At 32.4% G+C, this 72089-nt stretch overlaps 1 protein-coding gene across 2 annotated transcripts; it reads left to right on the forward strand.

Moving 5' to 3' along the window:
* Window positions 1–22172: 22172 nt before the first annotated feature.
* On the forward strand, window positions 22173–49406 carry Lsd-2 (Lipid storage droplet-2). 2 transcript variants are annotated; one of them, XM_075298691.1, is made up of 4 exons: window positions 22173–22665; window positions 43355–43792; window positions 47864–48030; window positions 48166–48547. In XM_075298691.1, exons 1-4 carry the CDS (start codon window positions 22494–22496, stop codon window positions 48295–48297), a joined length of 909 nt encoding a protein of 302 aa, XP_075154806.1. In that variant the 5' UTR covers window positions 22173–22493; the 3' UTR covers window positions 48298–48547. The 2 variants fall into 2 exon arrangements, with proteins under 2 accessions (XP_075154806.1, XP_075154807.1); XM_075298692.1 differs by lacking the exon at window positions 47864–48030 and having other exon boundaries at window positions 22178–22665; window positions 48166–49406.
* Window positions 49407–72089: the final 22683 nt, after the last annotated feature.

Here is a 72089-nt window from a genome sequence, read left to right on the forward strand (position 1 = left end):
AATTATAACTCGCTGTTTTCATATTTTTAATGGGTAATTTTAACTTTTTTTGTCTCAAATAGATTAAAAACAGAGTAAAAACCAGTAAGGAAAGTCTAAAGTCGGGCGGGGCCGACTATATTATACCCTGCACCACTTTGTAGATCTAAATTTTCGATACCATATCACATCCGTCAAATGTGTTGGGTGCTATATATAAAGGTTTGTCCCAAATACATACATTTAAATATCACTCGATTTGGACAGAATTTGATAGACTTCTACAAAATCTATAGACTCAAAATTTAAGTCGGCTAATGCACTAGGGTGGAACACAATGTTAGTAAAAAAACAAGTAAGGAAAGTCTAAAGTCGGGCGGGGCCAACTATATTATACCCTGCACCACTTTATAGATCTAAATTTTCGATACCAAATCACATCTGTCAAATGTGTTGGGTGCTATATATAAAGGTTTGTCCCAAATACATACATTTAAATATCACTCGATTTGGACAGAATTTGATAGACTTCTACAAAATCTATAGACTCAAAATTTAAGTCGGCTAATGCACTAGAGTGGAACACAATGTCAGTAAAAAAATATGGGAAACGTTTAAATCTGAAGCAATTTTAAGAAAATTTCGCAAAAGTTTATTTATGATTTATCGCTCGATATATATGTATTAGAAGTTTAGAAAAATTAGAGTCATTTTTACAACTTTTCGACTAAGCAGTGGCGATTTTACAAGGAAAATGTTGGTATTTTGACCATTTTTGTCGAAATCAGAAAAACATATATATGAGAGCTATATCTAAATCTGAACCGATTTCAACCTAATTTGGCACGCATAGCAACAATGCTAATTCTACTCCCTGTGCAAAATTTCAACTAAATCGTAGCAAAAAATTGGCCTCTGTGGTCATTTGAGTGTAAATCGGGCGAAAGCTATATATGGGAGCTATATCTAAATCTGAACCGATTTCCACCAAATTTGACACGCATAGCTATAATGCTAATTCTACTCCCTGTGCAAAATTTCAACTAAATCGGAGCAAAAAATTGGCCTCTGTGGTCATATGAGTGTAAATCGGGCGAAAGCTATATATGGGAGATATATCCAAATCTGAACCGATTTCAACCAAATTTGGCACGCATAGTTACAATGCTAATTCTACTCCCTGTGCAAAATTTCAACCAAATCGGAGTTAAAAATTCGCCTCTTTGGGCAAATGAGTGTAAATCGGGCGAAAGCTATATATGACAGCTATATCTAAATCTGAACCGATTTAGCTGGTATTTTGCAAGTTTTTCGAGACCCATAAAATATTCGGATGTACGGAATTTGAGGAAGATCGATTGATATACACGCCAATTATGACCAGATCGGCGAAAAATATATATGGCAGCTATATCTAAATCTGAACCGATTTTTTCCAAAATCAATAGGGATCGTCTTTGAGCCGAAACAGGACCCAATACCAAATTTTAGGACAATCGGACTAAAACTGCGGGCTGTACTTTGCACACAAAAATACATCAACAGACAGACAGACAGACAGACAGACAGACGGACAGACAGACGGACAGACAGACGGACAGACAGACAGACGGACATCGCTAAATCGACTCAGAATTTAATTCTAAGCCGATCCGTATACTAAAAGGTTGGTCTATGATTACTCCTTCTTGGCGTTACATACAAATGCACAAACTTATTATACCCTGTACCACAGTAGTGGTGAAGGGTATAAATATGGGAAACGTTTAAATCTGAAGCAATTTTAAGGAAACTTCGAAAAAGTTTATTTATGATTTATCGCTCGATATATATGTATTAGAAGTTTAGGAAAATTAGATTCATTTGTACAACTTTTCGACTAAGCAGTGGCGATTTTACAAGGAAAATGTTGGTATTTTGACCATTTTTGTCGAAATCAGAAAAACATATATATGGGAGCTATATCTAAATCTGAACCGATTTCAACCAAATTTGGCACGCATAGTTACAATGCTAATTCTACTCCCTGTGCAAAATTTCAACTAAATCGGAGTTAAAAATTGGCCTCTGTGGTCATATGAGTGTAAATCGGGCGAAAGCTTTATATGGGAGATATATCCAAATCTGAACCGATTTCAAGCAAATTTGGCACGCATAGTTACAACGCTAATTCTACTCCCTGTGCAAAATTTCAACTAAATCGGAGCAAAAAATTGGCCTCTGTGGGCAAATGAGTGTAAATCGGGCGAAAGCTATATATGGGAGCTATATCTAAATCTGAACCGATTTGGCTGATATTTTGCAAGTTTTTCGAGACTCATAAAATATTCGGATGTACGGAATTTGAGGAAGATCGGTTGATATACACGCCAATTATGACCAGATCGGTGAAAAATATATATGGCAGCTATATCTAAATCTGAACCGATTTTTTCCAAAATCAATAGGGATCGTCTTTGAGCCGAAACAGGACCCTATACCAAATTTTAGGACAATCGGACTAAAACTGCGAGCTGTACTTTGCACACAAAAATACATCAACAGACAGACAGACAGACAGACAGACAGACAGACGGACATCGCTAAATCGACTCAGAATTTAATTCTAAGCCGATCCGTATACTAAAAGGTTGGTCTATGATTACTCCTTCTTGGCGTTACATACAAATGCACAAACTTATTATACCCTGTACCACAGTAGTGGTGAAGGGTATAATTAATAAAATGGAACAAATTATTAAAATTTTGTAGATAAAAATCCTATAACCAATCCAGAAAAATTGCGATTTTTTTAAAACGTTTTTGAGGTGAAACGTTTCAGACAAACATTAGAATGCACTAAAAATCATAAAAAATTATGAAAATTATTTAGTTGGTAAGATATCACAAAATTTTATGATTCACATCCAAAACACTGAGTTCAGCTCACTCCCTAAAAAGCTATTCATATTCAGTGCAAAGTCTGTTGAAATGGTCCTATGACAAGCCCATGTTATATTCATAGCTTCTGCGTCAATTTTGCATCACTTTCGGATCCAAAGAGAAAATTTTCACTACTTTTTTGGTGACGCTTTTTTTGCTGGGTTACTACTTGCAGTATTACCTAGGATTTAAAAATAATAACTTATCTTTGCCCTTGTCCCCAAATTGAAACGATTTTGTCCCCAAAAATACCTAATTTAAATTAAATGTCCTTACAAAACATATTTTTGATACATTAAAAAAAAAAAAAAACAAGTATATACGGCCGTAAGTTCGGCCAGGCCGAATCTTATGTACCCTCCACCATGGATTGCGTAGAAACTTTTACGAAAGACTGTCATCCACAAATTTCAACTCACTCGGATGAAATTTGCTCCTCCAAGAGGCTCCAAAACCAAATCTCGGGATCGGCCCCCATATAGGCTATAAATTATTATGGACCGATATGGACCACTTTTGACATGGTTGTTAAATATCATATACTACCACCACGTACCAAATTTCAATCAGATCGGAAGAATTTTGCTTCTCCAAAAGGCACCGGAGGTCAAATCTGGTGATCGGTTTATATGGGAGCAATATATAATTATGGACTGATAGGAACCAATTCCTGCATGGTTGTTGGATACCATATACTAACATCACGTACCAAATTTCAACCGAATGGGAAGAATTTTGCTCTTCCAAGATGTTCCGGAGGTCAAATCTGGGGATCGGTTTATATGGGGCCTATATATAATTATGGACCGATATCGACCAATTTTTGCATGGGTGTTTGAGGCCATATATTAACATCACGTACCAAATTTCAACTGAATCAGATGAATTTTGGTCTTCCAAGAGGCTCCGGAGGTCAAATCTGGTGATCGGTTTATATGGGGGCTATATATAATTATGGTCATATACTAACATCATGTACCAAATTTCAGCCGGATCGGATGAAATTTGTTTCTCTTAGAGGCTCTGCAAGCCACATCGGGGGATCGGTTTATAAGGGGGCTATATATAATTATAGACCGATGTGGACCAATTTTTGCATGGTTGTTAGAGACCATATACTAACACCATGAACCAAATTTCACCCGGATCGGATGAAATGTGCTTCTCTTAGAGGCTCCGAAAGCCAAATCGGGGGATCGGTTTATATGACAACTATGCAAAAATTGGTCCACATCGGTCCATAATTATATAAAAACCACCATATAAACCGATCCCCAGATTTGACCTCTTGGAGGAGCAAATATAAAAATTTGGTACGAGGTGTAAATATATGGTAACTAACAACCATGCACAAATTGGTCCATATCGGTCCATAATTATATATAACCCCCATAGAAACCGATACCCAGATTTGGCTTGCGGAGCCTCAAAGAGAAGCAAATTTCATCCGATCCGGCTGAAATTTGGTACATGATGTTGGTATATGATCTCTAACAACCATGCAAAAATTGGCCCACATCATCCATAATTATATATAACCCCCATAGAAACCGATACCCAGATTTGGCTTGCGGAGCCTCTAAGAGAAGCAAATTTCATCCGATCCGTTTGAAATTTGGTACGTGGTGTTAGTATATGGTCTTTAACAACCAAAATGGGTCCATATCGGTCTATAGTTATATATAGCCCCCATATAAACCGAGCCCCAATCACAGAAAAATCACGATTTCCACTCGAGCCAAAAATAATCTATTAAAATTATATTGCCATAGATTATTTTGTCAAGATTGTATATTTCTATAGAAAATTTTTGTCCTTAGAAAATTTTGTCAAAATATAATTTCTATAGAAAATTTTGTCAAAAATTTCTATAGAAAATTTTGTCAACATTTCATTTCTATAGAAAATTTATGAAACATTTCATAGTTGGGAAGGAATATTTTGCAAAATCTTCCAAAACATCAAGAATTCTACCAATCTGCCAAACAGTAAAAAATCTGCCATTTTTGGTAGACTCGTTTTCATAATTGTATTTAGCCCCCATATAAAGCGACCCCCATATTTCAATTCTGGCTCTATAATTACCGCACAAAAGTTCATATCGTTTCGTAATTATTTCTTCCCTATATATACCGATCAAAAACTGAATATATACGTATTTAGTCGACATTTTTGTTGTCTACTATATATCCCACAAATTTACGGCCGTATATACTTGTTTATTTTGATGATTCTCTGTGCTTCTTTTTATACCCTGCGCCACACTGTGGAACAGGGTATTATAAGTTAGTGCATATGTTTGCAACACCCAGAAGGAGACGAGATAGACACATGGTGTCTTTGGCAAAAATGCTAAGGGTGGGCTCCTGAGTCGATATAGCCATGTCCGTCTGTCCATGAACACATTTTTGTAATCAAAGTGTAGGTCGCAGTTTTAGTCCAATCGACTTCAAATACAAGTATGTGTTTTTGGCTCAGAATAGAACCCTATTGATTTTGGAAGAAATCGGTTCAGATTTAGATATAGCTCCCATATATATTTCGCCCGATATGGACTTATATGGCCCCAGAAGTCAGAGTTTTACCCTAATTTGCTTAAAATTTTGTATAAGAAGAAAAATTAGTACTATGGTCAAGTGTGCCAAATTTTATTGAAATCGGTTCAGATTTAGATATAGCTCCCATATATATCTTTCGCTCGATATGGACTAATACTGTCCCAGAAGCCAGAGTTTTACGCCAATTTGGTTGAAATTTTGCACTAGGAGCACAATTAGTAGTGTAGTTAAATGTGCCAAATTTTATTGAAATCGGTTCAGATTTAGATATAGCTCCAATATATATCGTTCGCCCGATTTACACTCATATGACAACAGTGGCCAATCTTTTACTCCGATTTAATTGAAATTTTGCACAGGGAGTAGAATTAGCATTGCAGCTATACGTGCCAAATTTGGTTGAAATCGGTTCAGATTTAGATATAGCTCCCATATATAGCTTTCGCCCGATTTACACTCATATGACCACAGAGGCCAATTTGTTGCTCCGATTTATTTGAAATTTTGCACAGGGAGTAGAATTAGCATTACAGCTATGCGTGCCAAATTTGGTTGAAATCGGTTCAGATTTAGATATAGCTCCCATATATATGTTTTTCTGATTTCGACAAAAATGGTCAAAATACAAACATTTTCCTTGTAAAATCGCCACTGCTTGGTCGAAAAGTTATAAAAATGACTCTAATTTTCCGAATACATATATTTATATCGAGCGATAAATCATAAATAAACTTTTGCGAAGTTTCCTTACAATTGCTTCAGATTTAAATGTTTCCCATATTTTTATACCCACCACCATAGAATGGTGACGGCGGTATAATAAGTTTATCATTCCGTTTGTAACACATCGAAATATCGATTTCCGACTATATAAAGTATATATATTCTTGATCAGGGAGAAATTCTAAGACGATATAACTATGTCCGTCTGTCTGTTTGTCTGTTGTAATCACGCTACAGTCTTCAATAATTGCGCTACCGTCCTGAAATTTGGCACAGATTCGTTTTTTGGCTGCAGGCGGGTCAAGTTCGAAGATGGGCTATATCGGTCCAAGTTTTGATATAGTCCCCATATAAACCGATTTCTCGATTTGGGGTCTTGGGCTTATAGAAATCGTAGTTTTTATCCAATTTGCCTGAAATTTGAAATCTAGAGGTATTCTATGACCATAGAGAGGTGTGACAAAAATGGTGAGTATAGGTCCATGTTTTGGTATAGCCCCCATATAGACCGATCTCCTGATTTCACTTCTTGGGCCCTTAGAAACCGTAGTTTTTATTCATTTTACCTGAAATTGGAAATCTAGAGGTATTGTAAGACCACAAATACGTGTGCCAAAAATTGTGAGTATCGGTCCATATTTTGTTATAGCCCCCCATATAGACCGATCTCCCGATTTTTCTTCTTGTGCCCTTAGAAACCGCAGTTTTCATTCAATTTACCTGAAATTGGAAATCTAGAGGTATTGTAGTACCACATATACGTGTGCCAAAAATTGTGAGTAACGGTTCATGTTTTGGTATGGTCCCCATATAAAAAGACCTCCCGATTTGGGGTCTTGGGCTTATAGAAACCCTAGTTTTTATCCAATTTTTCTAAAATTAGAAATCTAGAGGTATTTTAGGACCATAAAGAGGTGTGCCGAAAATGGTGAGTATCGGTCCATATTTTGGTATAGCCCCCATATAGACAGATTTCCCGATTTTACTTCTTGGGCTTCTAGAATCCGAAATTTTTATCCTATTTGCCTGAAATTGGAAATCTAGAGGTATTTTCGGCCCATAAAGAGGTGTGCCGAAAACGGTGAATATCGGTCCATATTTTAGTATAGCCTACATAAGAACGATCTCCCGATTTAACTCCTTGGGTTTCTGGAAACCGTAGTTTTTATCTGATTTGCCTGAAATTGTAAATATTCTGTTATTTTAGGCTCACAAAAACGTGTATCGGATTGAGTTTTTATCGGTCCATTTGGTAATGCCTCCATATAGACCGACTTCACTTCTTGAGGGTGTAGAAGGCGCACTGATCATGAAAATTGCTTGAAACTCTATGTAAAATTTCCAGATTTTACTTCTACAGATTTAAGATTTCAAATCAAGACGTTATTTTATAATTTTCTTGCACACTTACAAGAGATGTTAATGATTCCTCTAAAACTCAAACAAAAATGGTTCTTATAAATCCAGAATCTGATATAGTCCTCATAGGTGAAATCCTTAAATTTATCTTCGGGAAGTGTCCTCAAGTCCTCAAGCCCTCCTGAAATTTCAAAGGAAACCCTAATATTTGGTTCATGGTGGTGGGTATTTAAGATTCGGCCTGGCCGAACTTAGTGCTGTATATACTTGTTATACCCTCAACCATATGACTGGGGGTTATATTAACTTTGTCATTCCGTTTGTAACACATCGAAATATTGCTCTAAGACCCCATAAAGTATATATATTCTGGGTCGTGGTGAAATTCTGAGTCGACCTGAGCATGTCCGTCCGTTCGTCCGTCTGTTGAAATCACGCTAACTTCCGAACGAAACAAGCTATCGACTTGAAACTTGGCACAAGTAGTTGTTATTGATGTAGGTCGGATGGTATTGCAAATGGGCCATATCGGTCCACTTTTACGTATAGCCCCCATATAAACGGACCCCCAAATTTGGCTTGCGAGGCCTCTAAGAGAAGCAAATTTCATCCGATCCGGCTGAAATTTGGTACATGGTGTAAGTATGGGGTCTCTGACAACCATGCAAAAATTGGTCCACATAGGTCCATAATTATATATAGCCCCCATATAAACCGATCCCCCGATTTGGCTTGCGAGGCCTCTAAGAGAAGCAAATTTCATCCGATCCGGCTGAAATTTGGTACATGGTGTAAGTATATGGTCTCTAACAACCATGCAAAAATTGATCCACATCCGTCCATAATTATATATAGCCCCCATATAAACCGATCCTCCGATTTGGCTTGCGAGGCCTCTAAGAGAAGCAAATTTCATCCGATCCGGCTGAAATTTGGTACATGGTATAAGTATATGGTCTCTAACAACCATGCAAAAATTGGTCCACATCCGTCCATAATTATATATAGCCCCCATATAAACCGATCCCCCGATTAGGCTTGCCGAACCTCTAAGAGAAGCACATTTCATCCGATCCGGCTGAAATTTGGTACATGGTGTCAGCATATGATCTGTAACAACCATGCAAAAATTGGTCGGAATCGGTCCATAATTATATATAGCCCCCATATGAACCGATCCCCAGGTTTGACTTCCGGAGCCCCTTGGAAGAGCAAAATTCATCCGATTCGGTTGAAATTTGGTACGTGATGTTAGTATATGATATTTAACAACCATGCAGGAATGGGTCCATATCAGTCCATAATCATATATAGCCCCCATATAAACCGATCCCGAGATTTGGTTTTGGAGCCACTTGGAGGAGCAAATTTCATCCGAGTCAGTAGAAATTTGGTACATTGTGCTAGTATATGGCCATTAACAACCATGCCTAACTAGGTCCATATCGGTGTATAGTTATATATAGGCCTCAGATAAATAGATCCCCAATCACACAAAAATTGGTCCATATCAAGTTCATAATTGTATATAGCCCACATATAAGCGACCCCTATATTTCAATTCTGGTTCTCTACGTACCGTGCAAAAGTCCATATCGATTCGTAATTATTTGTAGACTTAACTATACATAACTTTTTTGTCTAAAATATGCCACGTATGGACTAACTCACAATTTAGAAAACGATGTTAAGAAGTTTTAAGATACCACAACCCAAGTATTTCGATTGTGGATGACAGTCTTTCGTAGAAGTTTCTACGCAATCCATGGTGGAGGGTACATAAGATTCGGCCTGGCTGAACTTACGGCCATATATACTTGTTTTGTTACTAACATTGTGTTCCACCCTAGTGCATTAACCGACTTAAATTTTGAGTCTATAGATTTTGTAGAAGTCTATCAAATTCTGTTCAGATCGAGTTATATTTAAATGTATGTAGTTGGGACAAACCTTTATATATAGCCCCCAAAACATTTGACGGATGTGATATGGTATCGAAAATGTAGATCTACAAAGTGGTGCAGGGTATAATATAGTCGGCCCCGCCCTACATAAGACTTTCCTTAATTGTTTCTAAATGAAATAGATCCATATGCTCTTGAAAGTCTGTAAACAATAAAATGAGATGTTGCTGGAATCAACGAGCCGGTTAGGAATGATAGCGATCTGAAATTGGTTGCAATACACATCAGCTAACCTGTAATATGCTATTGCGAAGTGACGGGAAGTAAGCATTTGTCGAAATGTAGAGGCATCTTTCAACTCTTCATAGATTTCTTTCTTCGATTAATGCGCCTAATTCACGATGAATATTTCAAATGAGATTCATGTCGTCATTAACGTTCAATTTAATTGGACTGTCTGACTTTTGATCCATAAGAAATGATCCAACATATTATTGTAACGATTGTTACGTCTGAATAAAAAAAATATATATGAAAAAAAAAAATAGAGTAATCCTTCTTTGAGTATTCAAACATGTTATCGTTCAAGGAAAGTTTATTTCAATGGACTTATGCTTCGTAAAAGTCAATCTCAGTTGCGCTATTGTACGTGCCACTGATATCAGTCTGAGTATTGTTCCACTGAACTGAGTATATTTTCCATCAGACATAATACAAAGTCCATGGCACAATGTCGATAATGCCTTGGACATCGAAATGTCTGAAATAATTTTAATGGTGTCATCATCCATTAAAAAAAAAATATTTTTTTTCTTGTCTTACATGCTTATTATTTATTTTTATAAAAAAAACATATACGAACTTGTACTATAACAAAGTGATTAATGCAATTTTTAAAACAAATCATGAAATTCATCTTCCAATGAAATTTCTCATAACTACGGGACTACTGCAATGCGTCATTTCATCAAAATGATCTTTATGCCCTTTTTTGATATCTTGAAATAATCGTAGTTGTAGCAGCGGCGATGTATTTTCAACATCATCAAGTCATTCTTTATCTAGGCTAGCATGTCATTTGTTTTTCATAGAACTTTTGATGGACTTTGTATTCTCAATGTCAGTGTATTTATCAGCAGATATATTTTTATTTTGAAAGTGACGTCTTCTAACATACATGTCCATGTCTATACGAAAGCTTCGTAAGTTGGAAATAATTATTTAGTTTTTTTTTTTTAATTGTTGTTCTTTTCTATTTTCGGGGAAAGTGGAAATAACACCAACTAAACATTAGATGTATTGATGTAGGTCGGACGGTATAGCAAATACGCCGTATTGAACTGCTGTTAGGTATAGGCCCCATAATGAAATTTGGTACGTCATGTTAGTATATGACCTCTAAAAGTCATGAAAAAATTGGTTCATATCAGTCCATAATTATATATGGCCCTCATAAAAATCGATCCCAGATTTACCTTACGAAGCAATTCCCATCCGATCAAGTTGGCATTTGGTACATGATGTTAGTAGCGGTTGGCTGATAAGTCCCCGGTCTAACAAAGAAAAATACATTTTCTTGTCAAAATTCGTTTTTATTATTCAACATAGTTACCTTCAAGGGCGATACAACGATTATAACGACCTTCCAATTTTTTGATACCATTTGGTAGTACTCCTTCGGTTTTGCCTCAAACTAGGCCTCAGTTTCGGCGATCACCTCTTCATTGCAGCCAAATTTTTTCCCTGCGAGCATCCTTTTGAGGTCTGAGAACAAGAAAAAGTCGCTGGGGGCCAGATTTGGAGAATACGGTGGGTGGGGAAGCAATTCCAAGCCCAATTCATGAATTTTTGCCATCGTTCTCAATGACTTGTGGCACGGTGCGTTGTCTTGGTGGAACAACACTTTTTTCTTCTTCATATGGGGCCGTTTTGCCGCGATTTCGACCTTCAAACGCTCCAATAATGCCATATAATAGTCACTGTTGATGGTTTTTCAAGATAATCGATAAAAATTATTCCATGCGCATCCCAAAAAACAGAGGCCATTACTTTGCCAGCGGACTTTTGAGTCTTTCCACACGCTCACAAAAAATCGCTTCTGTAACATATACTCCCAAACATATTTTGCTTCAAGCATATATATTTTTGGGTATTGCCCAAACATTTATATGTTTGATCTCTACCAATATATAATATGTTTGAAAGCATATTGGTCTAAACAATATATGTTTGGGTAGTCTAAGTTCCAAACATTTTGTGTTTTTGCATCCAAATTCAATAATGTTGTCTTCCAAAAAACAATATGTTATTATGTGAACATATAATATGTTTGGAAGCATTTTGCACCCAAAAATATTATATGCTTAAAAAAAATTCTCCCAAACAATATTGTGCTCAAATTTTATTTATTTATTTATATATTTACAATCATAATGAATTATGAAAATAAACAGGTAATATAGGTGCTAACAACATAGGTTTTCGACCTGAATGCTCAAAATTTTGTTTCTGCACAATTGTATAGTCCCCCACATCTTTCTCACTTCCACGAGATTTTTTAGTTCTTATCACCTTTTTCTGTAATACAAACATTGTAGAAGAAATTATTCAATTGTATGATTTTTTTATTTTAATTTGACCTTTTGCCGGACGGGGATTCGAACAGCGGACCACACAGTTTGTAAGGATCAAAGAAGTAGCTGACCAAGGAAAAATAAAATGTTAATTTTGTAATAACAAGCAACAACCACCAACTTAATTCAATATCGCTCCCTGTTAAATAGCGCTCCAAGCTACTAAACACATATATGTTTATAGGCTATTTCTAAATTAATATATGTTTGCATCCAAGCATATTATATTTACAAACATTTTATGTCCCAAACATAATATGTTCTAACATATTAACATATATGTCCCAAACATGTTATGCTAGTTTATGAACATTATATGCTTGCACTCAAAAATATTGTGTTTAAAAATTTGTGTTCCAAACATATAATGTTTATAGCCAAACATATGAAAAACAGTCTTTTTCATCCGTGCACGCTTCGGAGACGGTTCACCGGTCGCTGTCCACTCAGCCGACTGTCGATTGGACTCAGGAGTGTAGTGATGGGGCCATGTTTCATCCATTGTCACATACCGACGGAATAACTCGGGTGTATTACGAGTTAACAGCTGCAAACACCACTCAGAATCATCAACACGTTGTTGTTTTTGGTCAAATGTGCTCGCGCGGCACCCATTTTGCACAGAGCTTCCGCATATCCAAATATTGATGAATGATATGACCAACACGTTCCTTTGATATCTTTAAGGCCTCTGCTATCTCGATCAACTTCATTTTACGGTCATTCAAAATCATTTTGTGGATTTTTTTTATGTTTTCGTCGGTAACCACCTCTTTCGGGCGTCCACTGCGTTCATCGTCCTCCGTGCTCATTTCACAACACTTGAATTTTGCATACCAATCAATTATTGTTGATTGTTGATGACTGGGGCAGAGTCCGGAAACTCATTATCAAGCCAAGTTTTTGCTTCCACCGTATTTTTTCCCTTCAGAAAAGAGTATTTTATTAAAACACAAAATTCCTTTTATTCCATTTTTTTCACAATAACAAAAGTTGTTTCACAAAAGACGCTCTATCTCACAAACTAATTGACTTACAGACGTTAAATTTTGAGACGAATCATTTGAAGATTGGTACTATATAAAAATAATATGCATTTAATACTAGGGACGCCATCTATGTGTCAGACCGGGGACTTATCAGCCAACTTGTTATGTGTCCTGTTTGGCCTGTTTGTTACAGCCATGCAAAAATTGGTCAATATCAGACCTTAATTATATTTAGACCCCATATAAACCGATTTCAAATTTGCCTTTCGGATACCCCTGAAAGTCCATATCTCATCCGATCCGGTTGCAAATTTTAAATTTGGTACGTGATGTTAGTATATGCCTTTTAATAACCATGCAAAAATTTGTCCAAATCGGTCCCCCATATAGAGTGAACAAAACCGGTGAACCGGTTTGTCCTCTTACACCGATTGTCAGTTTTCGTTATAATCTAATTTTCGGGGGACCAGAAGAACCGGTGTTTTCAAAAACACGGCTTTCGTTTAATTCATTTTCATTATAAAATTGCCAATTTAATGCCAAAATTAGGCAAATACTTCTGAGTATTTTAATAAATTGCAATGAAATCACTTCCAAGAAACAAATGCAACGTGCATTTGAATTAAAAAAATTGTGTCCAAAATTTAACAAATTATTGAATATTATTTTTTTTGTTTATCTTTTGTGGCAATACAATTAGATTTTCCTTTAAAAATACCGTATTGTGATGAAAGCCGGTTGAACCGGTTATGCCGGTTATTTATTTCAAAAAACACCGCCCATCGGTTTTGGAAAAAAGTCAGGTTTTTTAAAATCGAGAAAACCCAACTTTAAAAAACCCGGGTTTTTTGATCACTCTAAAGATCTTGTATACGCATTTATTCTGCCTTTTTATACACACAAAATTTTTTTCTGATTTAATCACGAAATTACTTGATCCAATTAATTTTTAAATTGAAATGTCTTCAATCTCGAAAATAATAGTATCAATCAAAATTTTAATTGGACGTAAAAAATATTTGATTAAAAAAATTTATTGAAAATTTCAATTTATCTTTAAATTGTTTCAATTTTTAATTGTCTCAATTTAAAATTTAATTTATGGTGATGACAATCATCAATTAACATTTTAATTGATTCAATCAAAAATTCAATTGATGCCGATTGGAAAACTTAATCAATTTTTAATTGATTCAATAATTTATTTAATTAAACTTTTTAATTAAAATAAATTGTTAGTTGGAGCAATTCATTGTTTAATAAAAACTGCGAAAATGTGCACTCATTTTCTCAACTAACTTTGTGACAATTAAATTTTTAATTAAAGACGTTACATATTTCAACCATCAATTTCTTAGTTGACTTTGCGTTTTTAGTTTGATTAAAAAGTTGATTGTTTTTAAGTCTTTAATTAAAAACGTTTCAATCATTTACCTAATTGACTTAATGTTTCTAGTTTGATTAAAAAGTTAATTGTATCAATTAATTTAATTAAAGTTTTCGGATTCAATAAACTTTTTAATTGGAAATATTTCGGCGATGTGTTTTTCTGTGTACCCACCCACCATAGAATGGTGAAGAGGATATAATAGGATTGCCACTCCGTTTGTAACCCATCGAAATATCGATTTCCGACTACTTAAAGTATATTCTTCTCGATCAGGGAGAAATTCTAAGACGACATAAACATTAATTTTTAATTGACTTTCAATTAAGTTTTTATTTGATACTATCATTCCTGTGATTGAAGACATTTCAATTAAAAAATTAATTCGATCAATTAATTCCGCGATTGAATCAGAAAAAAAAAATTGTGTGTAGGTGACAAACACCTGTGTTAAAATTGGTTATTATCGCTCCACGTATAGGTGAAGCCCTATATACTGATTTCCCGATATGAATTCCTGTGCTTCAAGACACCACAATGTTTATCCAATTTGCCTGAAATACGAAATCTGGACGTATTTTATATCCACAAAAACATCTGTTGAATTTGGTTTATTTCGGTTTTGAATTCTTGGACATCTAGATACGCAATTGTCCTGGAATTTTAAATATAGAGGTATGTTAGAATCACAAGAGAAATGCCAAATTTCAAATGCAAACAGTGTAGTCTTTGCAGAGTATTTCGGCAACATTGTGGCAAAACCATAAAATGTTGTACCTACAATTTGTAAATAACACACACAAAAAAATAATTCTTTCCTCCCAAACGAAATTTTAGACAAACAAATTTCGTTTCTCATTCGTTGAAAGGAAGTGTATTTGGAAGAAAAGTATATACTTTTTGTGATAAACGTTTATTCTTTTCCAGGATGTAAAAACAATTTCATAAAGACTAACTTAAATTTTTTTCTGGCTAATTGCATTTTCCCTCACATCTTTCTTCCTTCCATGAAGTTTTTTAGTTCTTAGCTCCTTTTTCTGTAATACAAACAATGTAGAAGAAATTATACGATTTTATAAATTTTAAATTTTTTTTACCTTTCGCCTGGACGGAGAATCGAACCGCGGACCATGCAATTTGTAAGCCAACACACTATCCACTGAGCTATGTAGCCGTTATTGTCATCAATATACAATTACCCATATAAGTTATATTTATATAGCATAGCTTGCGGCGCCAATGAGCCGATTAAACAAAGTTTATTTAACAGAAAAATGCATTTAGTTGGGCACCGTGGAGCAGTGGTTGCTACGCCCGACTTGCATGCCAAGGGTCGTGTGTTCGACCCCTACTTCGACCAACACAATGGACTGAATAGTCTAAGTGAGCCTGAAATTTAATCGGGCTGCCACTTTAACCTTAACCTTTTACTTCGACCAATTTTTTTTTTTTACATATATTCCAGATATGGTCGGAAGATTCCGAAAAAATGTTCAACAACTATATTAAATTTTTACTATGAACTGTAAAATGTGTCTTATTAAAGACCTAAGGTCAGAAAAGAACAGTGTTTGATATAAACGAAATGGACTGTGTTGTTGGTTCAAAAATAACTTTTTTTATTAAAAAAATAAAAATTTTGTAACTAACGAATTTTTTTGGTGATAAAAGTGTATACTTTTCGAAGCAATTCAAAAAACTCTAACAAAAGAAAAACGTTTTCGGTACACGTTTTCCAAACGTTTTTTTTTTCTTTGCGTGCACTATTTTCCCCAAACGAAATCACAATTTTTCCCATCAAACAGTCTAGTTTGTTTCTATGTTCTCTAATTTTCTACTAATACTTAATATGTATTTTTAATCGTATGAGTTTCCAAGTGAAATGATGAAATATCCCTCATAGTTATAACCTTTACCATGAGTCATTACGTATCTTTCCATGCTCAATGGACTTTGTATAGAATTCCTTTTGAATTTGGACTTTCAATTGGTAGCCTACCTTTTGATTACTAATCTTCCATATTGTGGGTCTAACAAATTCAATTAGCAATAGTTCTAATTTCATCAAATGTGCCGATAGACAAACAAACACTATAATTAGAAATCGTCTACTCTACCGGTTACCATTGCACATTCAATTGATTTCGTTCGCTTGACCTTTTAATGGGTTAGAAACATGCAAAATGTACATAATTTGTTTACCTTTGAGTAGACTTTCGACAGTCATAATCATTTAATAGACTATGGTCTGGTACAACGGGATATTTGTTGAGTGTTATTGATTGTATCCATTTTGAGAGGGGGTAAAAGAAGAATGGTGGGGAATTTTGCGTGGCGCTCTATGCATATCAACCGGTATCAAAGTCTAACATAGCTTTTCAACAAGTGAGTGTGTATATAAACAAGAGAATAATGTCTCCAATAGATAAAGAGAATTGCTTTCTCTTCTCCCCAAAGAGATCAACTCTTTGTTAGGTATATGCAACTTATCGCCATTTAACAACAAGCAATGGATACTCGTCGATTGGGGTATTGTGTGCATACGTACGTGTTTGACTCTTTGTACAATTGGAGAGTAAGTTAATAATAGGCCCCAACAATGGAATAATCAACCATAATAAAATCAAACATAGTCCAGAAGTTGAGCGTTTGTTTTATTGCAAAAACATACATACGATAATATATATGGGTATTCCTTCATTATTTTCTTCTACATTCAATCGAGGGTTTTATAAATTTAGGATTCTTCGGAATAATAATTGTAAACCCTATAACATTTGGATAAAATGAATGGAATAAAACTGCCCATGAAAAAGCATTAATTTAGTGTTCGTCTTAAAATGTTCTCTATAATTTTCTAAGTAATAAAAATTCGTTAGGCGTGCTTTATGATGTAGAACGTTTTGGATCTTTCTTACTTGCACTCACTAGATGAGGCACATATAATAAATTTGCCATTGCATTCGAAGCATTATGATATACATATATGTATGTGTGTTTGTTTACTGAAGTCACGCTACAGATGATACTGCGGTGCCAGTTTGTCTTTCGTTTTACCTGAAATAGGGTCATTTAGGAACAAGTAAGTAAAGTAGAAAGTCGGACAGGGCCGACTATATCATACCCTAAACCACCCTTACTGAATTAGTAAACATAACCATTTGTGAGGTAACATTGATATAAGTATGGGAGATAAACCGCAGTTGCATATTTAAGAAAATTAAGGGGTACATGTTTATGGGTGCTTTGTGTCAATCTGGCTATAGCTCATAGTCAGTGTTGCCAGGGAATATGTTCGGTTTACCCTACATGGACAAAAAATTTCCCTACTTTCCCATACATTCCCAAACAATTTTCCCTAGTATATTTTTCCTTAAATTTAAACAAATTTCACAAAACAAAAAATTAATATGTAACGTATATAACTTAGAATATAAATTTGTATTACCACCACGGTTGCCACAGTTGGAAAAATTCTACCCAAAATAGTATTTTTTTTTTTGTTAAATCTCTATAAAAATAAAATTTTGGAAAAAGTTTCTATAAACAAATTTTTGTGAGAAATTTTTCTATAGAAATAAAATTTTGACAATAAATTCTATAGAAATAATAATATAGGAAAAAATTCCATAGAAATAAAATTTTGAGAAAATTTTTTATATATTTCTAATTTCCTCCTCTAGAGCCACCAAAATGTAAAAATTATTACAAATTGTGTTGAGTGAAAATGTCCCTACATTGTGGCCCTACGTCCCTACAAGACGCTTAATATTAGAAAACCCCTACATATAGGGAATTTCCCCTACTTCTAGCAACACTGGCTGTAGTTGATATTGCACCTACACACAAAAAATTTTTTTCTGATTCAATCACGAAATTAGTTGATCCAATTAATTTTTAATTGAAATGTCTTCAATCACAGAAATGATAGTATCAATTAAAAAATTAATTGAAGGTCAATTAAAAAGTTAATTGATCCAATTAAAAAATTAATTGATACTATTATTTTTGTGATTGATTTTTGTTTCAATTAAAAAATTTGTTGAATCAATAAAATTTTTAATTGAATATTTTTTAAAACTCAATTAAAATTTTAATTGGAAAAATTTTCGTGAATTTTTTTGTGTGTACGGAGTTAGTATGCCACTAATATTGAGCCCATTATTAAAAAAGAGAAAATCGTTTAATTAGTGTGGGTAATAAATCCAAATTTTTAAAAATCGAGCAATATTCTTATGTAAGAGCTACAACTACGTATAAATACGATCGGCTAGTACAACAAAATTTGAAATTTGAATAACATTGGTTATAGAGTAACATTGGTATAGAGTATTATGGCTAAATTTGGGAAAATCGAGCGATGTATATATATGGAAGCTATATGCAAATCTGAACCAATTTGCATAATATTTTGCGGGTTTGATTTATACCACAAAAGGTTACTTTGTGAAAGATTTGAGTAAGATTAGTTAAGAAATGAGGCCTTTATGGTCAAACATAACATAAGGTTATTAGGGGCGAATTTTTCAAAATCGGGCGATACATATATGGGAGCTATATCTACATCTGAACCGATTTCGATGAAATTTTAACATATAGTTAGTACTATAGAGAACTAGATCTAGCCAACTTTGAGTAAGATCGGTTAATAAATAAGGGTTCTATGGCCAAATTTGGCAAAATCGGGCTATACATATATATATATATATATGGGAGCTATATCTAAATTTCGATGATTTTTTGCACATATAGTTAGTGCTACAGAAGATTACATTTAGACAAATTTGAGTAAAATCGGTTGATAAATAAGGGTTTTATGGCCAAATTTGGAAAAATCGGGCGGTACATATATATGGGAGCTATAGCTAAATCTGAACCGATTTCGATGATTTTTTGCACATATAGTTAGTGCTATAGAATATTACATTTATCCAACTTTGAGAAATATCGGTTGATAAATAAGGGTTTTATGACCTAATTTGGCAAAATCGGCCGATACATATATATGGGAGCTATATCTAAATCTGAACCGATTTCGATGAAATTTTGCAGACTTGAAGGGCGGTGAAAAATTTGGTGACGATCCGCTTGAAAAAAAGCGCAACGTGACCCCATTTGTCGAGATAGGGCGATACATTTATATGGGAGCTATATCTAAATTTCATCCGATTTCTTCCAAATTCAATAGAGTTCGTCCCTGTGCCCTGTACCAAATTTCATCAAAATCGGTTAATAATTGCGACCGGAATCCTGTGAACAACAAATACATGGACTGACGGACGGACGGCAGGACGGACACCAAGCGCTAGATCGACTCAGGAGGTGATTCTGAGTCGATCGGTATATATTTGATGGGATCTAAAATCAATATTTCTGGTAGGCACATTTTTGGCAGATCAAACTTATTATACCCTGACCACTATGTGGTTTATGGTATAAAAATGGTTTTCAGTTCATTCGAATTTTGTTTTTTTTTTTTTACTTTGCCCAAGCCGGCTAAAACCGAAAGAATAAAAATCGGTGAAAATGAACATTTAAAAATAAACTAAAATGGGGGTATATTAACTTTGTCATTCCGTTTGTAACACATCAAAATATTGCTCTAAGACTCCATAAATTATATATATATATATATATTCTGGGTCGTGGTGAAATTCTGAGTCGATCTAAGCATGTCCGTCCGGATGGTATTGTACATGGGCCATATCGGACCACTTTTATGTATAGCCCCCATATAAAGCGACGCTCAGATTTGGCTTGCGGAACCTCTTGGAGGAGCAAAGTTCATCCGATCCGATTGAAGTTTGGTACGTGATATTAGTATATGGCCTCTAACAACCATGCGAAAATTGGTCCATATCGGTCCATAATTATATATAGCCCCCATATAAACCGATCCCCAGATTTGGATTGCGTAGCCTCTAAGAGAAGCAAATTTCATCCGGTCCGGTTGAAATTTGGTACGTGGTGTTAGTATATGGTCTCTAACAACCATGCAAAAATGGGTTCACATCGGTCCATAGTTATATATAGCCCCCATATAAACCGATCCCCCGATTTGGTTTGCGGAGCCTCTAAGAGAAGCAAACTTCATCCGATCCGGCTGAAATTTGCTACATAGTGTTAGTATATGGTCTCTAACAAGCATACAAAAATTGGTCCACATCGGTCCATAATTATATATAGCCCCCATATAAACCGATCCCCAGATTTGACCTACGGAGCCTCGTGGATGAGCAAGATTCATCCTATTCGGTTGAAATTTGGTACGTGGTGTTTGGTACGTGGTGGTCTCTAACAACCATGCAGGAATTGGTCCATATCGGTCCATAATTATATATAGCCCCCATATAAACCGATCCCCAAATTTGAACTCCGGAGCCCCTTGGAAGAGCAAAATTCAACCGATTCGGTTGAAATTTGGTACGTGGTGTTAGTATACGGTCTCTAACAACCATGCAGGAATTGGTCCATATTGGTCCATAATTATATGTAGTCCCCATTTAAACCGATCCCCAGATGCGACCTCCGGAGCTCTTGGAGGAGCAAAATTCATCCGATCCGGTTGAAATTTGGTACATTGCGCTAGTACATTGCATATCGGTCTATAGTTATGTTATATATAGCCGATCCCCAAAAATAATCTACCAAAATTTTATTTCTATAGAAAATTTTTTCAAAATTTTATTACTACACAAAATTTTGTCAAGATTTTATTTCTATAGAAAATTTTGTCAAAAGTTTTATTGCTATAGAAAATATTGTCAACATTTTATTTCTGTAGAAAATTTTGTCAAAATTTTATTGCTATAGAAAGTTTTGTCAAAATTTTATTTCTATAGAAAATTTTGTCAAACTGAATTATATACGTATTTAATAGGACTTTTTTATTTTTGTTTAATATATACCCCATATGGATTAACTTACAATTGAGAAGACGGTGTTAAGAAGTTTTAGGATACCTTGTCATCGGCAAGTGTTACCGCAACCCAAGTAATTCGATTGTGGATGACAGTATTTAGCACAAGTTTCTATGCAATCCATGGTGGAGGGTATATAAGATTCGGCCTGGCCGAACTTACGGCCATATATACTTGTATAATATTGATTTTAGACCCCATAAAATATATACCGATCGACTCAGAATCACGTCCTGACTCAGAATCTCGTCCGAATAAAACGAGCTATCGGCTTGAAACTTGGCACAAGTTATTGCTATTGATGTAAGTCAGATGGTATTGCAAACGGGCTATATTGGACCTCTTTTGGGTATAACCCTCGTATAAACCGAAACTCAACCATGTATTCATTTTTTTTATAAAACTATTTTAAAATTGCAAAATGAGATATTTTATTTTTCAAAATCGAATATTTATAAAATACTATATTCCTGTAAGAAAGAAAATGTTCTAGAATACATAGGCTTAAAATCAACTTTTTGTTATAAGCAATAATTCCCAGTAATAAAAAAAAGCATGAGAAAAAATGTGCTCTTTTTCAGATTTTCCAATATCCCTTATCTACAATATACAACTAAATAAAATATTAAGAGAACTGAGCGAAATGCTCACAATCAATTTTTTTCGATTCTCCAAACTGTGGTGATAAGTGTAGAGATACGTTTTCATTGTATATGTATTTGTTTCGAAATGAGTAAAAGTTGATCGTAAGCTGTACAAAAGTACTGACACAGAGCATAAGCAACTTTAATTTTTCATATAATATACCAGGAACCAGTTCTACAGCAAATCAGACATAAAGTGCACGCGTTGAAGAGAGCATATAGTACGGAACGTTTTATATTAACGGTATTTACTTTGTTAATATTTTTTTTAACAAAACATTGAAATAATAAGCCGTGAAAAGAACCAAAGGCTAGTGAATAAAATAACAAAACTACAAATTTTTACAAATAAAATCTGTTCAAAGAATATTTTAAGTACATATAAAAAAAGTGATTTTAGTTTGAAACTAAAAATCGAGAAAAAAAAAAACAAAAGTGAATTTTCATATATTCGAATAAACTTAAAATACAAAAAATGGAAAGTGTTGAAAATAAAACAGCTACCGGAAATGGCAACTCTGCCTTGGTGGATGCCAAAGATACACAAAACCTTTTGCCCCATTTGGAGTCATTGGAACGTATTATTAAATTACCCGTAGTTGGAGCTGCGTGGGATAAATCACAAGATGTCTATGGCAAAGTCAAAGGTAAGTGCAAATTGCTTATTCGCTAATGGTCGACACTTGGAAGATGTTTTTACAAGTCATTTGTGTCATATTGAAGTTAATCGTTTTGGCTTTTAGTCTATTTAAATCTATTTCGTTGAGGAAAAGAAATTAATCTCTCTCGGTACAACATTGTAGTCCGATGTGGACTATCAACAAACTACCAATCGACCTCAATATGTACATATGAATGTATAAACTTGCATCCATCATCCATTAGTATGTATGTATGTATGTATGTACAATTTCTATATGTGTAGGCAAAGCCAACAGCAATGACGATCGGCCGATGTAAGCCGAAGTTCAATGAACTCCCTAGTTTCGTTTTTCTATTGCATATTGAGGTGGGCATAGAGAGACAAACAAACCTTGAGCGATTCCAAATGTTTGCATAAAACGGTTGTCATATACCTACATACATACATACATACATTAGCATTACAAAAATATATAAGCATTATGTAAATATGATTTATCGAAAACAATCACACTGTCGAGTTGTTATTGTTGGCGTTGGTGTTGATGTGTGCATGGCTGTGTGGGGGACTTGATGCAAATTAACTGTAATTGCCTTTGTTGTTGGTGTAGACAACGAGTGCAAGTTTTTGCTTCAATTGCAATACAATTCTTCAAAGTGGAGAATAAAATACAAATAAAAAAGAATGGATCTCCAAAGATCAAATTTTTCTTTTTTCTACATTGGCCGACAAACAGTCTAGAACAAAGAATCGTGAGGTTCAATTTGCATGACATGAATTTTGTTGGTGGCTGGAGTTGCCACACAATTGTGATTTCATGTAAGATGACTTATATGAAATATTACACCTTTGTTGTTACATTTGTAACGGTCGATGAAGTAAATATTTATTCTTAGCAGAGGCGAAGTTCAAAGTCCATAGGTGCTTTTTGCATTTATAGATTATACAGTTATAATTTATTTTAAGAAAATGAAAGCTTAAAATGGGAATCCATTGTGGCCATTGAAAAAAAAACGCATTTTTACCAATACTTAACAATAAAATAAATATGATTACTAATAAGATAAGTCATCACAAAAAATGTAAATTCATAAGATTTTTTTAGAAATTTTTCAATATTTATTCAAATATTTTATTGCAAATGCAATACAATTTATTGGCATAATTATTTTTTTTTCACTTAAAATTTCGTATTTTGTAAAGGCCTTAAATTTTTGGTAAAATTTAAAACTTTTGGCAAATTCTGACTCATCTTGTGGGAAATACGAATTTATAACCTTAACTTTATGTATCATTTGTGTATAATTTTTTTTCATTTTTTTAAGATAATTTAACTAACGTACACTGAAAAAAAAACACACACCCAAAGATTTTGTCTTTACCTTAAAAATGTTGGCATTGATTCCGAACCAAAGAAGCGGAATATACAAGTAAGGATACTTGTAAGACACAATTCTCTTTTAAATTTGGGTTTTGTGTACTTGCTTTAATTTTTCCCTTTTTCAGCTTTTGTTTCTTCATATGCTATCAAAGTCAATTAAAAACGAGTTAACGACAACTTTATTTTCCAAATTAAGACTCGACTTCCAGTAGAAATTATGTTAGGTTTCAAATAAAAAACGTCTTTAAAATAATGTGTTGTATATTTAAACGATTTTTTGCTTTGTAGTCAAGATGCAAAAAGACAACAAATTTAAAGACAATTTCATTAAATTTAAAGAATTTTTCTGAATTATTAAAGTCAAGTTGACCTTAGCCCAAAAATTTTTTCTTTCATGTTATGATACCCGTTTTTAATTGAAAGAAATAAGCATTTACTAGTCAATCTTTTAATAATTAAGAAATTTTGTTTAAAAATAGGGTAAGGTAGTAAATTAAAAAAATAATTAAATAAAAAAAATGATTTTAAAATTTTTAATCGATTTTTGATACTGACCAACTTTTATAAATTGGCTTATAAATACAACAAAACAAAAAAAATGAATTCCATAGGAAAACGTGATGTAGATCTTTTAATGCTAAGCAGGGGAAAGTCACGACATCCAAATTCGACTTTTCATTAATCGAAAAAGTGGACCTCTGGACTTTTTTAATTTTACAAAAAAAAAAAAAATAAGTAAAAAAAATCGACTTTTCCAAAATTTTAGAAAGTCAGTAGAAGGGATTGTAGCTTATACTTTGAAAAAATATAAACCAAATATGAAATTTAATGCAACTCAAATTGTAGAATGCTCAATATACATAATATTAAGGACAAATATCTTTGAAATAAATTAATCAAATTTATTTAACAAAATTTAATCTTTTTTTTTAAATAGGATTCAAATCTTTAAAATTAGCATATTTCCGTTAAATTTGTATGTAAATTTCCTTATAGTAAATAACAACATTTTTCATTAAAAAAAAATAACCTTTAAATTTACTAAGAAATTAAAACGTTGGATCCTTATAAATCTTCACAAAAAGATATCACCAATATATTTCCAATTCAAAATTTAAGTTGAAATCGTAATCAATTAAAATATGAATGGATATAATTAATTTTTTAATCAAATTATATTAAATTAGTTAAATTAAGATTTAAAATAAATAAAAAAACTTCCAATTGAAATGATTAAAGTGATTGAATCAGAATTTTTTTTCTGTGTGTGGTATATAAGTTAGTTCTTTTTGTTTTTTTTTTTTTTTAATAACACAAATTTTTTCTTTGGTTTTTTGACATTTATTTGTATTAAGGTGCCAAAACCAAATAGTGAAAGATAGCCTTTTCGATTTATACGAAAACCGAGGTTTAAGCATCGGTAAATCGGTTTTCTGTATTTCAATGAAATTTATATTTATTTTATTATACATTTCTTCCATAAGTCGAGATTTGTGTAGAGACGTACTGAAGAAGTAAACCGGCTAACTAATTATTATACATTTATACCAATTACCACCAGTGTTTTGGTTTTAACCCATTTCGGCCTAACTAAAAAACCGAAAACTGAGTTTCAACAAATTTGGATTTTCGGATAAACCAAAAACCGCCTTAAAAACAAAAAAAAACCATATGAGTATGTGAATAACATTAAACTAGAATAAAATTTGATAAATGAGATTTGTGTCCTAATTTTAAAGATCGTAGATATAAAACTAGGTAGTCCGTAACAATGCCTTTAAAAAACCCCGTTGTTTTGGCTGGGAATCACTGCCAAATCCCTTACACTCAAAAAAAGTGAACCCTCTATTTCACTAAAGCCAATTTAACTTTAGTTCATGGAATTGTTAAGTTTTTAGAAATTTACTTTACTCTAATAATTATTTGCGTACGTTAAATGAACTAAAAACGGAGAAAAATTATACACAAATGAAGATTTACTAAATTATAAATTAAATATTTTAATTTGTAAATTTTACTACAAATGCGCCCATCTTGAACTTCGTATGGCACTAAAGATATTCTTGCAATTTTGAACTCCAATTTTTTCCTTCAAACTACAAAATTTTCTTTAACAAGTGAAAGAAAATGATTATGTTTAATAAATTTTCTTGAATTTGTCGAAAAATACTTACTTATTTTTTGTGATATCGTCGTGATGTCAGCGTTTGTAATACTGTTTAGTTAAAATTTTCTAAAAATAATTCATTTTTTAAAATTAACCAAAATTTTTCTTCGTGGTGGGTTCACTGTTTTTTCAGTGTAGGGAAGGACAACATCAATGCAAATGAACTTTTTTTAATGTATTAAGGATAAGGAAATGTCAACATTTTTATACCCACCACCATAGAATGGTGACGGGGGTATAATAAGTTTGTCATTCCGTTTGTAACGCATCGAAATATCGATTTCCGACTATATAAAGTATATATATTCTTGATCAGGGAGAAATTCTAAGACGATATAACGATGTCCGTCTGTCCGTCTGTCTGTCTGTCTGTCTGTTGTAATCACGCTACAGTCTTCAATAATGAAGCAATCGTGCTGAAATTTTGCACAAGCTCGTCTTTTGTCTGCAGGCAGGTCAAGTTCGAAGATGGGCTATATCGGTCCAGGTTTTGATATAGTCCCCATATAAACCGACCTCCCGATTTGGGGTCTTGGGCTTATAGAAATCGTAGTTTTTATCCAATTTGCCTGAAATTTGAAATCTGGAGGTATTTTATGACCATAAAGAGATGTGCCAAAAATGGTGAGTATCGATCCACGTTTTGGTATAGCCCCCATATAGACCGATCTCCCGATTTTACTTCTAGGGCTTATAGAAACCGAAGTTTTTATTCAATTTACCTGAAATTTGAAATCTAGAGGTATTGTAGGACCACAAATACGTGTGCCAAAAATTGTGAGTATCGGTCCATATTTTGGTATAGCCCCCATATAGACCGATCTCCCGATTTTACTTCTTGGGCTTATAGAAAACGCAGTTTTTATTCAATTTACCTGAAATTGGAAATCTAGAGGTATTGTAGGACCACAAATACGTGTGCCAAAAATTGTGAGTATCGGTCCATATTTTGGTATAGCCCCCATATAGACCGATCTCCCGATTTTACTTCTAGGGCTAATAGAAACCGAAGTTTTTATTCAATTTACCTGAAATTTGAAATCTAGAGGTATTGTAGGACCACAAATACGTGTGACAAAAATTGTGAGTATCGGTCCATATTTTGGTATAGCCCCCATATAGACCGATCTCCCGATTTTACTTCTTGGGCTTATAGAAAACGCAGTTTTTATTCAATTTACCTGAAATTGGAAATCTAGAGGTATTGTAGGACCACAAATACGTGTGCCAAAAATTGTGAGTATCGGTCCATATTTTGGTATAGCCCCCATATAGACCGATCTCCCGATTTTACTTCTTGGGCTTATAGAAACCGCAGTTTTTATTCAATTTATCTGAAATTGGAAATCTAGAGGTATTGTAGGACCACAAATACGTGTGCCAAAAATTGTGAGTATCGGTCCATATTTTGGGATAGCCCCCATATAGACCGATCTCCCGATTTGGGGTCTTGGGCTTATAGAAACCGTATTTTTGATCCAATTTGTCTGAAATTGGAAATCTAGAGGTATTTTAGGACCATAAAGAGGTGTGCCGAAAATGGTGAGTATCGATCCATATTTTGATATAGCCCCCATATAGACCGATTTCCCAATTTTACTTCTTGGGCTTCTAGAATCCGAAGTTTTTATCCTATTTGCCTGAAATTGGAAATCTAGAGGTATTTTCGGGTCACAAAGAGGTGTGCCGAAAATGGTGGGTATCGGTCCATATTTTAGTATAGCCCCCATAAGAACGATCTCCCGATTTAACTCCTTGGGTTTCTAGAAACCGTAGTTTTTATCTGATATGCCTGAAATTGTAAATATTCTGGTATTTTAGGCTCACAAAAACGTGTATCGGATTAAGTTTTTATCGGTCCATTTGGTAATGCCTCCATATAGACCGACTTCACTTCTTGAGGGTGTAGAAGGCGCACTGATAATGAAAATTGCTTGAAACTCAATGTAAAATTTCCAGATTTTACTTCTACAGATTTAAGATTTCAAATCAAGACGTTATTTTATAATTTTCTTGCACACTTACAAGAGATGTTAATGATTCCTCTAAAACTCAAACAAAAATGGTTCTTACAAATCCAGAATCTGATATAGTCCTCATAGGTGAAATCTTTAAATTTATCTTCGGGTTGTGTCCTCAAGTCCTCAAGTCCTCAAGCCCTCCTGAAATTTCAAAGGAAACCCTAATATTTGGTTCATGGTGGTGGGTATTTAAGATTCGGCCCGGCCGAACTTACTGCTGTATATACTTGTTTTTTACAAATTTGGAGTATTTAGTCGGTTTTTAAAATTGACTAAAAAGCCTGCGGTGTAGTTTCATCTATTTCATGAGTTAGTCAAGATCAATAAAAGATCCTTCTTCACATTCCCCTTTCATAACAAAGATGATTCGTCGATCTTTTCATTAAAACTCGACAAGTCGCTTTTGGCCAACGTCACAAGATTATTCGATTATCAAAAAAAAAAAAAAAAAACAAACAAACTAACAAGAGCTGATTTTGAAGATTACAAAAAGTCATTTTCAACTTTTACACCTTGTTTTTACAAACAGACAATTAACTGATAATTCGAATTTGGACTTAAAATCGAATTTTTCAAGTTTTTGAAAGTCGACTATAGATTTTTCTACTAGTCAAATATCCCAACAAAAAAATTGGTTCCAAAAAAAGTAGTTTAAATCCCCAATCTGTGATCCGGAAGTAGTGCAATCTTGGATCATCTCCAATGAATTTTACATGGGCTTGTCCTAGGGCGAAAGTACTCCTTTTTTGGATTATTTGCATTGCTTTAGAAGTTGTGCCTCGAATGAAGAAATTTAAAAAACGATTTTTTTCAACCAATTTAATTTTTTTTTCAACCATATTTTTTATTACACTATTATTTTCCTATTATCTAATTTTTTACAATTTGAAAAACTCTTTCGCTCCGACCGGGGGTTGAACCTGGGTTTGATGGCACCATAACAGAACGCCTTAGCACACTCAGCCACAAACGCCATTGAACATAAAGCGTCGAAAGGTCAATTCAAATGTTTGTGATATGATCGTAATACGACGCCAAGGAATAATATTCTAATTGCTTCTCGAAATGTTCTTTATTAGTATGAACGAAAAAATAAGAAACGCAGGTTCAAATCTCACCAGCGGCAAATTTCTTATCAAATATTTTTCTAAAAAAATATTTTGTTATGTATGCATCGTTTTTATCTTTTATTTTCGGCATATTTTTTCGTATAAATATTTTTTTCTGTTAAAAATCAACATAAAAATTAAAAATTCTTGTAATTTGCAAAACCTTCTCAAAAGAAATTCTATGGAAGCGAACAAGTCAAACGGCACAGGTTCAAATCCCAGCTGGGATGAAATTTATTTTTTTTTATTATTTTTTTACTTTTTTATTAATTTTCTATTTTTTTTTTTACAATTTAATTGTCCAAAATTTGCACTTAAAATAGCCTGATTGCATACTTTGTAATACTTGTCCACAAGGACTGCATCGGAAGTAGAAAAAAATCATTGGGGGATCCCAAGATGCGCTTTAGTAGAAATGTTTGTGGACTTGTCCAAAAGGACTGCATCGGGATTGGAAAAAATCATTGGGGGATCCCACGATGCGCTTTAGAAGAAATGCATGGGAAGTTAAAAAAAATCGATGGGGATTCTGGGATGGGCTTTAAAAGAAATGTTTGTGGAACCACTTCCATTTTTTTTGCTGGGGTATTAAATATCACGGAACTATGGCTAGATTTTTCGATTTCAACCAGCAATAAAAAATCCGTAATTCGGTTTAGAATATTTGAAAAGTTGGGTTTGAAGATTACGATACACCAACTTGAATTGTCCGAAAAAAAAAACTTTCTATCCATAACAAATTCCTGTTGTGGAGAACCAGTACCTTTGGAACCATACAAAGTTGTTCAACCTCAAATCTTGGGTAAGAAAATTACAATACACCAAATTATTATTTTTTTTTTTCGAAAAGGCTTTTCTGTCCATAAAAAAAAAAAATCCCTGTACTTTAGGAACCATACAAAGTTGCTCACCCGGTTAATAAAGATTTTGTATGGGATCCGCTGTTTTATTGACCTGAGAAATAATAACAAGATATTGAAAAACCGGACCTAAATGCTAAAAATGGTGCCATGCAAATGCGATGCATTACCGAAGTTTCAGATGATCAAGTAAAATTCCATGTAAAATTCAAGTAAAATTCCATGTAATGTAATAAATACCATAGCCCTCGCATATCATATCACAATATTTAATCAATATAATATGAAAATTATTCAAAGCACTTTGCTTGTTGATTGAAAGCTATTCTCTGCTATTTTTCCAACAATTTAAATCAATTATAAGCAAAACAAAAATATACATGTATAATTTGCATATTTATTTTTTTATTAGCATCAATCAAAGATCTACTTGGATATTGAAATTCTTTGCAATTATTATTTGATATACGTATTTAATAAATAAACACGATCAATATATGTAGTATATGCATATTATTTTTCTCTGATCGAAGTCAATCAATACCAAATGTACGTACCTACAAAGGAATGATTTTTTTGATTTTATTTATCATTATTGAAATCTAAAGTTCTATTGATTGTGCTTCTGCTTGCTGCCTTGTGTAAGTTAACCTTTTTTCTTTCCAGAACATCTGATGCATATGTCTGTGTCAGTTAGTGCCTGAGTTTGACATATTGTTGATAATTTAAATTTCAATTATATTTAATTGTTTTCAATTAGTTTGGAGGAGAGCATGTAAAGGAAAATCAACGACAAAAATGAAAAAAAAACTTTATGATTTGTGGGAAAATTGTGGAATTTTTACTACTGCTATTACGTGTGTGTGAAAAAAGTAGAAAATTGCTAAAGTTGTTTGTGTTTAGGTTTTCAATGAATATCAATTTGTAGTAATAAAAGTTTACTAGAAAAAAATGTTAAGGGGTGTGGCTGGTTTAATAGGTATCTTTGCGGGGGACTTTGATTTTTCGCTTTGCCTGAAACAGGTGTGGAGTCGTATGACTTTCCCATTATTTAGCCCTCAAAGAAATTGGTTATTGATTGTAAATTTTCAACAATGGAAAATATTTTGTAATGAGGCCAATGATTTCGTGTACTTTAAAATTTAAATACAACTGTTGCTTAGCATAGGAGATTAATTTTTTTAATATATACATATTTTTTTCTTTGACCAAAAATGCAATAATCTTTTCAATGAAGTTGTTTTGTTCTTAAAGTTAAGTGATTCGACATAAAAATGGTTGTGTTTACCTGAATAAAAATTTTCTTTTACTACTTTGCTTTAGTCATTCTGAACATTTTTTAAATTAATGAAATGATCAATTTACACACAATGTACACACAAAAAAAATTTCTGATTCAATCACGAAATTAATTGATCCAATTAATTTTTAATTGAAATGTCTTCAATCACAGAAATGATAGTATCAATTAAAAAATTAATTGAAGGTCAATTAAAAAGTTAATTGATCCAATTAAAAAATTAGTTTATACTATTATTTTTGTGATTTATTTTTGTTTCAATTAAAAAATTTGTTGAATCAATTAAATTTTTAATTGAATATTTTTTTAAACTCAATTAAAATTTTAATTGGAAAAATTTTCGTGAAAATTTTTTGTGTGTATAAAGATATTTTGATAAGGTGTCCAAATAACCGTTTCCTTTTAAAGCCGGTTTTCGGTTTATTCGAAAACCCCCTTTTTTAAAATGCGCAATTCAGTTTTTTATTTCACTCAAACCGACTTAGTGAACATGAGTTTTAAAAACTCATGCAACGATATTTTCGTTTATATGAAATTGACACTGAAAGTTCTGATGGTAGATGTGGGTACATTGTACACAGAAAAAATAAATTCCGTTGTTAAACTAATGATACATTTAACAAATTATTAAATCTTACACTCATAGAAAAAAATCTGCTAAAAACAGTAGTCGATGTCTGCTGTTATATTTTTGTACTTCAGGGTCTAATGAGCAACAGATTATACAATTTTTAGGTTATAAACTTTTTCCCAAAGTAGTTTTTGCTATATTTTTGCACTGTAATATACTTACAAGCTCCTAGGTTAGGTAAGGTTAGGTGGCAGCCCGATGTTTCAGGCTCACTTAGACTATTCAGTCCATTGTGATACCACATTGGTGAACTTCTCTCTTATCACTGAGTGCTGCCCGATTCCATGTTAAGCTCAATGACAAGGGACCTCCTTTTTATAGCCGAGTCCGAACGGCGTTCCACATTGCAGTGAAACCACTTAGAGAAGCTTTGAAACCCTCAGAAATGTCACGAGCATTACTGAGGTGGGATAATCCACCGCTGAAAAACTTTTTGATGTTCGGTCGAAGCAGGAATCAAACCCACGACCTTATGTATGCAAGGCGGGCATGCTAACCATTGCACCACAGTTGCTCCCAAGCTGCTAAATATGCCGCAATGCTATTTCAACATCAGTCACTGTATGTTCTCATTTTTCAGCAGACTTTTTGGTGTTTTAGCAGATTTTTTGCTCTTTATACAAATTTCTTTGGGTGTATGTTTTTTAAGTATGTCTCGAAAATTGTTTGAACTAAATTTGGGTATAATGTCCAATGACCGTTTCGATTTTTTTTTTGAGAAGCGAAATTTCATACGAATGCCTTTTTATTTGGACTGTAAAAATTTTCTTTAAATTCGGGTTTAACTTTGGGAAGAAATATATGACAAAGTAGATAAAAATTTCCTTGAAATGCAGAAAACCGGCTAACCAATGGTCGAAACACGGGTTTCGCGATTAACCGAAAATGCCAATTTTTTCACCATACGAATTTTTTCGGTTTGTGTAATTGAATCTCGTTAACCGATTAACCGGTGTCGGTCTTGGACATCCTATACTGGAAAACAGCATGTCCGAAAATTTTGTCTTTATACTAATGATTTTGGTATTGATTCCGAGCCAAATATGCCGATAATTAAACTAAGGATACATTTACGATACAATTCTTTTTCATATTTGAGTTTTGCGTACTTCATTTTAGGAAACAAATTTTAAATAATTCGTTTTTCAGATTTTTTTTCTTGGGCTATCAAAGTCCTTTAAAAAAATTTCCAAATTCAGACTCGACTCCAAGTAGAAATTATGATATGTTTCAAGAAAAAAAAACGTCTTCAAAAATGAAGAATAGAAAAACATGTCATAGTTTTAAACTATTTTTTTTTCAGACGATTTCATTAATTTTGAAGAATTTTCCAGAATTATTAAAGTCAAGTTGACCTTAGCAAATTAAAGTTTTCTTCTATATAAAGATACCCATTTTTAAGTCAATTCACTTAACCACAATGACCAATCGACTTCATTGAAAAGTTTATCGGATTTTGGACAAGGAAAAAAAACTTTATATTTCGATATAAAGTTTTTTTTTATTATATCTCTTCTTGCTATGAGAAATCTGCATTCGAATTTTAAGGACATGAAATCTTTGGCCTCGCCACAATATTTTTTTCAGTGTAGTTGGTAGGTCATCTCATTAAAAAACCCTAAAATTCGAAAGAAATTTTTAAACTGCTGTAAATGCTAAACTCTATTGAAAATTCGTAGTTCTTTCCAATACAACGAAAAAATTACAAGCACTGGGCGAAATTACCTACATTAGTTTACAAAATAATTTTTTTTTCATGTACATTTGATGAAATGTGACTTTTTATGTATTTTGATCTGCTGAATTCGAAAAATTTAAAAATTTTTTTATGGAACAGTTTTTGAGTTATCTCGTTATTTTTAGTTTTTGTGTGGCCGAGTGGCATTTTTGTGTGGGTGAGTTGCTCACATTTGCATGATTTGATATCGGTCGTTTTTCTTCTAGTTGGTCTTAGTAATTACATTGGAGTATAATCTATACAACCATAAAGAGAAATTTCCCGTTGCCACTGTTTGCTAAAATAGTAAACATTGCCCGCTACTTTCTCAGCTCGATTTCACTATATCATAATTTAGGTTTACTGAACAAGGTAAAATAGGTAACCTTGTAGTGACCGTAATGCAATAAAAATATATTAGGAATTTGTCAATAAAGCTTTAATTGGCTGAGTGTGATAAACATCCATATATACTAGGATTAGCAAAATCTAGTATTCGAGAACCAGAAAACTACAAAAATATTCCTACGGCAAAACTCTAGATTTTTTAAAGACTTTCTTCATATAAAATTTGCATAAAAAATAAAAGTAAAAATAAAACACGTTATACTTATCTTTTCGTACACAATAAACGACACATCTGGATATCGTGCCATAGTGGATTAAAAACCACATTTTATAAATGTTTCCAGTTATATAAACAAACAAAAAATAAATAAAATAATATAAAAACAAAACAGAAACGACATTGTTTGTTTGCTTGTTCATATACCTGTACAAAGTCCAAATTGATTTGCATAAAAAACACCTCATTTCATTAACGATGACAAATACTATGATACTTTTTTCTATTATACTCTTGGCAAGTGTAGAGAGGTAGATTATTTTTTTTTTTATAAATAAAATTGCTTTATTTATGGGTGAGTAGGTATAAAGCAAATAATCAGCAGATAACAAATTTTTATGAAATATCGGGGGAAAAATGCATATATAGAACAGACCATAAAACTTGTTTTAATGAATTTCTATTAAAAATTAACAATTATTTAAACATTTATAAAATATCAAACTATGCACTGAAAAAATATTGTAGAGAGGCCAAATATGTCATATCCTTAAAAATGGAAAAAAATAGATATAAAGTTTTTTTGCTGATCCACAAGTCGATAAACTTTTCAATTGAAGTCGTTTTGTCCTTATAGTTAAGTGATTCGATTTAAAGCTTACAAATGGTGAAAATTTCTTAAAAAAAATCATGAATCCGTTTTACAATTTGTTGACTTTTTGTATCTTACACTAAATACAGATTATTTTTAATTTCTGAATTCAAACAAATTTAGGGTGTTGCTTTTATATTTATATTTTTGGAAATTTATTGGAGCCTTATTATGATTTTTATTCTATTTTTCTCTAACTATCCATTGTTAAATATTTATCACCGTGGTGCATACACAGGGTCTTGGGTTCAAACCCAGTTTCGACCAAACACCAACAAGTTTTTCAGCGGTCGATTATCCCACCTCAGTAATGCTGGTAATATTTCTGAGGGCTTCAAAGCTTATCTAAGTGGTTTCACTGCAATCTAGGAACGCCGTTCTGACTCGGCTATAAAAAGGAGGTCCCTTGTCATTGAGCTTAACATAGAGAAGTCTAAGTGAGCCTGAAACATTGGGCTGCCACTATACCAAACCTAACCTAACTCTGTAGGTGTAAAACTTAGTATGGCTCCTAATATCAGGCGTTTCTGTTCAGATTGTGATAAAATTGCAATAAACATGTACTTCTTAATTTTCATAAATAAGGAAATGCAGTTCATCTCCCAAACCTATATGTTTATGTGTATGTTCCATTGGCTAATACATCTAAATTTGAAATTTGAGTAACATTTGTCAATAAATAAGAGAATTATGGACAAATATGGGAAAATCGAGCTGTGCATATATATGGGAGCTATATCTAAATGTGAATCGATTTGGATGATATTTTACAGGTTTGATTGATACCAGAGAAGGTTACCTTGTTGCATATTTGAGTAAGATAGGTTAATAAATAAGGCCACTATGGTCAAAATTAAGATTTTTAGGGGATTTTTTTTTTTAAATTGGGCGATACATATACACGCAAAGAAAAAAACGTTTTGAAACCGTGTATTGAAAACGTTTTTGTTGGAGTTTTTTGAATTGCTTCGAAAATTTTAAACTTTTATCACCAAAAAAAAAACATCGTATGTTACAAAATTTTTATTTTTTCAATAACAAAAACGTAAGAAAAGTCTAAAGTCGGGCGGGGCCGACTATATTATACCCTGTAACACCTTGTAGATCTAAATTTTCGATACCATATCACATCCGTCAAATTTGTTGGGTGCTATATATAAAGGTTTGTCCCAAATACATACATTTAAATATCACTCGGTCTGGACAGAATTTGATAGACTTCCAATAATCTATAGACTCAAAATTTAAGTCGGCTAATGCACTAGGGTGGAACACAATGTTAGTAAAAAAATATGGGAAACATTTAAATCTGAAGCAATTTTAAGGAAACTTCGCAAAAGTTTATTTATGATTTATCGCTCGGCATATATGTATTAGAAGTTTAGGAAAATTAGAGTAATTTTTAAAACTTTTCGACTAAGCAGAGGCGATTTTACAAGGAAAATGTTGGTATTTTGACCATTTTTGTCGAAATTAGAAAAACATATATATGGGAGCTATATCTAAATCTGAACCGATTTCAATCAAATTTGGCACGCATGGCAATTCTACTTCCTGTGAAAAATTTCAACTATATCGGAGTCAAAAATTGGCCTCTGTGGTCATATGAGTGTAAATCGGGCGAACGATATATGGGAGCTATATCTAAATCTGCACCGATTTCAATAACATTTGGCACACTTGACTATAATAGCAATTGTTCTTCTTGAGCAAAATTTTAAGCAAATCAGGGTAAAACTCTGGCTTCTGGGGCCATATAAGTCCATTTCGGGCGAAAGGTATATATCGGAGCTATATCTAAATCTGAACTGATTTCTTCCAAAATCAATAGGTTTCTATTCCAAGCCAAAACACATACTTGTGCCACATTTGAAGTCGATTGGACTAAAACTGCAACCTAGACTTTGATTACAAAAATGTGTTCACAGACAGACGGACATGGCTATATCGACTCAGGAGCCCACCCTGAGCATTTTTGCCAAAGACACCATATGTCTATCTCGTCTTCTTCTGGATGTTGCAAACATATGCACTAACTTATAATACCCTGTTCCACAGTGTGGCGCAGGGTATAAAAATATTTTTGAACCAACAAAACAGTCCATTTCCACACAAAAAAAATTTTTTCTGATTCAATCACGAAATTAATTGATCCAATTAATTTTTTAATTGAAATGTCTTCAATCACAGAAATGATAGTATCAATTAAAAAATTAATTGACAGTCAATTAAAAAATTAATTGATCCAATTAAATATTTTATTGATACTATTAATTTGTGTGATTGATTTTTATTTCAATTAAAAAATTTGTTGAATCAATTAAATTTTTAATTGAATATTTTCTAAAACTCAATTAAGATTTTAATTGGAAAAATTTTCGTGAAATTTTTTTCTGTGTCGTTGACATCAAGCACTTTTCTTTTCTGACTTTATGTCGTTAATAAGTCACATTTTACATTTCATAGTAAACATTTAATATAGTAGTATGTTATGTTGAACATCTTTTCCGAATCTTCCGAACATATCTGGAATATATGTAAAAAAAAAACTTTTTGGTGTTCGTTCGACGCAGGGATCGAACCCATGCAAGGCGGACGTAGGTTAGGTTAGGTTAGGTTAAGTGGCAGCCCGATGTATCAAGCTCACTTAGACTATTCAGTCCATTGTGATACCACATTGGTGAACTTCTCTCTTATCACTGAGTGCTGCCCGATTCCATGTTAAGCTCAATTACAAGGGATCTCCTTTTTATAGCAGAGTCCGAACGGCGTTCCACATTGCAGTGAAACTACTTAGAGAAGCTTTGAAACCCTCAGAAATGTCACCAGCATTACTGAGGTGGGATAATCCACCGCTGAAAAACTTTTTGGTGTTCGGTCGAAGCAGGAATCGAACCCACGACCTTGTGTATGCAAGGCGGGCATGCTAACCATTGCACCACGGTGGCGGACGTGGCAACCACTGTTCCACGGTGTCCAACTAAAAGTATGTTTCTGTTAAATAAAGTTTGTTTAATCGGCTCGTAGGTGCCGCAAGCATAAATATAACTTATATGAATAATTGTCTATTGATGACAATAACAGCTACAACGGACTCGGAAGAAATTTGCTCCTCCAAGAGGCTCCAAAACCAAATCTCGGGATCAGTTTATATCTATATATATATAGTAATGGACTGATATGGACCACTTTTAGCATGGTTGTTAAATATCATATACTACCACCACGTACCAAATTTATACCAGATGGGATGAATTTTGCTTCTCCATAAGGCACAGGAGGTCAAATCTGGGGATCGGTTTATATGGGAGCTATACATAATTATTAAGACAAATTAGTTATTCAAATAATTTTAATTATGTTTCATTATATTTGTTAACTATATTGTATTAATTAAAATAACATTTTATTATTTATAATTTATTATTATTGTATTTGTGTATTTCCCCAGCAGGTTAAACCCATAGTTGATATGTCCAAAATATAGCATTCAATGTCTGGAGAACGTTGTTTTAGATTTCGTCATAATTTTTTGTCAACTTGACATTTCGGGTTTTTTTGTTTTGTTTATTTTAACTCAATATCTAAGACGTGTGACATTATTCCCTGAAAACAGTGTAATTACTCATAGGCCAACCCTCCCTAATAAACAAGGGCGTGCGTCAATACAATTGCTCTATAGAATTAATTCTAAAATATGGACGAATGTTCAAATAGATTTTGAAATTCCAAATAAGAAATATTAAACCACATACGTATAAAAATATCGGATGATTTTTCAATTTTTAAACGACTATATAAATTTTGCTTAATTAGCAATAATATAAAATGCTTAGCTTATACCGTTTTATTGTTTTCAATTTCAAATATCAAAATTTTTTTATTCAATATAATATGTGAACACCATATGAATTATACAAAGTCATATATGATATCAAATAAAATGAACTTCGTATTGGATTTTTTTAATTTAATCACCAGCATAACAAACAAAAAAAAAAAAGAAAACAAAATTTCCAGAATATATTTTATTTCTTTTCTGTTAATAATTATCACCAAAAGTTATAATGAATTTTTTTCACACTTATTTTGTATAAACTCAATATTGAGTTATCGTTTCATTTATTTACTTTTTGGCAAGTGTGTGGAATGTTGATAAAAAGACATATTTTGCGATTATTTTGGGACCTTGAACAGTTTGAAAAATAAAAAATAAAAAAAAATAAAAACTGCACAAAGTAACTCGAGAATAATAAACAAGCATCACTGCACTAGGAGGATAGGATTTTTATGTTTTATACATGGAATGTTGTTTCTTTTTTTAATTCCGAAATGGAGATAAACGAGATGAAAGTTATATTGATATCAGAAATTATGAATATACAGACCGTATATTCCTTGTGGTGTATATACTACCAATCAATTTAATTTAAATACTACCTAGTAGTCCTTTTTATAAGATTTTTAAATATTTCTGCAGATTATTTTTTTCTTCTTTTTTTCAATTTACTTTAAATAGTACAAGTAGTTCTTTTTGCAATATTTTTTAATATTTCCTCTGTTTTCTTTTTGGCGTTTTATACCCTCTACCATAGGATGGACGGTATATTAACTTTGTCATTCCGTTTGTAACACATGGAAATATTGCTCTAAGACCCCATAAAGTATACATATTCAGGGCCGTGGTGAAATTCTGAGTCGATCTAAGCATGTCCGTCAGTTTGTCTGTTGAAATCACGCTAACTTCCGAACGAAACAAGCTATCGACTTGAAACTTGATGGTATTGCAAATGGGCCATATCGGTTCACTTTTACGTATAGCCCCCATATAAACGGACCCCCTTATTTGGTTTGCGGAACCTCTAAGAAAAGCTTATTTCATCCGATCTGACTGAAATTTGGTACATGGTGTTGGTATATGGTCTCTAACAAATATGTAAAAATTGGTCCACATCGGTCCATAATTATATATAGCCCCCATATAAACCGATCCCCAGATTTTGCTTGCGGAGCCTCAAAGAGAAGCAAATTTCATCCGATCCGGCTGAAATTTGGTACATGATGTTGGTATATGATCTCTAACAAATATGTAAAAATTTGTCCACATCGGTCCATAATTATATATAGCCCCCATATAAACCGATCCCCAGATTTGGCTTGCGGAGCCTCAAAGAGAAGCAAATTTCATCCGATCCGGCTGAAATTTGGTACATGGTGTTAGGATATGGTCTGTAACAAACGTGCAAAAATTGGTCCACATCGGTCCATAATCATATTTAGCCCCCATATAAACCGATCCCTAGATTTGGCTTGCGGAGCCTCAAAGAGAAGCAAATTTCATCCGATCCGGCTGAAATTTGGTACATGGTGTTGGTATATGGTCTCTAACAACCATGCCAGAATTGGTCCACATCGGTCCATAATTATATATAGCCCCCTTATAAACCGATCCCCAGATTTGGCTCGCAAGCCTCGAAGAGAAGCAAATTTCATCCGATCCGGTTGAAATTTGGTACATTTCGCTAGTGTATGATCGATAACAACTATCCCAAAATTGGTCCGAATCGATCTATATTATATATAGCCCCTAAATAATAACCCGATAAATAACCCGATCCCCAATCACAGAAAAATCACGATTGCCACTCGTGCCAAAAATAATCTACCAAATTTTTATTGCCATAGAAAATTTTGTCACCTTTTTATATTTCTATAGAAATTTTTGTCAAAATTTTATTTCTATAGAAAATTTTGTCAAAACTTTATTACTATAGAAAATTTTGTCAAAATGTTATTTCTATAGAAAATTTTTCAAAATATAATTTCTATACAAAATTTTGTCAAAAATTTATTTCTATAGAAAATTTTGTCAAAATTTTATTTCTATAGAAAATTTTGTGAGAATTTTATTTCTGTAGAAAATTTTGTCAGAATGTTATTTCTATAGAAAATTTATGAAGCATTTCAAAGTTGGAGAGGAATATTTTGCAAAATCTTCCAAAACGTCAATAATACTACCAATCTACCAAACAGTAAAATATCTGCCATGTTTGCTAGACTCGTGTTCATAATTGTATATAGCCCCCATATAAAGCGAACCCCTATTTTTATTTTGGCTCTATACTTACCGCACAAAAGTTCATATCGGTTCGTAATTATTTCTTCTCTATATATACTGGTCAAGAACTGAATATATAAAGGGTGATACGGTCAAAATTTGGTTAAGGGAAAACGCGTGTAAATCGGTGAAATCGTTTATTTAAAAAATCAAATTAAATTTCTTTTTCAAGTTCAATTAGTATAAAATTCAGGAAAAATATTCAGTTAGGCTTTCGCTTTTCCAAATCCGAATTGCCGGGCCTCACGCTTGACACCTGCCATCAGATTTTGTACAGCCACCTTGTCCACCTTCTTCGCCGCAGAAAGCCAGTTTGCCTTGAACTGCTGCTCGTCTTTAGCAGCTTTTTTGGTCTTCTTTAGGTTCCGCTTGACAATAGCCCAGTATTTCTCAATTGGGCGGAGCTCTGGCGTGTTGGAAAGGTTCTTGTCCTTGGGAACCACCTGCACGTTGTTGGCGGCGTACCACTCGATGGCCTTTTTACCGTAATGGCAAGATGCCAACTCCGTCCTAAACAGTACTGAACAACCGTGTTTCTTCAGGAAAGGCAGCAGACGTTTATTCAAACACTCTTTCACGTAAATTTCTTGGTTGACAGTCCCGGAAGCTATGAAAATGCTGCTTTTCAAGCCACAGGTACAGATGGCTTGCCAAGCCAGATATTTCTTTGCGAACTTTGACAGTTTTATGTGCTTGAAAATATCTGCTACCTTTTCCCTTCCTTTTGCCGTATAAAACTCCTGTCCCGGAAGCTGCTTGTAGTCGGCTTTGACGTAGGTTTCGTCGTCCATTACCACGCAGTCAAACTTCGTGTACAGCCTCCGGAATCGCGCTTTGGCCGTCGTATTTTGTTTATCGTCGCGATTTGGAGTCACTACCTTCTTGTAAGTCGATAGTCCGGCTAGTTTTTTGGCTCGATGCACGGTTGTAGACGATACAGCCAGCTTATTTGCAGCATCTCGGAGAGAAAGGTTAGGGTTTCGCTTGAAACTACCGGCAACTCTCTTTGTCGTCTCAGCGGCTTCCGGTTTTCGATTTCCCCCCTATCCAGACTTCCTGGCTGTCGACAAACGTTCCCCAAATACTTTAATTATATTTGTAACGGTTGATTTGGCAACTTTTAGCGATTTTGCCAGCTTTGCGTGCGAGTAGCTCGGATTTTCGCGATGCGCGAGCAAAATTTTGATACGCTGCTCTTCTTGCTTGGACGGCATTTTGACAACTGAAGAGTGAATTCCAAAATCAAAATAGGAGCAACATTCTACACACACACACACACCTTCAAAATGAGGGGTGTTCAGGTTTTTTAAATGCAAAATTGAAAGAAATACGTCAAGTTTATATTGACCAAATTTTGACCGCATCACCCTTTACATATTTAATAGACCTTTCTTTTGTCTAGTATATATCCCGCATGGGACTAACTTGCAATTTAGAAGATGATGTTAAGAAGTTTTAAGATGCCTTGCCATGGGCCGCAACCCAAGTAATTTAATTGTGGATGTCCATCTTTAGTAGAAGTTTCTACGCAATCCATGGTAGAGGGTACATAAGATTCGGCCTGGCCGAATTTACGGCCGTATATACTTGTTTTCTGCTGGTTTCCGTAGGAACGATATTTTGGACAAACGAAATTTTCCTTTGTCGTTGGAGAGCATATAAACCCAAATTTGTGACAAGCTATTGGATTGCTTCACAATAAAACTCCGATTTTCTAGAATTTCGTTTCTCAGAAACGAAACCTCTTTTTTCATGGTATATATTATTAATAGAGATTCCAAAAATCATCGATAATTTCATAGAACCAATAAACTGGGAAATTTATGTGTAACTCTCATATTAATGGTATTTCCTTGTTATAACGAATTTCATAGATTTATTGTTCATACAATTTTGCGATAACTGCAAAATACAAAACAAAAGAAAAAATATTCATGCAAAAAATAGTTATTAACTCTTATCGTCTGGCTGAGTTTGTTAAATCGTAAAATACTTTCTTCTATTGTATTTTATACAATCTTATCAAAATGGGGTCAAGAACAATTAATTTTTCACAAAAGATGGATAGATAAAAATGTGAAAGTAATTCGATAAAAAAATACCCAGACTAAAATTTCCTTATCGAAATTGAAACTTATTTCATGCTTTTCTATTTATTATTTTTTTTTTTAGGAAAAAATCGTGTCTTCAATTGGGCATTGAATGCTGCCGAAGATTGTGTCTCACGTGCTGTCACGACTGCTGCTCCAATTGTTTGTAAATTGGATAGACCCATACAATATGTTGATCAGACCCTAGTCAAGGGTATTGATAAATTGGAAGTCAAGGCTCCCATTATTAAGGATACACCTCAGGAAATCTATAATCAAGCCAAAAATAAAGTTATCGATGTCGTCCAACCACATATTGATCGTGTGGTTAAATTTAAGACTGCTGGTCAGCAAAAAGCTTCCTCATTAAAAGATTTAGCCTGGCAAAAGGCCAATGAAGTTTTGGCCACACAATATGGTAGTTTGGCTGTGAATGGCGTTGATACAACAACGGCGCTGGCAGAACGTTTATTGGAATACTATTTTCCCAAATCGGAATCCGATGTAGAGGAAGATAATGGTGAGTACAAGAGAATGTATGTATACATTTATTATATAATGAATGGGTTATTACAAGCAAGGCTATAATATAGAAATGGAGGAGTATGTTATACACGCAGAGAAGGAATATGATCACCTCAAACATGTTTCAAGAGCAAAATGTTATTTTTGTATGGTGACCATGTAACATGTTTGTCACTAAAATGTTATTTTCTCGTCAAATATAACCTGCTTGCCGAAATCAGATACATGATTTCCGAGAAAATAACATGGTTGCGAAAACCATGTTACATGGTCACGACTCAAAAATAACATTTTGCTCTTTAAACATGTTTGAGGTGATCATATTCCATCTCTGGGTGTAGGCAATAAAAATTTTAAGAAGAAAAATATTTAAAATTTATGGACACTCATAGGAAAAAATTCAGCAAAACCCAACAGCCTCTGCACTGAGAAAAAAGCATGCCCGGTTTCAAAGATTTTGTCTTTACTTTAACAATTTTGGTATTGATTCCGAGCCAAATAAGCGTAAGGATACTTTGAAGATACACTTCTCTTTTAAATTTTGGTTTTGTGTACTTGACTCTAGGAAGCAAATTTTAATTTTTCGCTTTTTTAGCTTTTTTTCTTCATACGCTATCAAAGTCCTTTAAAAACAAGTTAATGACAACTTTTTTTTCCAAATTCATAAACGACTTCCAGTAGCAATTATGCCATGTTTCAAATAAAAAAAACGTCTTTAAAAGAAAGTGTTGGAAAACATAACCTATTTTTGAACTATTTTTTTTTTCTTTGTAGTCAACATGCAAAAAGACCTCAAATTTAAAGACAATTTCATTAATTTTAAAGAATTTTTCTGAATTATTAAACTCAAGTTGACCTTAGTCAAAAAAATTTTTCTTCCATGTTAAGATACCCATTTTTAAGTCAAATAACTTAATTATAAGGACAACATAGCTTCATTGAAAAATTGGTTGACTTTTGGAAAAAGAAAAAAACTTTATATTAGAGAAATGCTTCTTATACGCTAATCAAAATTTGCATTCGTATTTTAAGGACATGAAATCTTTGGCCTCACGACAATTTTTTTTTTCAGTGTGACTGTTCTTATTATACCCCATAAAGTATATATATTCAGGGTAGTGGTGAAATTCTGAGTCGATCTGAGCATGTCGGTCCGTCCGTCCGTCTGTTGAAATCACGCTAACTTCCGAACGAAAAAAGCTATCTAGTTGAAACTTGGCACAAGTAGTTGTTATTGATGTAGGTCGGATGGTATTGCAAATGGGCCATATCGGTCCACTTTTACGTATAGCCCCCATATAAACGGACCCCCAAATTTAGCTCCCAGACCCTCTAAGAGAAGCAAATTTCATCCGATCCGGTTGAAATTTGGTACATTGTGTGAGTTATGGTCTGTCACAACCACGCAAAAATTGGTCCAAATCGGTCCATAATTATATATTGCTCCCATATAAACCGATCCCCAGATTTGGCTTGCAGAGCCTCTAAGAGAGGCAAATTTCATCCGATCCGGCTGAAATTTGGTACATGGTGTTAGTATATGGTCTCTAACAACTATGCAAAAATTGGTCCACATCGGTCCATAATTATATATAGCCCCCATATAAATCGATCCCCAGATTTGGCTTGCGGAGCCTCTAAGAGAAGCAAATTTCATCCGATCCGGCTGAAATTTGGTACATGATGTTAGTATATGGTCACTAATAGCCATGCAAACTTTGGTTTACATCGGTCCATAATTATATATAGCCCCCATATAAACCGATTCCCCGATTTGGCTTGCGGAGCCTCTAAGAGAAGCAAATTTCATCCGATTCGGTTGAAATTTGGTACGTGGTGTTAGTATATGGTCTTTGACAACCATGCACGAATTGGTCCATATCGGTCCATAATTATATGTAGCCCCCATATGAACCGATCCCCAGATTTGACCACCGGAGCCCCTTGAAAGAGCAAAATTCACCCGATCCGGTTGAAATATTTTACGTGGTGTTAGTATATGGTCTCTGACAACCATGCAGGAATTGGTCCATATCGGTCCATAATTATATGTAGCACCCATATAAACCGATCCCCAGATTTGACCACCGGAGCCCCTTGAAAGAGCAAAATTCACCCGATCCGGTTGAAATATTTTACGTGGTGTTAGAATATGGTCTCTAACAACCATGCATTTAAACCGATCCCCAGATTTTACATCCGGAGCTATTGGAGGAGCAAAATTCATACGACCCGGTTGAAATTTGGTACGTGTTGAAAGCTGGTACATTGCGCTAGTATATGGCAGCTAACAACCATGCCAAAATTGGTCCATATCGGTCTATAGTTATATATAGCCGATCCCCAAAAATAATCTACCAAAATTGTATTACTATACAAAATGTTGTCAAATTTTTATTTCTATAAAAAATGTTGTCAAAATTTTATTACTATAAAAAATTGTGCCAAGATTTTATTTCTATAGAAAATGTTGTCAAAATTTCATTTCTAAAGAAAATGTTGTTGAAATGTTGAAAATTTTGTCAATTTTTTTTTTGCTATAGAAAATCTTGTCCAAAATTTATTTCTATAGAAAATTTTGTCAAAATTTTATTTCTATAAAAAATTTTGTCAAAATTTTATTACCATACAAAATTGTGTCAAGATTTTATTTCTATAGAAAATTTTGTCAAAATTTAATTCCTATAGAAAATTTTGTCAAATTTTATTGCTATAGAAATTTTTGTCCAAACTTTATATCTATAGAAAATTTTGTTAAAATTTTATTACTATAGCAAATTTTGTCCAAATTTTATTTGTATAGAAAATTTTGTCAAATTTTAGTGCTATAGAAAATTTTGTAAAATTTTTTGCTATAGAAAATTTTGTCAAATTTTATTGCTATAGAAAATTTTCTCCAAATTTTATTTCTATAGAAAATTTTGTCCAAATTTTATTACTATATAAAATTTTGTCAAAATTTTATTACTATAGAAAAATTTTGTCAAGATTTTATTTCTATTGAAAATTTTGTCAAAAATTTGTCAAAATCTTATTACTATACAAAATTGTGTCAATATTTTATTGCTATAGAAAATGTTGTCAAATTTTATTGCTATAGAAAATTTTGTCAAATTTTATTGCTATAGAAAATTTTGTCCAAATTTTATAGAAATAAAATTTTGTCAAACGGAATTATTTACGTATTTAATCGGCCTTTTATTGTTTAAATTATACACCGTAAAGACTAACTTACAGTTGAGAACACGGTGTTAAGAAGTTGTAAGATACCTTGCCATCGGCAAGTGTTAACGCAACCCAAGTAATTCGATTGTGGATGACAGTCTTTAGTACAAGTTTCTATGCAATCCGTGGTGGAGGGTACATAAGATTCGGCCTGGCCGTTCTTACGGCCGTATATACTTGTTTTTTTTTTATAATAATCCATCGCTACCAGCAAATCATTGATTAAAAAGCTTTAGTGGCTGATTCAACTTTCAGTGCGGTCTAAAATTTAACGACCAGATGATTTTATCTGTCAACAAATTATTAGGGCTTGCCTTCTTTGGCATTTAAGTTTAGAAATTGAATTTGTATGTTAATTATTCAAATGAATTAAAAGTCAATGATTAATATCTTCTAAACTATTCTAGTTAAAAGAAGCATGGTATGACTGTTATAACTAAATTAAAATTTTTTTGCATGATATTGCTAGCATATATTTCATATAAGGGCAAACTATCCTCTTCAAGTAATTTAAAAAACTAAGTCTTTTGAAGCCCATTTAAATATGGCATTTATGAGATTAGAATATATCTCGATTTTTAAAATATTGCAATAATGCATGTTCAATGTTCTTAATTATTATAATAAAATTTATTTTTTTGACCTGGTGATGGTTTTTGTATATAAATGTTTGTCTTTATTAACAAAACAAAGTTAATTCGTTGCTTGACTAAATTATATAAGAAATCCAAAAATTGTCCTATTCCCGATTTCCATATCCCTTATCAATATACCATCAACTACGTATTAAATGTTTCGTCAATAATACCTAGAACTTCTTTCTCTTTGCCTTTCGTTTTAGTTGAAGAAATTTTTAATCATGATATAGAAATTGATACTAGATTCATAGTAGCTGCATCTACAGTATTTCTATCCATGTCCCTGAAAATCATAACCGAAATTGTTGAATATGTTAGACAAAATCCTGAAATTATCAATCTAATCGATAGGCAAATCAATGATTTTATGGTAAGCCTATATGAAAAAGAGTCCAACTAGAAGTTTATACCAATTGAATAAATTATTTCAAACATTTTTTTAATTTATTTGCCCATATATCGACATTCTAATAATTTGTTATTTTGCATTTGTTTTTATTTTTAGTCCCAGTTCCCGCCAGCGAGGACCCAGTCCTTCACACAGTACAGACAGTGGGAAGACTCAAGAATAAGATATCCCGTCGCGTCTATACAAATGTATCCCGACAAATCAGAAAAGTCCAAAAAGGCAACGTGAACGATTACCTAAGCTCCTTGATTGCTGCCTTGAAACTGCATCAATATATAAATTTCATTAATTCCTCCATGGGCACAAATATCGAACAATCCACCTTGACTGATGGCTCCTCAACAGCGGCGACGTCATCAAAGGCCAACAATCATAAAGTGCAGAAATAATTTGGTCCTTCGACTATAATTTCTCCATAAATTTAAAATACATTTAAAATTTATTATTTTTTTTTTTTTGCTTTATAATTTTGTTATATATTAAACAAAAACAAGTTTTCTTTAAATGCTAATGATTTTGAGAAGAAGTAAAATTAAAGAGAGTTAAAAACATAACGAAAAAACCATGTAAATATTTACAAACCTTTTTATATATTATTTGATTTTTATCGTGTTTTTAAAAACCATATTTAATGAATCTAATTTTAAATTAAAAGAAAAATCCAACACTCTCTTTAAAAAAATATATATTTCGATTATTTCTTCTCTTTCGAAAATTGTAAAGAAAACAATTGATATGATTGTGTATAATCAAATGAATTTTTTTGTCATTATTAAGCTTTAATATTGAAGTAATATCATTAGAACTATCATAGGAGCATACATCCGCACATACATATATATATTTGTTTGTAGTAAGATATGTATTTATGAATATTTAGAATTTTTGGAGATGAACTCTAAAATGTTAGTTGGTAGATTTAAATACGAAGTAAATTAAAAAGAAAAACACTAAGTGAATCACCATAAAAATCCATTAGCAAGTTCTAAATTTAAAAAATATAATTTTTTCCAGATTTTACCATTGAACAGTTTTTCCTTTTTTTTATTAAGATGACACTGCTATAGGAAATTATTACATTTTTGGTTTTTAGAACTTGGAGAATTGGTATGATTCTTGTCGAATGGTGTTTTCTTTTTTAAATATTTATAGTTTTCTTTTTTTATATAATTTAAGCATGCCTCAAGTGTCATGTATTAAATATTATGTATATCATAAATATATGAAATGTATTTACAAGTAAAAAAAAACACATTAATTAAGTATGAATTCTTTAATATTCAAATATATTTATAAGTGAAATATACTGAACAAAAAATATATTTATATAACAAAAATAGTTTTTATGTGTTCTTTTTATACCCTCCACCATAGGATGGGGGTATATTAACTTTGTCATTTCCTTTGTAACACATCGAAATATTGCTCAAAGACCATATAAAGAATATATATACTCTGGGTCGTGGTGAAATTCTGAGTCTATCTAAGCATGTCCGTCCGACTGTTGAAATCACGATAACTTCCGAACGAAACAAGCTATCGGCTTGAAACAAAAGTAGTTGTTATTGATGTACGTCGGATGGTATTGCAAATGGGCCATATTGGTTCACTTTTACGTATAGGCCCCATAAAAACCGACGCTCTGATTTGGCTTGCGGAGCCTCGTGAAGGAGCTAAATTCATCCGATCCGGTTGAAATTTGGTACATGGTGTTAGTATATGGTCTCTCACAACCATGCAAAAATTGGTTCACATCGGTCAATAATTATATATAGTCCCCATATAAACCGATCCCCCGATTTGTCTTGCGGAGCCTCTAAGAGAAGCAAATTTCATGCGATCCTGCTGAAATTTGGTACAGTGTGTTAGTATATGGTCTCTAACAAATATGCAAGAAATGGTTCACATCGGTCCTTAATTATATATAGCCCCCATATAAACCAATCACCAGATTTAGCTTGCAGAGCCTCTAATAGAAGCACATTTCATCCGATTCGGCTGAAATTTGGTACATGGTGTTAGTATATTGTCTCTAACAACCATGCAACAATTGGGCCACATCGGTCCATAATTATATATAGCCCCCATATAAATCGATCCCCAGATGTGACCTCCGGAGCCCCTTGGAAGAGTACAACTCACCCGATCCGGTTGAAATTTGGTACGTGGTGTTAGTATATGGTTTCTAAAAACCATGCAAAAATTGGTCTATATCGGCCTATAGTTATATATAGCCTATCCCCAAAAAAAATTTACCAAAATTTTATTACTATACAAAATTTTGTTAAGTTCTTATTTCTATAGAAATTTTTTTCAAAATTTTATTTCTGTAGAAGATTTTGCCAAAATTTTATTTCTATAGAAGATTTTGCCAAAATTTTATTTCTATAGAAAATTTTGTCAAAATTTTATTTCTATAGAAAATTTTGTCAAAATGTTATTTCTATAGAAAATGTTGTCAAAATTTTATTTCTATTGAAAGTGTTGTAAAACTGAATTATATACGTATTTAATCGGCCTTTTTTGTGTAATATATACCCCGTATGAACTAACTTATAATTGAGAAGACGGTATTAAGAAGTTTTAAGATATCTTGCCATCGGCAAGTGTACTTAAAAAAAAGCATACCCGGTTCCACAGATTTTGTCTTTACTTTAAAAAATTTGGTATTGATTCCGAGCCAAAGAAGCGGAGAATACAAGTGAGGATACTTTTAAGACATAATTCTCTTTTAAAATCGGGTGTTGTGAACTTGCTTCTAGGAAGCAAATTTTAATTTTTCGATTTTTCAGCTTTTTTTCTTCATATGCTATCAAAGTCCTTTAAAACCAAGTTAACGATGACTTTATTTTCCAAATTAAGACTCGACTTCTAGTAGAAATTATGCTGTGTTTCAAGTACAAAACGTCTTTAAAATAAAGTGTTGAAAAACATGTCCTATATTTGAACGATTTTTTGCTTTGCAAAAAGACAACAAATTTAAAGACAATTTCATTAAATTTAAAGATTTTTTCTAAATTATTAAAGTCAAGTTGATCTTAGCCCAAACATTTTTTCTTTCATGTTATGATATCCATTTTTAAATCAAATCACTTAATTATAAGGACAATACGACTTCATTGAAAAGTTTATCGACCTTTGGTCAAGGAAAAAAACTTTATACTAGAAAAATGCGTCTTCTATGCTAAGCAAAATTTGCATTCGTATTTTAAAGACATGAAATCTTTGACCTCACGACAATGTTTTTTTCAGTGTGTTACCGCAACACAAGTAATTCGATTGTGGATGACAGTCTTTAGTACAAGTTTCTATGCAATCCATGGTGGAGGATACATAAGATTCGGCCTGGCCGAACTTACGACCGTATATACTTGTTTAAAATTCAATTAGGACTTTAATTGGAATAACTTTCGTGAAATTTTTTTCTGTGTTCACAAATTTTCCAAAGTTTCACTAATTTCACAAAACTAATTGAGCTGTTTCCTCCTTTTAATAATGGATTCAATAGTAGTGGCATAATAACTCTGTAGATGCAGAATCAACTATAGGTCCTAATATCAGACATTTCTGTTCAGATTGTGCTAAAGCTCCCATAAACATGTACCCCGTAAATATAGAAATGCGGTTTATGTTCCAAACCTATACCATTGATACCCCACAAATAATGTTTACTAATTAAGTAGTGGTGTTTTAGGGTATGATATAGTCGGCCCCTCCCGACTTTCTACTTTACTTAATACTCAATATTAGTGGCATACTAACTCTGTAGGCCTAACTGCCTACTTATATTTCTCCAATGTTATAATTTAAAAACAAAGAAGACGTAAATTATATGCATTATACTAGAGTTCTCCAACTGGAACATTGTACAGATTAAGAGTATATATACTATTGTATATTTTAGTCCAAATTATACTGAAAGATAAATAAATAAACGATTTATAAAAAAAAAACTAAATCTGCAGGTGCAAAATCAAGTATAGATCATAATATTAGGTGTTTCTGTTCAGATAGAGATAAAGCTCCCATAATCATGTGCTCCTTAATATTCTTAAATATGGAAATACACTTTATTTCCCAAACCTATTTCAATGATGCTTATGTTTACTAATTCAGTAGGAGTGGTTTAGGGTATGATAAAATCGGCTCCGCCTGACTATCTACTATACTCACTCGAAAATGACAACAATCTCTATTTCCTCATTTAGTTTCGATTTATTTGTCGATTTTATTTTAAAGTAGAGACTTTAATCGAAATAAGCTATACATATTTCCCATATTGGCTAGCATTAAAATGCATTTTTATAAAATTCTTTATAAAAACAAGTAAGTAAAGTCTAAAGTCGGGCGGGACCGACTATATTATACCCTTCACCCCTATGTAGGCCAAAATTTGTGTTACCATCTCAACTACTTCACATTTGCTGGAAGCTATATAAAGGAGACAATTTTTTTACTTCTACAAAATATCTGGAATTAAAATTTAAATCGGCTAACGCTATCCAGTTAATTGGAGGAAACTTCCACTGAAAATGGGTCTAAAATGTGTAACAGTCTACCATATTTCCCCAATTTTGGTGTACGCATATATGGGAGCTATATAATTTGAACCGATTTTGACTAAATTTGACATGTATAGTTAGAATAATAATTCTGCTATCTATGCGAAATTTCACGTAAATGGGAGTATAACTTTGCCCCCTGGTCATATGAGTGCAAATCGGACGGAAGATATATATGGGAGCCATATCTAAATCTGAACCGATTTCAACCAAATTTGGCACAATTACCGATACTACTAAACGTACTCCTTGTGCGAAATTTGAAGCAGATCTCGGCAAAACCCTGGATTTTGAGGCCATATAAGTTCAAATCGGACGGAAGATATATATGGGAGCTATATCTAAATCTGAATTGATTTTGACCATATTTGGCACATACAATAGTATCGTTAAAAGTACCGCTTGTGCAAAATTTGAAGTAAGTCAGGGCAAAACTCTGGTTTTTGAGACCATGTAAGTCCAAATCTGGCGAAAGATATATATTTGAGCTATATCTAAATCTGAACCGATTTTAACAAAATTTTACACACTTAACGATACTATTAAACGTACCCCTTGTGCAAAATTTGAAGAAAATCACGACAAAGCTCTGGCTTTTGTGGTCATATAAGTTAAAATCGGACGAAAGATATATATGAGAGCTATACCTAAATTTTAACCGATTTCAATCAAATTTACCAAGCATTTGTAGAATGTCAATTATACCCTTTGTGCAAAATTTCACGAAGATCGGTAGTAAACTTTGGCCTCTGTGGTCATATGAGTCTAAATCGGACGAAAGATATATATGGGAGCTATATCTAAATCTGAACCGATTTGGCTGATATTTTGCAAGATTTTCAAGATTCATAAAATATTTGGATGTACGGTATTTCAAGAAAATCGGTTGATAAACACGCTAACTATGACCAAATCGGGGATAAATATATATGGTAGCTATATCTAAATCTGAACCGATTTTTTCCAAAACCAAAAGCGATTGTCTCTGTCCCAAGAAACGGCCCTATACCAAATTTGAGGACGATCGGACTTAAATTACGAGCTGTATTTTGTGCACAAAATTACATATACAGACAGAGGGACGGACAGACAGACAGACGGACATTGCTAAATCGACTCAGAATTTAATTCTAAGCCGATCGGTATACTAAAAGATGGGTCTATGACCACTATTTCTTGGCGTTACATACAAATGCACAAACTTATTATACCCTGTACCACAGTAGTGGTGAAGGGTATAACAAGAAACGAAAGATACGAAATTATGAGAATATTTTTCTACTGTAAGTCTTGGGTAAATGGACATTTATAAAAAGAACTATGAGCGACATTTTTCCGGCTTCTTTTTTGTATTTTTTTTCTAACATTTCGATAGATATAATAGGCCAAATAGAGCTTATTTCCATTTGGTTACAATTCAAAAATCAAGTTCTCAGAACAAACTTATATAGCTCTTGGAGGTACATAGATCCTCAAAATTACAAGTTTGTGTGCTACATGCTATTAGCACAATTAGGTTTATTTCGGTAGTGATAGGGTTAAATACATTTTTATTAAAAAAATGGCTACTGTTTTTAAATTGTGAAAAATTTTATGACCATATTCATAATAATTTACCGACAGTTTATCAAAAGAATTTCTATAGTAATGGTAGGTTTAAAGTTTACGTAAACTTTTATGAATATGGTGGTTAACAATTTGGACAATTATTTTTTTTGAGTATATCGAGCCGAACAATTCGACGAAAGTTCTTCAGCGACTTTTTCATAAAACTAAATTCCAAATTGATATAACCATCTGTTATTTAATTTAGTTGTTGTGGAGAATTGGTTGGGATCAAGGCTAAATGGTTAATTATTTGAAATCGGTTTGAATATAAGCATTTATCAATTTGTAACCTTCCATTAAGTGTCAGTAAGATTAAATGATGCATACCTTTAGGCGACTTGGAAATTATACACTTGGGAATATGTTATCGATGGAATTTTGTGTGGTGAACTCCGTTAAATTAATAATGTGTATGGGGAAAATAGAAATGTTCTGACCCAAATGAGCAAAGTCCATGTACGACTTTTTATGGTTTTTCACGGTTACTTTTCTTTAATAATTCATTACACAGAAAACAAATATTTTCAATTGTTGCATTGGATCATTCCCCTTCATGTTATAATAAAATTTGCAACAAGAAGATTTTTTTTTCGATCGTAGAGGCTAAACTCGAACTTAGTACCAGAGATGGTCTGTATCAAACTTTTTTAGGTTTGCGACTGTCGCAAAGTTGTAAACGTCACAAAAAAAGAAAAAGTAACAAAAGTCGCAAACTCAAAATACTTTAGTCGCGTCAGCTAAGCAGCGAGTTCGATTATATCCAAGACGATGGTATGTGAAGAAGTTTCAATTCCTAGGAATGTTCACAATTTTCGGTTTCAGTCCCCACATTTTCCCTATTGCCTTTTGCACGAGTACAGGGTAACCGTGGATTTTCTCGTCCTTTCTTAGCTTTAAGTTCAGTCTCCTGTCCAATATAATCCCAAGGTATTTTGCACACTCACCAACGGGAATTTTGATACCACCTAAGAAAATAGGATTAACCGTGGGAAAACTTTCACAAATCTCTACAGAAACTCACAGCGAATGCTGTCAAACTAAATTAAAAAATGTTCAGGATTTCTTCTATTCAAAATTAGGTTTTCTACAGTAGGTTTACGACTTTTGCGACATACGTATTATACCGTCGCAAATGTATGTCGCAAAAGTCACAGTTTGTGACAGGCCAACCCTGCTTAGTACTCACCTTTACACAGTCATACATAGTATTGCACAATCGCTGTTTGCAATCATCGCCACATGAAGTGATGGTCTTATACTCACCTAAGGCCCACTTAGAAAGTTGTCCACTGTGATCAGAGTTACCGTTGGGAATTTTGAAAATGTGGCAAACATCGAAAAAAGGTGCACAATTATTTTAGAAAAGTGGCACATGCTTTTTATTAACTTATACCAAACATGTCTTAAATACCCACCACCATGAATCAAATAACAGGTTGGCTGATAAGTCCCCGGTCTGACACATAGATGGCGTCGCTAGTATTAAATGCATATTATTTTTATATAGTACCAACCTTCAAATGATTCGTGTCAACATTTGACGTCTGTAAGTCAATTAGTTTGTGAGATAGAGCGTCTTTTGTGAAGCAACTTTTGTTATTGTGAAAAAAAAATGGAAAAAAGGAATTTCGTTTTGCGTCTTTTGTGAAGCAACTTTTGTTATTGTGAAAAAAAAATGGAAAAAAGGAATTTCGTGTTGTGATAAAATACTGTTTTCTGAAGGGAAAAAATACGGCGGAATCAAAAACTTGGCTTGATAATGAGTTTCCGGACTCTGCCTCAGGGAAATCAACAATAATTGATTGGTATGCAAAATTCAAGCGTGGTGAAATGAGGACGGTGAACGCAGAGGACGCCCGAAAGAGGTGGTTACCGACGAAAACATCAAAAACATTTACAAAATGATTTTGAATGACCGTAAAATGAAGTTGATCGAGATAGCAGAGGCCTTCAAGATATCAAAGGAACGTGTTGGTCATATCATTCATCAATATTTGGATATGCGGAAGCTCTGTGCAAAACGGGTGCCGCTCTCATTTGACCAAGAACAACAACGTGTTGATGATTCTGAGCGGTGTTTGCAGCTGTTAACTCGTAATACACCCTAGTTTTTTCATCGATATGTGACAATGGATGAAACATGGCTCCATCACTACACTCCTGAGTCCAATCGACAGTCGGTTGAGTGGACAGCGACCGGTGAACCGTCTCCGAAGCGTGGAAAGACTCAAAAGTCCGCTGGCAAAGTAATGGCCTCTGTTTTTTGGGATCCGCATGGAATAATTTTTATCGATTATCTTGAGAAGGGAAAAACTATCAACAGTGACTATTATACGGCGTTATTGGAGCGTTTGAAGGTCGAAATCGCGGCAAAACGGCCCCATATGAAGAAGAATAAAGTGTTGTTCCACCAAGACAACGCACCGTGCCACTAGTCATAGAGAACGATGGCAAAAATTCATGAATTGGGCTTCGAATTGGTTCCCCACCCACCGTATTCTCCAGATCTGCCCCCACCGACTTTTTCTTGTTCTCAGACCTCAAAAGGACGCTCGCAGGGAAAAAATTTGACTGCAATGAACAGGTGATCGCTGAAACTGAGGCCTATTTTGAAGCAAAACCGAAGGAGTACTACCAAAATGGTATCAAAAAATTGGAAGGTCGTTATAATCGTTGTATCGCTCTTGAAGGGAACTATGTTGAATAATAAAAACGAATTTTGACAAAAAAAATGTGTTTTCTTTGTTAGACCGGGGACTTATCAGTCAACCTGTTATAATAGTTTCCTTCGAAAATTTCAGGGGGCTTTGATGACAGACAGTTCAATCAGTACGCTTCTCGGAGATATATGAAAAGATTTTAACTATGAAGACTAGATCAGATTCTGGATTTATAAAAACCATTTTTTGTTTGAGTTTTAGAGGAATCATAAACATCTCTTGTAAGTGTGAATGAAAATAATGAAATAACGCCTTAATTTGAAATCTAAAATCTGAAGATTTTTACCCCAATTATTTAAACGATTTCTATAAGTAAAATCTGGAAATTTTACATTCAGTTTCAAGCAATTTTTATGATCAGTGCACCTTCTGTACCATCAAGATCTGAAATCGGTCTATATGGAGGCCTTACCAAATGGACCGATAAAACTAAATCATATACACTTTGTTATGGGTCTAAACTGCCAGTATATGTTCAATTTGTGGCAAATCGGATAAAAACTAAAATTTCTCGAAACCCTACACACAAAAAAATTTTTTTCTGATTCAATCACCAAATTAATTGATCCAATTAATTTTTTAATTGAAATGTCTTCAATCACGAAAACGATAGTATCAATCACAGTTTTAATTGAGCATAGAAAAAATTCTTGATTAAAAAATTAATTGATTTTTTCAGCAAATTTCAATTAATTTTTTAATTGATTCAATTAAAAATTTAATTGATGTTGATTGCAAAACTCAATTAATTTATCAATTAAAAAAGGTAACTATTTTTAATTACTTTCTGAATTGGCTTAGAGTTTTTATTTGGATTAACAAATGATTGTTTGAAATACATTTTTAATTAAAAATTTAAAAAAAAATCAGCACTTTTTTTTAACCCTTTCACTACCGATGTCCGCTTTGAAGGACATTCGAAAAAGACACCAAATTCTATTTTTCCACTTAGTTTTGATTTATTTCTCGATGTTATTTTAAAGTAATCTAAATAACCTATAAATATTTTCCGTATTGGTGAGGTCCAAAATATATTTTTGTAAACTTCTTTAGAAATAAACGAAAAATACGAAAATTTGAGACAATTTTTCTACTGTATGTTTCTAGTAAATGGACATTCATACCAAAACTATAGCTGACACTTTTTCGGGTTCTTTTTTGTATTTTTGCTCACACTTTGAAGGACATTATAGGCCAAATAGCGCTTATTTTCGTAAGGCCACTTGGTCACAATTCAAGAATCAAATTTTCAAAACAAGGTCATATAGCTCTTGAAGTATTTGAAGTAGGTTTTCAAAATGGCAATTTTTGTTCTACATGCTGTTAGTTCAAGTAAAACCAGAAGAAAAATTAAAGTTTTTAACATTAGGTTTATTTCGGTAGTGAAAGGGAATTAGTCTTCCGAATTTGATTAAAAAGTTAATTGTATCAATTAATTTTTTAATTAAAAATTTAAAAATTTTCAATCATTGACTTAATTAACTTAATGTTTCTATCATGATTAAAAAGTTAATTGTATCAATTAATTTATTAATTGAAAAAATTTTCAACTTCAATTAACTTTTTGATTGGAAATATTTTGGTGATATTTTTTTCTGTGTAGGAGTTAAATCGGGAGTTCAGTGTAATGGGGCTATACCAAAACATGGAAGGATACACACAGTATTCAGCACATTTTATTGTAGTTCTACAATGCAGACCCCAAATAGGAGGGCCGGTTTTTAAGGGGGCTAATCAAAAACTGTATCGATACTCAATATATTCGGCACACCCCTTTATGGTGCTAGAATACCTCTAGATTTAAAATTTCAGGCAAAGTGGATAACAACTACACCCAGAAAAAAGTGACCCCTTCTTTAAGTTAAAATGAACTCATTGTGAAGAAAGTTGAACTTCGTATAGCGCCAAAGACATTTTTATTTGTTTGAACGATGTGATTTTCGTAGAAATTAGGTATAAAGCACTCCATATATTAGTTAACATGTTCCTATATTTATGTACCACTATACTACAGAATGAAAAAATTTAACTGATTTGAATTCATATATGGAATGATTTTATTGAAATTTTTTCATTCATTTGGACAAATCTTACACATTTGTGGTAAAACTTTTACTTCATAATTAGAACTGCTTACCTTCGTTTTTAAATACAATTTTATTTATTTATATGAGCAATTTTATCTTCAATAAAAGACATGTTTTATTAATATATTGAATATATTTATTAAGAATCAACAGCATCGAATCTCCTTGAAATATTAGTTTATTATTCCGCTGTTTCCAATTTCCATGTGATATTATCAACTGTAAAACGAACTTTTTCTTCTTCTTGTACTTTTCACTTTTAATAAGTTGCTGCCTAACGATTTTGTTCTCCTTTTACAATTTCAATACCTACAAATATAAAAAATCATAAACCATTTTTGTTACAAAAGGTTAGCGTCACTGAATATTACCTGATAATTGAAGATTCCAAAATTTCTTTATATACCATCACGAACATTTAAAATAATAAAATATAATAAATATATAAAATATTTAAAATAATAAATATTTTATATATTTTATTTGTTATTTATATATTATTTTATAATATTATTTTTTAACAATCTTTCCGTATACCACAACAACGCGATTCCAACTAAAAAAACAACCCACGCGCAAACATATCGATTACACCCACGCGCAAACACATCGATTGCGATGACAGGTATCGATTACAGGTAGACAATAGAAATATAGGAAATTTTCCTATATTCTAACAAGTGTGTTTCCTTAAGTTTTGATTGGATTGCATACTTCTTAGTACGAATGAACTAAAATATTTTTCTATGCCAAGTGTTGTTCGTATGTATGAAAAACTTTCTATTATAAAGGAAGTCGCAATTATAATTTTATAAGAAATTTTACTAATTTTGAGGAAACTTGGTTTTAGTTCGGGTTTTGTTTATTTTTACGAATGCTTTGTTATCGGTGAATAAAATTTTCTTGTTCAGTAGTAAATTCTTATACCCACACGGTTGAAAAAGACTGTTTTTCATATGTTTGGCTATAAACATTATATTTTTGGAAAACAAATTTTTAAACACAATATTTTTGAGTGCAAGCATATAATGTTCATAAACTAGCATAACATGTTTGGGACATATATGTTAATATGTTAGAACATATTATGTTTGGGACATAAAATGTGTTTAAACATAATATGCTTGGATGCAAACATATATTAATTTAGAAATAGCCTATAAACATATATGTGTTTAGTAGCTTGGAGCGCTATTTAACAGGGAGCGATATTGAATTAAGTTGGTGGTTGTTGCTTGTTATTACAAAATTAACATTTTATTTTTCCTTGGGCAATTGATCAGCTACTTCTTTGATCCTTACAAACTGTGTGGTCCGCTGTTCGAATCCCCGTCCGGCAAAAGGTAAAATTAAAATAAAATAAAAATCATAAAATTGAATAATTTCTTCTACAATGTTTGTATTACAGAAAAAGGTGCTAAGAACTAAAAAATCTCGTGGAAGTGAGAAAGATGTGGGGGAATATACAATTAGGCAGAAACAAAATGTTGAGCATTCAGGTCGAAAACCTATGTTGTTAGCACCTATATTACCTGTTTATTTTCATAATTCATTATGATTGTAAATATATAAATAAATAAATAAAATTTTGAGCACAATATTGTTTGGGAGAATTTTTTTTAAGCATATAATATTTTTGGGTGCAAAATGCTTCCAAACATATTATATGTTCACATAATAACATATTGTTTTTTGGAAGACTACATTATTGAATTTGGATGCAAAAATACAAAATGTTTGGAACTTAGACTACCCAAACATATATTGTTTAGACCAATATGCTTTCAAACATATTATATATTGGAAGAGATCAAACATATAAATGTTTGGGCAATACCCAAAAATGTATATGCTTGAAGCAAAATATGTTTGGGAGTATATGTTACAGAAGCGATTTTTTGTGAGGGTGCAGCGAAGAAAATAGTATGAGTAAAATTCCATGCCTTATTCTAGTTAATGAACTATTCCTAACTGCTTACAGTATAGGATTTTTTTACTGAAACGAGTAAATTTTATTATTTCTCACAAAAATTTACCTCAATGGAAATAAAATGGATAAACTATATTGATGAAAAATTTTTTCTTTAGTTTCGAAGGCACTTTTTTCTGGGTGTACGGATTCTAGAAGCCGAAGAAGTAAATCTGGAGATCGGTCTATATGGGAGATAATCACCATTTTCGGCACATCTCTTTATTTTCCTAGAATATCTCTACATTTCCAATTTCAGGCAAATTGGGTAAAAGCTACGGATTCTAGAAGGACAAGAAATAAAATCGGGAGATCGGTCTATATGGGGGCTATACCATAACATGGTCCGATGCTCATCATTTTGGCACACTTCTTTATGGTTATAGAATACCTCAAAGTTTCCAATTTCGTACAAATTGGCTAAAAACTACGGGTTTTATAAGCTCAAGACCCCAAATCGGGCGATCGGTTTATATGGGAGCTATATCAAAACGTGGACCAATATAGCCCATCTTCGAACTTGACCTGCATGCAGACAAAAGACGATTATGTGCCAAATTTCAGGATGATAGCTCCATTATTGAAGACTGTAGCTGATTACAACAGACAGACGGACATGATTATATCGTCTTAGAATTTCTCGCTGATCAAGAATATATATACTTTATATAGTCGAAATCGATATTTCAATGTGTTAGAAATGGAATGACAAACTTATTATACCCCCGTCACCATTCTATGGTGGTGGGTATAAAAACTTTAATAAATTTTATTGGATCTAGACATTTATTTATGGGTCAACATATTTCAAAAGTTTTTCTTTCGGGTGCAATTTAGATGATCAAAATACTAACGGTTCCTAAGGGTTTGTCCCAGACTGGCTCATGAGGACCTGTCTAGTCCTACTAAGTTCTCCCAGGCCATGTACTTTGGAATGAGTCCTAGCCGTCTCCACCGTCAGTGATAAACCCGTGTTGTCCTGTCCCTTCCACACGTTTCGACCAGAACTGGGACTGGTCCATTCACCCCAGCGAGTAGTCCTTTACCGGTTCTGGGTTAGATTCATTTCCCGTAGCGGAGCTGCCACTCTATGTAACCTAACTTTACCTAGATACCCGGCCATTGAATATGTGTTTCAAAACATTTTATGGAATCTAAATCTTGAGAATACCATACTTAACGAGCATTTCCAAAGGACTTAAGCCATTCTCGCAATCGTCAAATATTGCTGATTTTTTGTTATTTATTTTTTTTTTAGATTAAAAGCATTTTCGTTAAATCGAACGTAGATTTTATTCAATCGTTCGTTACTTAGAATACTCAATGTTAAGTATTTGGACGTTCGTGAAATTGGATTTTCGCTAAATAGGATAATCATTAAACAGAGCTTCGGCTATATATAAAATGAACAATTTGGATGTTAGAATGTTTTGTTAAAGCCATTCATGCTTTTGAGAATATACATTTGTAGAGGTTTTGATGCGGTATAATTCCAATTTCCCCAGAAATAATAACGCGCAAGATTTCTACATAAAACGTTATAAACTTTATTTAGTAAAGTTTAAGTTTACACAATATATTTATATATTAACAATCGTTAATGCCTCAGGCATAAACACAAGTGACTGCTTTCACTTCCGCCAAGTGTTGTTTGCCGTCGGCAAAGCAAGATTAAAGACAACCGGCCACGCTAATGCGTTCCCCAAATAGTCTTAGCTCTTACCTCAACGACTGGTAAGCCAGTAACTAAACTTTATGCTTCTATGCATCTCGTTTTATAATAACACAGAACGATTTACAATTATTGCTCAATAAACATATGAGAGTAATGATAGATCATAAACCTATGCATACAAGTGAGAATCAAAAAATTAGTTACTCAAGTACTCAATTTAACACTCAAAATAACTCTCTTTCTCTTTTGTTTGTTAAATATTACTAGCTTCTTACACTCAATTACAATGAAACATAAAAGTATGCGTCATATAAACAAAATAGAAACGGTAGAAATATTTATCTTTTCAATGTATGTAATTGTTAGTGATGAAATATATAAATATAAGAAAAATATAATAAATGCATGTATAATGATTTAAATATAAAAATGAAATATGTCGTATAATAATAACATGCGCTACAAACTTAATATTCCAGATAAATATCGTTGATATTGATGACAGTGCATTTTTTTCTTTCTACTTTCTCTAATTTCTTGACACATTTTTCTTCCAACTTTTCTCTAATGAAGTACTGATTCAATACTGTCCAGTGTTCCAGTGGAAAATTACACACACAGAACATTTTTCCAATTAAAATTTCAATTGGGTTTTAAAAAATATTCAATTAAAAATTTAATTGATTCAACAAATTTTTTAATTTAAACAAAAATCAATCACAAAAATTAATAGTATCAATTAATTTTTTAATTGGATCAATTAATTTTTTAATTGATTTTAATTTTTTAATTGATACTATCATTTCTGTGATTAATTTTTTAATTGATACTATCATTTCTGTGATTGAAGTAGTTTCAATTACAAAAATTAATTAGATCAATTAATTTCGTGATTGAACCAGATTTTTTTTTGTGTGTAGAAAAACATATCACCAAAATATTTACAATTCAAAAGTTAATTAAAGTGAAAAAATTTCACTTAATAAATTAATTGATACAATTAACTTTTTAATCAAGATAGAAGCATTAAGTAAATTAAGTCAGTGATTGAATATTTTAAAATTTTTTAATTAAAAAACAAGTAAGGAAAGTCTAAAGTCGGGCGGGGCCGACTATATTATACCCTGCACCACTTGGTAGATCTAAATTTTCGATACCATATCACATCCGTCAAATGTGTTGGGGGCCATATATAAAGGTTTGTCCCAAATACATACATTTAAATATCACTTGATCTGGACAGAATTTGATAGACTTCTACAAAATCTATAGACTCAAAATTTAAGTCGGCTAATGCGCTAGGGTGGAACACAATGTTAGTAAAAAAATATGGGAAACGTTTAAATCTGAAGCAATTTTAAGGAAACTTCGAAAAAGTTTATTTATGATTTATCGCTCGATATATATATATATATATATATATATATATATATATATATATATATATATATATATATATATATATATATATATATATATATATATATATATATATATATATATATATATATATATATATATATATATATATATGCATTAGAAGTTTAGGAAAATTGGAGTCATTTTTACAACTTTTCGACTAAGCAGTGGCGATTCTACAAGGAAAATGTTGGTATTTTGACAATTTTTGTCGAAATCAGAAAAACATATATATGGGAGCTATATCTATATGATGCTAATTCTACTCCCTGTGCAAAATTTCAACTAAATCGGAGCAAAAAATTGCCCTCTGTTGCCATATGAGTGTAAATCGGACGAAAGCTATATATGGGAGCTATATCTAAATCTGAACCTATTTCAACCAAATTTGACACGCAAAGCTACAATGCTAATTCTACTCCCTGTGCAAATTGTAAACCAAATTGGGGTAAAACTCTGGCTTCTGGGACCGTATTAGTCCATATCGGGCGAAAGATATATATGGGAGCTATATCTAAATCTGAACCGATTTCAACCAAATTTGGCACGCATAGCTACAATGCTAATTCTACTCCCTGTGCAAAATTTCAAGTAAATCGGAGCAAAAAATTGGCCTCTGTGGTCATATGAGTGTAAATCGGCCGAAAGCTATATATTGGAGCTATATCTAAATCTGAACCGATTTCAACCAAATTTGGCACGCATAGCTACAATGCTAATTCTACTCCCTGTGCAAAATTTCAATTAAATCGGAGCAAAAAATTGGCCTCTGTTGTCATATGAGTGTAAATCGGGCGAAAGCTAAATATGGGAGCTATATCTAAATCTGAACCGATTTCAACCAAATTTGACACGCAAAGCTACAATGCTAATTCTACTCCCTGTGCAAAATTTCAACCAAATTGGGGTAAAACTCTGGCTTCTGGGACCGTATTAGTCCATATCGGGCGAACGATATATATGGGAGCTATATCTAAATCTGGACCGATTTCAATAAAATTTGGCACACTTGACTATAGTACTAATTGTTCTTCTTGTGCAAAATTTTAAGCAAATTAGGGTAAAACTCTGGCTTCTGGGGCCATATAAGTCCATATCGGGCGAAATATATATATGGGAGCTATATCTAAATCTGAACCGGTTTCTTACAAAATCAATAGGGATCTATTCTGAGCCAAAACACATACTTGTGCCAAATTTGAAGTCGATTGGACTAAAACTGCGACCTAGACTTTGATAACAAAAATGTGTTCACGGACAGACGGACATCGCTATATCGACTCAAGAGCCCACCCCGAGCATTTTTGCCAAAGACACCATGTGTCTATCTCGTCTCCTTCTGGGTGTTGCAAACATATGCACTAACTTATAATACCCTGTTCCACAGTGTGGAGCAGGGTATAATTAATTGATACAATTAACTTTTTAATCAAGCTCGGAAGACTAAGTCAGTTAAAAAAGTGATGGATTTTTTTTCAAATTTTTAAATAAAAATTTATTTCAAACTATCAATTTTTTAATGAAACTAAAAACAAAGTCAGATAAGAAAGTAATCGAAAATAGTAACGTTTTCAATTCAAAAAATTAATTGAGTTTTGCAATCAACATCAATTAAAAAATTAATTGTAATTTTCAAATCAATTAATTTTTTCATCAAAAAATTATTTATGCCCAATTAAAACTGTGATTGATACTATCATTTTCGTGATTGAAGACATTTCAATTAAAAATTTAATTGGATCAAACTAGATTGTATCATAACCATTCATGAATGATAATATTTAGTGGGCGATAGCTGTATATCGTTTGTGCACAATATTCAATTTTCTGAATAACACATCTCTTTATGGTGATAACTACCCATAAAATTTAAACTTTTGAGAAAGTTACACACTTTATTTGAAAAATGGAGCAAAATCGGAAAAAAGTATCACATTTAGTAGCACAACAGTAACGCTGACTGTGCTACACTATTTGCTAAACGACCCGATTGTTGTTTGTAAGGTGATTAGAGTAGGTTGATTAATTTATCAATCGGCTTGAGTCTTGGCACAAGTAGCTGTTATTAATGTGGCTCGAATGGTATTGCAAATGGACCATATCGTATCAATTTTAAGTATAGCCCTCGTGGAGAAGCAAATTTCATTGGTATAAAATGTTAGTAACAACCATGCAAAAATTTGTCCATATCGGTCCATAATTATATATTGGCTCTTTGGAGGAGTAAATTTTATTCGATCCGGTTGAAATTTACACATAGACATATATGAAATGTAATAGACATATGGAGATCTTGATAGAAATTAATTTGTACTAATAATGAAAATATTTGTGAAATATGTATTCTGTCCATACTTTCTGTATGTGTATGACTCTTTGCAATGTTTATTTGTTGTAGCATGGCAACATTGCATTAATGATTGCTCCCCCGAAAAGCATAAACCAACGCCTGCATACAACTGGTCTTGCTGACAATATGGCGATTGTTTGTAAGGAATTTGGACCAAAATTGGAAGCTGAGAATATATTCTTCCTTCTGTGAACACGTGAATGTTGAACTATACCGAACAATAAACAATTTTAAGCTGAGTCTTGTTTATTTTTTCCACCAACTAGTCACAACGAATATGCGATGCCCTACAAAAAGTTGTAAATTTGTTTTTGTGTGTTATCAATTTGATGGGGCCACTAGCTTCCGTGATGAATTCTAAAATGGGAGATATGGAAGAACAACTTTAAGTTTTTAGCTTCTCTGTAAAATTATACAATAATTTTATCTGATTTACAGATTTTAGAAAAAGTGTTGTTGATTTTTTAATATTTTATAAAATATAAGTCTATCAGCAATATCAGAAATGTCATTTTGAACTTAGTATATATGTGAATGATTGCAGGGTGGCTGATATGCAATGCAACACAGAAAAGCGCTATATATTTTTTATTTTATTGTTTTTTTTTTTTTAATTTTAGTTCTCAAAATCGAAAAAAAAATTAGAATCAGTTTAGATTTGTTCGTATTGGCACTAGAGGTGTGTACGTGAGTAATAGTTTACTCACGCACTCTCACGCACGATATTTTTTGGTAGGACTCACGCACACTCACGAAAATTTGTACTCACGCACGAAAACGTCGTGACTCACTAAAAATACCGTGACTCACGAAAAATATCGTGACTCACGAATAATTTTATGATTAATTTACCTTTCCGAAGTGTCTGAAAACATGAGCATTATTAAAATCGAGAGTGTTATTGAACTCTTAACATCCCAGGTGTCACTAAAATTGTAATTGAATTTAACTCTTAAGCGTTTTATGTTGGTGAGCAGGAATATTTTCGTGAGTGTAATTCGTTACTCACGCACACTCACGAAGATAATATTTTCGCACGACATTTTGGTTTGTTAATCACGCTCACGCACACTCACGCTGTTGTCATGAGCGTGACTCGCGACTCACACACGAATCACGAACATTTTCGTGTGTCGCGACAACTTTGTGTCACGTGCACACCTCTAATTGGCACGAATTATGGCCTTCAAATGACCGACAAAGCTACCACGCTGCACAAACGAGTGTTTGTGGGAGTTTGGCCCAATCCCGTTGAAATTATCGATTTGTCATATTTTATAGCCAACTCTCTAAAATGCTCAAGAGCCAAAAGTCCAACGGATTGAGATCACGGTTGCCACTCGTACCAAAAATAATCGACCAGATATGAAGAAACTTTTACCACAATCAACTTAAACCAACTTAAAAAATCTTTTTTTTTTTGAAGTTTTTGATCAAATCTTTGTGGTTAGTATCAAAAAATGTTTTTTTTCTTCGAATGAATGGTCGCTCCTATTAGCGATGCTCTTTTGGGTGTATAAATACCCTTGAATTGTAAATGTGACGAATTTTTTAACGATTTTAGCTTGAACCAACAAGTGAAAATTGCTTCAACTACAAAAACGGAGAACGTACAATGGACTATGGTAGTATGAAATAACATGAAAAATTAAAATTTTTAAAAATAATTATTTACAAAAATTTTCTCAAATTTCAATTTCAAGGAAATTTTTCTCAAAATTTTATTTTTATAGCAAATTTTCTCAAAATTTTATTTTCATAGAATTTTTTTTTTTAATATTATTCTTCTAGAAAATTTTGTCAAAGTTTTATTTCCCTTGAAAGTTTTTTCAAAATTGTATTTCTACACAGAAATAAATATAACCAAAATATTTCCAATTAAAAAGTTAATTGAAGTTGAAATTGAAGTTGAATTTTCAATTAATATATTAAGTGATACAATTAACTTTTTAATCAAGATAGAAGCATTAAGTTAATTAAATAAATGCTTGAAATTTTTAAAAATTTTAATTAAAAAATTAATTGATACAATTAACTTTTTAATCAAATTCGGAAGACTAATTCAGTTGAAAAAGTGATGAACATTTTTGTTTTGATAATTAAAAATGTATTTCAAACAATCAATTGTTATTCCAAATAAAAAACTCTAAGGCAATTCAGAAAGTAATTGAAAATATTTACCTTTTTTAAATAAAAAATTAATTGAGTTTTGCAATCAACATCAATTAAATTTTTTATTGAATCAATTAAAAAATTAATTGAAATTTGCTAATGAAATCAATTATTTTTTAATCAAGAATTTTTTCTATTTCCAATTAAAACTGTGATTGATACTATCATTTTCGTGATTGAAGACATTTCAATTAAAAAATTAATTGGATCAATTAATTTCGTGATTGAATCAGAAACAAAAAAATTTTTTGTGTGTATAGAAAATTTGAAATTTGAAAAATTTTATTCCCATAGAAAATTTTCTCAAAATTCCATTTCTATGGAAAAATTTATCAACATTTTATATTTATAGCAAATTTTCTCAAAATTTGATTTCCGTAGAACATTTTTTTCAAAATGTTATTCATTAAAATTTTATTTCCGTTGAAAGTTTTTTTTTTCAAAATTTTATTCTATAGAAAATTTGGTCAAAACTCCATTTATATAGAAAATCGAAGTATCTTTCAGTTGGAGATATATGTTTTTCAAAATCCACAAAAGACATCAAGTATTCAGCGGTGGATTATCCCACCTCAGTAATACTGGTGACATTTCTGAGGGTTTCAAAGCTTCTCTAAGTGGTTTCACTGGAATGTGGAACGCCGTTCGGACTCGGCTATAAAAAGGAGGTCCCTTGTCATTGAGCTTAACATGGAATCGGGCAGCACTCAGTGATAAGAGAGAAGTTCACCACTGTGGTATCACAATGGACTGAATAGTCTAAGTGAGCCTGATACATCGGGCTGCCACATAACCTAACCTAACCTAAGTATTCTACCTACTCGTATCTACCAAACAGTAAAAAACCTAAAATTTTTCGTAGAATTCTACCAACTGTGGCAAACGTGGTTGAGATATGGAGATTTTGTTGATTACTGCACAGAAAAAAAATTCACGAAAATTTTTCCAATTAAAATCTTAATTGAGTTTTAAAAAATATTCAATTAAAAATTTAATTGATTCAAAAAATTTTTTAATTGAAATAAAAATCAATCACACAAATTAATAGTATCAATTAAATATTTAATTGGATCAATTAATTTTTTAATTGACTGTCAATTAATTTTTTAATTGATACTATCATTTCTGTGATTGAAGACATTTCAATTAAAAAATTAATTGGATCAATTAATTTCGTGATTGAATCAGAAAAAAATTTTTTGTGTGTGTGCACTGTGCGGAAGAAATGAAGTGAGGAATCCTTTTCTTGAACCATTCTTTGTAAACGCGGAATGTTTGTCTCCACGAGCATGTTTATCACTGGAATAATTATGTCATCCGTCAGACGAGCGGTTTAGAAATGATACCTAAAGTTGATTGCAATACATATCAGGCGCACAGTATATGAATAAGCCCCCTTGGAAAATTTAGATTACTTCAATACATTTTTGTCTTTTGGTATTATAATGGCTGATGCTTTCACTTCTATATTCCATGTGCGAATTTTAGGAACGGAGTTCAATAAACTAAATTTGATATTGAATATTACGATTAAGGATAAAAAATATTCAAATATAACATTTATTTATTTTGGGAAGTTTTTTGTTTTTAGTTTTTATTTATTATTTTTTTTTTAATTAATAAACCATTTTTATTTTATATTTTATAATTTAGAATTTATTTGTATGCCAATAGCATAGTTAAAATATCGCAAAAGGAGAACTAAACTTTGAAAATCAGATCTCATTTCCTAATTTTAAATTTGTAGAGCCTCGATTTGAGGCTAGATAACTTTAAGTAAATGACTTTATTTTAATAAGGCTGGGAATCAAAATCCCTAAGCAGAAGACTAAGTTGTTGGATCCAATTAAACGTTTTTTGATGATATGATCAATTCAATTTCAAATTATGTAGTTTCTGAGCCAACCCACAATTTTTTTTTCTGAAATTACGAAATTAATTGATCATATTAATTTTTTAATTGAACTGTCTTCAATCACGAATATGATAGTATCAATCACAGTTTTAATTGGGCATAAATAATTTTTTGATTAAAAAATTAATTGATTCGATTTGAAAATTTCAATTAATTTTTTAATTGATTCAATTAATTAATTTAATTGATGTTGATTGTAAAACTCAATTAATTTTTTGAATTGAAAACGTAACTATTTCAATTACTTTCTTATCTGACTTTGTTTTTAGTTTGATTAAAAATTGATAGTTTGACGGCCATTTTCATGTAGCTCCGTTAGGATTTAACTGTCAGTTAACAGAAAGTAAATTGCATATATCTTCTCTTTGGTTAACTTTAACTGAAAAACTTTCGTCAGTTAAGTTCCTAATTCGCATATGAAATATAAAGGCAAGATGACAGCTTCGTCCATAATATGGTTTAAAAGTTGGTTAGTTAACGGAACACTAACGGAGCTTTATGAAAATGGGGGTGAGAGAAATTTTTATTTAAAAATTTTAAAAACATTAACTGACTTAGTCTTCCGAGCTTGATTAAAAAGTTAATTGTATCAATTAATTTTTTAATTAAAAATTAAAAAATTTCAATCATTGACTTAATTAACTTAATGTTTCTATTTTGACTAAAAAGTTCATTGTATCAATTAATTTATTAATAGAAAAATTTTTCAATTTCAATCAAATCAACATTTTAATTGGAAATATTTTGGTGATCGGATTTGGATACTCAATTTAGCACAATATTAAAGTAAATTTCTTTAAAGTAATGAAATTTTAATTAATTGCTTCAAACACTCCTTTCATAAAATTTAGGACATGAATATCGGAAATTTCGAAGCCTCCTGTATGCACACAAAAAAATTTCACGACAATTTTTCCAATTAAAATTTTGATTGAGTTTTAAAAAATATTCAATTAAAAATTCAATTGATTCAAAAAATTTATTAATTGAAATAAAAATCAATCACATAAATAATAGTATCAATTAATTTTTTAATTGGATCAATTAACTTTTTAATTGACTTTCAATTAATTTTTTAATTGATACTATCATTTATGTGATTGAAGACATTTCAATTAAAAATTAATTGGATCAATTAATTTCGTGATTGAATCCGAAAAAAAATTTTTTGTGTGTGTGTTTAAACTAAGGGCGTGTTCATTTCGCAAAAACTATGTTGCGCTGGTGTTACACTACTTTTTTACCTCGTTTTCGCTCAAGTGGTGGTATCGTTACAAAGTTATTGTTAATTCATAATATTCTGAAGCATACAGGATTCAAAATCTATGACAGTTTTGTTCATATTTGGCAATGAATTCCGAGAATTTTGTACCTTTTTTCCCAATCGAAATCGCCATAAGGCAAATTTTTCTTAAAACAATAAAAATCTATTTGGTTTAAAGAAATTAAACTGATATATTGAATCTTTATATTTAAGATAAAAAATGCTTCAATTATAATATGATTTAAAGTTTTATTAGAATTAAACAAGTATATGGGCCGT

The sequence above is a fragment of the Haematobia irritans genome, chromosome 3 (assembly GCF_050003625.1).
Source record: "Haematobia irritans isolate KBUSLIRL chromosome 3, ASM5000362v1, whole genome shotgun sequence".
Lineage (NCBI taxonomy): Eukaryota > Metazoa > Arthropoda > Insecta > Diptera > Muscidae > Haematobia > Haematobia irritans.

Bases quoted from the DNA above. Each gene is read 5' to 3' on its own strand.
- Lsd-2 (XM_075298691.1), top strand. From the start codon at position 22,494: ATGGAAAGTGTTGAAAATAAAACAGCTACCGGAAATGGCAACTCTGCC. The intron at 22,666-43,354 runs GTAAGTGCAAAT...TTTTTTTTTTAG, and splicing joins TGTCTATGGCAAAGTCAAAG to GAAAAAATCGTGTCTTCAAT. The intron at 48,031-48,165 runs GTAAGCCTATAT...TTTTATTTTTAG, and splicing joins GGCAAATCAATGATTTTATG to TCCCAGTTCCCGCCAGCGAG.